We start from the raw sequence: 71,690 nt of genomic DNA, 5'->3' as shown, positions 1-71,690 counted from the left end.
AGGCCCCTCCCCGTCGATTGCTGGCTGCGGGAGTACTATGGGGGTGGCCTGGGGTTGCCTGAGTGCTCGGTTGAGCTCGGGGTCCCCTTATATAGGCGCTCGAGGTCGGTCCCGCGGCGGCCGAGGATAAGATCGCCGACGATCGCTGTACTGTGGTTGCAGGGCTACGTGGCGGCGACGAGCGCGTGCCGACGGCTTGCGGATAAGCTTGGGCTGTTCCCAGGGGGCAGCTGGCGCGCGCGGGTGGCTTGGGTGGCGCCGTCCACGGCAGAGCCCGCTGCCGACGCTGGCATGCCGCCAAGGGAGCCCTGACGGCGGCGCTGTAGGGCGCCAGGGAGGCTTGGAGGTTTCCGGTGAGTGGGCGAGTGCATGGCGCGGCTTTGCAGGCGAGCAAGGGCCAGGGGTGCGACGCGGCGACCCGTGCGCACGCACGTGCAAAACGCGCGCTCTGGCCGCGCCAGAGCACGCACACCAGGTGCTCGACGAAATGCCAGCGCGTGCTAGAGAGCTTGGGTGATGCTGGTAGTTAACAGGCCGGGGTTAGGGATAGCTAGGAGGTTAGTGGACATGCTGGATGGGTCAGGGGCTCAAGCTCACATTGCAAACTAGAAAACATGCCAAAACTGTCCCTGCACACAGGGTGTTCGACAGAATGCCGTGGGCATCTAGGCAACTCTTGGGGTGGCCAAACTCTCCAGATCCTAGTCTCTTTAGGAGCTAAAGAAGGTGGTAAGGTTAGTTTGGCAAAAACAAAAATTTGTTAGTGCAAGTTTTTGAGAAAAACCAGTTTTGGGCAGAAACTAAAGGCTATCATTGCATGCACCAAAAATACTCCAATGGGTCCAATCTCCTGGACTTAAGGGTTTGGTAGGGAGAACTATAAGTAGGAAAAAGCTCATGGGCGCTAGAGCAAAATAAAATAGGGTTGCAGTACAAATCACCAAACTAGACCAGAATGAAGATGAGGTTGATTCACTCGAATTTTTCAAAGAACAACACTGGGTTTTTGCATGAAGTTGAATTATGAGCATCCACTGACATCTCCAAACACTTGGAAGAATTTTTAGAGGAATATTCAAATAGGTTGTAGTGCAAAAATACCTACTGGACCAGATTTGAAAAATTGATGTAGAGCTCAAAATCTCCAATAACCAAAAGATGTTTTTGCATAAAAGTGATGTGGAAACCTCACATGTCATCCCCAAATTTTGGTGAAAATTTTAAATGCATTTATCAAAAGGTTGTAGTGCAAAAAGAGGCTCCAAATTTATGAAAGATCATTTTAAAAGAATAAAGCTCATGAAAATTAATTATGCAAATAAATCCACGGATATAGAATTGATTTTATAAAGAGAGAATATAAGTCCAATAATACTCTTGGAAAGTTTCCACTTGAGGTAAACCCACAATATTAAAGAGAAGAGGGGTTCTGAAATCAAAGGAGAAATCCAGGAAAATAAAAAAATTAATTTCTTGGCAAAATTTTAATTAATAAAACAGGGTCAAAATTTTGGGGTGTTACACCTACGCATCAAACCACAATGATATTTCGTCAAGTATGTGCTGTTTTAACCTTCACAAGGACCGGGCGTAGCCACACTCGATTCAACTAAAGTTGGAGAAACTGACACCCGCCAGCCACCTGTGTGCGAAGCACGTCGGTAGAACCAGTCTCGCGTAAGCGTACGCGTAATGTCGGTCTGGGCCACTTCATCCAACAATACCGCCGAATCAAAGTATGACATGCTGGTAAGCAGTATGACTAGTATCGCCCACAACTCATTTGTGTTCTACTCGTGCATATAACATCTACGCATAAACCTGACTCGGATGCCACTGTTGGGGAACGAGTAATTTCAAAATTTTACCTACGCACATGCAAGATCATGGTGATGCATAGAAACGAGAGGGGAGAGTGTTGTCCACGTACCCTCGTAGACCGAAAGCGGAAGCGTTATGACAACGCGGTTGATGTAGTCGTACGTCTTCACGATCTGACCGATCCAAGTACCGAACGCATGGGACCTCCGAGTTCAGCCCACGTTCAGCTCGGTGACATCCCACGAACTCACGATCCAGCAGAGCTTCGAGGGAGAGTTCCGTCAGCACGACGGCGTGATGACGGTGATGATGATGCTACCGAGGGCTTCGCCTAAGCACCGCTATGATATGACTGAGGTGGATTATGGTGGAGCGGGGCACCGCACACGGCTAAAAGATCAACTGATCAACTTGTATCTCTATGGGGTGCCCCCTCCCCCGTATATAAAGGAGTGGAGGAGGGGAGGGGCCGGCCCTCTCTATGGCACGCCCTAGGGGAGTCGTACTCCCACTGGGAGTAGGATTCCCCCCTTCCCTAGTTGGAGTAAGAGAGGAAAGGGAAGGAGGAGTAGGAGAGAAGGAAAGGTGGGCGCACCAGCCCCTTGTGGGCTGGTGTGCTTCCTTCTTATGGCCCATAACTTCTCCCAGGGGGTTCCGGTAACCTCCCGGTACTCCGAAAAAATGCCCGAACCACTCGGAACCTTTCCGATGTCCGAATATAGCCTTCCAATATATCAATCTTTACATCTCGACCATTTCGAGACTCCTCGTCATGTCCGTGATCTCATCCAGGACTCCGAACTACCTTTGGTACATCAAAACACATAAACTCATATTACCGATCGTCACCGAACGTTAAGCGTGCGGACCCTACGGGTTCGAGAACTATGTAGACATGACCGAGATACGTCTCCGGTCAATAACCAATAGCGGAACCTGGATGCTCATATTGGCTCCTACATATTCTACGAAGATCTTTATCGGTCAAACCGCATAACAACATACGTTGTTCCCTTTGTCATCGGTATGTTACTTGCCCGAGATTCGATCGTCGGTATCTCAATACCTAGTTCAATCTTGTTACTAGCAAGTCTCTTTACTCGTTCCATAATGCATCATCCCGCAACTAACTCATTAGTCACATTGCTTGCAAGGCTTATAGTGATGTGCATTACCGAGAGGGCCCAAAGATACCTCTCCGACAATCAGAGTGACAAATCCTAATCTTGATCTATGCCAACTCAACAAGTACCACCGGAGACACCTGTAGAGCACCTTTATAATCATCCAATTACGTTGTGACATTTGGTAGCACACAAAGTGTTCCTCCGGTATTCGGGAGTTGCATAATCTCATAGTCATAGGAACATGTATAAGTCATGAAGAAAGCAATAGCAATATACTAAACGGTCAAGTGCTAAGCTAACGGAATGGGTCAAGTCAATCACATCATTCTCTAATGCTGTGATCCCGCTAATCAAATGACAACTCATGTCTATGGCTAGGAAACTCAACCATCTTTGATTCAACGAGCTAGTCAAGTAGAGGCATACTAGTGACACTCTGTTTGTCTATGTATTCACACATGTACTAAGTTTCCGGTTAATACAATTCTAGCATGAATAATAAACATTATTCTTGATATAAGGAAATATAAATAACAACTTTATTATTGCCTCTAGGGCATATTTCCTTCACGAACATAGCATAAACAGTGGAGCTAGCTATCATGAATATTATTTGTACATGGTGCACGTGTGTTCTCTCTGGACTAGTGTTTTCCCCATTACTGCAGCTAGCACATGGCAATTTGACCAAATACAAACAAATTTCATTGTAAGAAAAAATAATCATGAGAGTGTTTTCCCCATTACTGCAGCTAGCACATGGCAATTTGAACAAAGACAAACAAATTTCATTGTAAGAAAAAATAATCATGAGAGTGGATAAACCTTAATGAAAACAACGCAAATTTAAAATAAAAAAAACATTACGCAAGTTTGTGTAACATAACCGCTGGCCTTCTCATTCCCCATAACTAGTATATAAAGTAAAAAAATAATGTTTCAAAAGGAAAATAATTAGTCGCCTTGGCGTTACCCAAAATTTGCACACAATTAGTAAAGAAGTTGCAGTATCTATAACATGCAAGTATAAGCGTATAGTAATGGATTTTTTGCAAAACATATTTTTTTCTAAGAAGGAATGAATTAATGGCTATTACCCCTAAAAAGAAAGTAAACAAAATAAAATTTAAAAAAAATCAAAATAATGAAGTTTCTAAAAATAACTAATTGATGGCATTGCTTTATCCTTTAAGAAGAAAGAAAATAAAAATATTATAAGGAATAGCGACCAAATTTGCACACAATTGACACTAAATTGTGTCTTCTAAGAATAACCATGTAATAGTAAAATTTTCACAAAAAAGAACTTTCCTAAGAATGAATGAATTAGTGGCATTAGAATTACCCTTAAAGAAGAAAGAAAATAAAATTAAAACTCAAAGAAAATAAAAATAATATAATTTTGTATGGAAGAATGAATTAGTGGCATTGGCATTACCCTTTTATAAGAAAGTGAATTAAAAAATAACAACAAAATTCGCACACAATTTGCAAAAAATTATGCTTTTTAATAAAATATGCAAGAATAAGTATATAATAGCGGATTTTTCATAAAACAAATGGAAGTTTCATAAGGAGGAGTAAATTGCATAAAAAATAAAGAAAATAAGAAACTAAAATATATCAAAGTAGTGTAATTTTCTAAGAAAGAATGAATTAGTGGCTTTGGTATTACCCTTTAAGAAGAAATAAAATGAATAAAAACTAAAACAAAATCAAAATATTGATGTTTTCTAAGAAAGAATGAATTAGTGGCATGAAGAAAGAAAAATGAAAAGCAAATCTAAGACAAACAATGATCAACTTTACACGCAATATGCAAAAAATATGTTTTTTTAAATACGCAAGAATAAGCATACAATAGTGATTTTTTTGCAAAAAAAAATTCTAAGAAGGAATGAATTAGCGTCATTGGTATTATCCATAAAGAATAATTAAAATGAAATAATAACAAAATCAAATCATAATCATAAAAATTTATAAGGAACAATGAATTAGTGGCATTGGTATTACTCTTTAAGAAGATAATGACAAAAATGTTAAAACGAACTTGCACACAGTTTTGCACTAAAATTGCACCTTTTGTAGTATGCAAACAACAACCATATAATGGTGTAATTTCGCACATATTGTGTAATATTTGCATCTGTGCATTACACTCACCCAACATCTAAAAAATAACCCGACAAAAAATTAACTAATAAAGTAAAACAAACAACAAAAGAAAAACACATAAAAATAAAAAAATGTTAAAAACACAAAACGGGAGAAGGGAGGGCTCGGTGGCACATGTAATGGGCTTCAACCCAGTAGAAAATTGACTGACCCAAATATGTGGTCAGTCAAAAAAGAAGTGCTCACATAATAGACCAGAAAAAAAACTCATATTTCAAAGCAGAATTCAACCATCAAAAAAATTGACTGGCCCAAAATCTACTTTCAAGCGATTTAGATATAGCTACAATGTTGATCTTAGAGGTGCAAGGATTAACAACAACATTCGCCGCAGCAACTAACTCATACTTTTCACAAGACAGAGCCTGGTTGAGACAAAGAATTGCCCCAAACAACAAGCTAGCGTTCAGATAACCGCGTGGAAGGAACAAATTGAAGATAAGCACATAATGATCTTTTGGTTTAGATGAGGAAGTAGCACTGCACCCATTGCAAAGAAGATCCCGACGTATTGGATGTTGTAAATGACTCATGTTTTGTGAACCAAAATTTTCTCAAACGCTATCAATCAAGCCCGTTGATGTATTATTAGACTCTTTGAAGTTGTATGATCTAGATTTCTCTTGTTCTAGACTTGTGTTACCCGTTGATGGTTGTGTGATTGCTTACTGAATCTAGATGTATTTTAATGTTGGTGAATCCATATATTTATAAAATTTCCATTTGATTTTCCATTTCTCTTGGTACTTACATTTATTCCATGTGAAGGAGGGCATGCTCTAGGGAAATTTCGAACTTGTTTTTTCTACCCCATTCCTTTAAAATTGAGAATGTTTACCATTTCAGATTCAAGATAGGCATTTGGTTATCTTAGCATATTTGATTCCAATGCATGTGTCAAGGAAAAAAGTCATGCAAGTTTTGTCTAGCATTGTGTGCATTGATTGCAATGCGAGACGTTACTCATTGTTCGTTATGGTGATTTTTTTTAGAATAAAAGAGAATAATTTATCCTCCTTATAATGCATGTATATATCTATCTGAATCACTCCCGCTCACATGCACACATCACAAGTATGCATGCCTAGTCGCCCGGATGATATATACGAATGACTAGGAAGATGCTAGCAATGAATTAAAGTAAGAAAGCCTGGCCACAGGCCCCAACACACTTTCTTCAAGGCTTCAATAACATGTTTAGTTTGAATTGGAAGTGGAGATGCAAGTGTCATGTGAAGAATGGGTACTTGATGAGGTTCCTAAATAAAGCTAAATTAGTTGATCTTTTCAAGTTTGATGATTTTAATTTGTTGGGAACTGGGGCTGTTATCAATGTGCAGAGCTGGTATTTTGATAGTCAAGCTATTCAAGGTTGCACACCGTGTGGGTGAAATTTGGCATTCCTGAATGTTTTGGACTTTTTTTTCCTAGCATACTTTTCTTTGAGTTTGCTTTGTATGATTGTTGGCTTGCTCAATAGATTGTAGGCTTGGCATATAGGTGTGCTCACCTATTTGCATATCTACAGAAGCTAATTTATTCGCAATTCACTAAAATTTGAAGTTACGCTTATTTTTTTAGTCTCCTACCCCCTCCCACCCCCACCTAGTCGACCGCATCGATCCTTTCACCAGCTTTCAGGAACATGTTATTCATTTATCTCAAAAAAGAATAGATTATCTACTAATGAGCGAATCTCAACATATATTGATCTAACGGTCGAGCACGTGACGCTTCACTAAATCTTAGTCGACTGAGATTTAGCAAACTCTGTGTTTGCATGCATCCGCCACGTCCTATGTATCCAAGTGTGCGCTCCATATGACGGATGGTGATCGCAGACGAATCTGTTAAAATTGCTCTTAGGGACTGAAGTATTGTGTTGTATCATCTTTCGGAGGATTTTCATCGTTTTTTTGTGTTTCTTCTTCCTCCCCTTATCTTTACAGGCGCAGAGCACTCCCCTGTAAGAAATGGCAATATGCCAGCATCCTGTTCGTTTGCAGAAATGCCCAATTCTCATGTCAATTAACACGAGAATGTAGCTGCAGGAAATGTAGGGTCGTCGTAGTTGAGCTATAATCATCTGATAATAATTCAGAACCCTGCAAGCAGAAACCGACTGCTCCTGTCATCATGGAGAGCACCTCTGCGGCCAAATTGCCACACCCATCACACCCTCTGCAGACAACCCAACCGTTGCACCAATCCGCGCCAGTACCGGCGAGCGAGTCCATCTGGTCGCCCGTCTCCGATCACCAGTAGTCGTCGCAGGAGCACTTGCCGTCGACGAAATGGTGGAACCGAGAAGCATCACGAAGAATGATCTGCCGCCCACACAGAGCCGAAACGTGCTTGATCACCTCATGGCAGTCCCTGCACATCCTGGTGTTCTTGACCACCCTAACGGGCGCCCGGCTCTTGTCCGACCGGATCAGCCCGTAGACGACGGCGAGCTTCTCGGTGTGGCAGAGCAGCAGCCGCTCCTTCTCCTCCTCGGGGACGTCGTAGGCGATGCAGCCGGTGTCCGGCACGTACCCCACCATCCTGATCTGGGACACCAGCCGGCTCATCTCGCCGTATATCTCCGGCGTCTCCGGGTGCGGCGGCGACCCGCCGTCGACCTCGAAGACGTGGACGCTCCGCCCGGCCTGCGTCCAGCTCCACCCCGGCCTCGCGTCCACGCCTCTCGCCTTCATGGCGTACTTGAGGCTCTCCGCCTCGTCGAACATCCGGTGCTGCTCGTACAGGCTCATCATCGCCAGGTAGTTGGCCGAGTTGTGCGGCTCCAGCCTGAAGAGGTGCCTCGCCGCGGACTCCGCGAGGTCCAGGTTGCCGTGGATGGCGCAGCCGGTGAGGAGCGCGCCCCACGAGCTCGCCCCGGGCTCGCCCGGCGACCGCTCGATGAAGGCCATCGCCTCGTCGAGGTACCCGCGGCGAGCCAGCAGGTCGACCATGCAGGCGTGGTGCTCGGCCGTCGGCGCCACGCCGTACTTGGCCTCCATGTTGTCGAAGTACTCCCAGGCTTCGGTGACCAGGCCCATGGATCGGCAGGCGGTGAGCAGCGCCGTGAAGGTGATGCCGTCCGGCTTCAGCCCCGACCGCCACATGTCGTGGAACAGCGCCGCCGCCTCGTGCGCCTGCCCGTGCACGGCCAGCCCGGTGAGCATCGCGTTGCAGCACACCAGGTTCTTGCCCTGGACCCGGCCGAACACCCGCTTGGCGCTCGTCAGGCTCCCGGCCTTCGCGTACATGTCGACGAGCGCTGTGGAGACGACGACCTCGCCGTCGTAGGCTCGCCGCAGCGCGAAGCAGTGCAGCTCCTTGCCCTTGTTCAGGAGGGCGAGGCCGGCGCAGGCCCGGAGCAGGACCAGCATGGTGACCAGGCTCGGCTGGACGCCGTCCTGCTGCATCTCGGAGAAGAAGGTGAATGAGCCCTGGTAGTCGCCGCTGTGGCAGCTCCCGGAGATCAGTGAGGTCCAGGAGACCACGTTGGGCGCCACGCCGGCGGCCTTGATCTGCCGGAGCAGCAGCATCGCTTGCGAGCTCAGCCCGTTCATGGCGTACCCGGTGATCAGCCCGTTCCAGGTGGTCACGTTCGGGTCGAGCCGGTGCCGCTTCATGGTCTCCACGAGCTCCAGCGCCCTGTCGAACTGCCCGGCGTTCGCGTGCCCCGCGACGAGCGAGTTCCAGGTGGCCAGGTTCCGGTGCTCCAATCCGTCGAACACCCTCTGCGCGAGGTCGAGGCGGCCGCACTTGGCGTACATGTCCACCAGCGCCGTCCCCGTGTACGCGTCCGGCGCGAGGCCGTGCCGGAGGAAGAAGCCGTGGACCTCCGTGCCGTGGCCGAGGAACCCCGAGTTGGCCACCGACTTGAGCAGGCTGGACACGGTGGCGGCGTCCGGCGACAGGCCCTGCTCCAGCATCCTCCCGACGACGGCGAGCGCCTCCCGGTCGCGGCCGTGGCGCGCGCAGCCGGAGAGCACGGTGTTCCAGGTGGCGAGCGTAGGCTCAGCCACCGCCGACGTCTCGGCGTCCCTCGCCATGCGCCCCGCGAGCTCCAAGGCGTCGTCCACCAGCCCGAGCCGGACGCAGCACGCGATCACCGCGTTCCACGCGACGACGCCAGCGCCGGTCGTCCGCAGCAGCACCGTGGTCGCCGCCGCCACGTCGGCGCCCTCGGCGTACATGCCGGCGAGGAACCCGGGCACGAGCGGGTGCGCGTCGACGAGGCCGGCCCGGAGCGCGTGCGCGTGCACGGCCCGCCCCTCCCGCCGTCTCCCGGCGCGGCCGCACGCGTGGAGCGCCCGCGCGCACGCGTACCCGTCGGCGGCCACCCCGCGCGCCCGCATCTCCCGGAACGCGCCGATCGCTCCGTCCCAGTCCCCCGCCTCCGCCAGCATCGCCACCTGCTTGTTCCACAGCACCGCGTCCTTCCAGTCCTCGCCGTCCCCCTCGGCCAGAAGCCTCCGGCCAGACGCCCCACGGCCCAGCCGCTCGAGCAGGTCCGCGAGCGCGCACGCCACGTGCGGCTCCCGCGTCGCGTGGCCCGCCCTCACGGCCAGTGAGTGCAGCTGCGGCGCGAGCCTCCGGGCCGCCGCGATATCGGTGCGCTCCGCTTCCGGAGACTTCTCGGCCTCGCCGTGGAGCAGGTCGCCGCATTGGCGCAGCAGGGAGAGCAGGAACCGGGCGTCGCGGAACGAGGAGTCGTCCCCGGCTCGTAGCGCGGCGGAGATGGGGGACTCGGCTCTGAGGAGTGACGGCGAGTAGGCTCCACGCGAGGGTCTCTGGCTGGGAGGCGCGGCGTAGTGGTGGTGGTGCTGGTGGGGAGTGGGGAGCGCCGGGAGGGAGATGGCCTGCGCCATTGGAGTCGGAGTCGGAGGGAGAAGAGCTCCGCGGGTAATGTTGCGGATAATGTAAAGGACAGTGACGGGGGTTCGAGTGAGGTAATTACATTATGGGCCGGGCTGGACAGTTCTGCCCTGGTTTTTTTTTCTTTCTTTCTTTCAAACAGACCTCTAAATAAATGCCCAAGTTTGCCTTAAAAATGCCCGAGTCAATGCCGGTTTCAAACGCGCAGGAAATGAACAGGCACTTTCAAATTTAAAAATAGAAAAAAATTGGGCAGAGGATCCACAATCCGACTTTAGCGGCACGAGGGTGCAGGAGGAGGAGGAGAAAGGAAGTGCAAAAGTTGGAGGCGACGAGGCGGTGATGAACGAGTTGAGCCAATCAGGTAGCCGAGGTGGTCGTATGTGAGCCGAGGGTTTGCGCGTTGTCGCCGGCCTTTATTCAAAGACTATCATGCCTCCAACCATAGAATCCAGACGAACAAATCTCCTCTTCGACTCAATGTGGTGGTCGTATGTGAGCTCTAGAGCAATAGTTCCCTTTTCAGCGCCTTGTCCATCATTTTATTTCCAATCAATGAGGTGGAGTCACGATACAAGCTTGCACGATGTCGCGGCACACCAAAAGCAGAACCATACATCCCTATATATATTTAGCCACATCTCAGGTATGTTAGCGACTACACAATTCCAGGTTATCACATCAACCAAACAAACACAACTGTCATCTTGACACAACCGTAACCTATCAAAATCAACAGAGTCGTCCGCCAAAATGGACGACGGCGAGGTGACGGCAAAATGGACGACGCCGTGGAGGCCGAGCGACGCTCAATCCTCCTCGCCGGAGCTGCACAGGTCGACGAACTTCGCCGCCAGATCCGCGCGGATGCGGCGCCACTCCTCGGCCTTCTCGTTGGCGGCGACGTTGGCGGCGACCGCCTGCCGCCACTCGAGGTCTTCGAGCTCCTCGGCGTGGCGCTGGCGCTGGCGCTCCGCCTCCTTGCGCACGCTCCGCTCGGCGATGGCGGCCGCAACGGCGTCGACGTCCGCGACGTAGTCCTCGGGCCCGACGACTCCGCGGCGGCCGAGCGGAACGAGCTTCTCGGGCTCCTCCTTCACGGGGATGAAGGCGAACGGCGCCGGCTCCTCCTCGTCCTCCGACCACTCCCTCTTCACGGGGAGAAAGCCCGCGCCGGAGCACGAGGAGGATCCGGCGTAGGAAGACCTCGCGGAGGAGAAGGACGCGCGCCGGCGGTCGTACTCCTCCGTCTCACGGCAGTTGAAGCTCGCCGGCGGCGGCATCCCGTGGTTGGTCCACTTCCGGGCGCCGCGCTTCCTCGCGCCGTCCGACCGGACGCACCGCTCGCGCTCCGGGTCCCTCTCGCCGCCGGATCTGCGGCCGGAGCCGCGTCCGGAGCTCCACATTCGGCCCCACATGGCGGCTGGAGGCGGGGCGGGTGGTCGCCGGCGGCGAGAAATGTAGAGAGGGGAAAGGGAAATCGGGTGGCTCGCGGCGGCGGGGGGATAGGGTTTGGACCCGCAAACGAGTCGCGGAACCGCAGTTACAGTGCTCGGGGCGTGCGGTTTGCGGGCTGCGGCAAAAAAAATTACGGGCCGGGCGAGTATGCGGGCTCTCTTCTGGCCGGAAAAATGGACCGAGCCCGCATACTCGCCGGAATTTTACGGGTTCGCGCATTTTGCGGGGTCTGCTAGAGTTGCTCTAACGCTGCACTGCAGCCACCACTGGACCGCCTCCAAGCATCAGCGAGCGGAACTTGCCTCTGTGAGAGAGGAGTGCCCTGCCAGGAAAGACACGCCGGAGTTGCTTCACACACTCCACTGCTAGAGCAACTAGATAGATGTGGAGTGGATCGAGGCTTGATGCCGCCGTCAGTCGCACAAGCTTTGGCCGGTGATGTCATCCGACCGCGGCGAGGGGAGATAGCGGAGAAAGCGAATCGAATGAGACTCCCGTCCGGACGATGCAGGGGGCATCATGTTAGTACGTTTCATGTAGCTGTATTCAACAATTTGCCGACCACCGCATACATATTTTGCATGTGATCTTGATATCACAATTTATGTCAACTCACTTTATATGCTTAAAAAAACTTCAAAATTTGCTCATCCATGGTGTATTAAGACATATCATATCCTTATAAGTTTACAGTAATTTCAAACAATCTCTCCACTAGATTGCACAATGAATCAGCTGTTACTAGGGACGACACTAGGTAGTCATTTTAAATTTGCGAAATGGCATCCTTTTTATCATTTTAAAATTGTGCAACTACACATTGCTTATGCAATTGCATGTTTTGGTCAATTAAAAATCGTGTAACTAATATAGTTGTATGCTACTTGTTTTTCAACAGACCAATTACGTCACGCATTTGGTCGTGTAAGACTTGTTTTAATGTCCCCCCTTTGTGTATTAGCGACGTTATATTGTATTGCGGCAGATTGCGGCCGTGAACTAAGGGATAAGAAGAAACATTTCTCAAAAAAAAGTTATTACTCCCTTCGATTCATATTAATTGAACTAAATCAGTATTGTCAAAAAAATTGTATTAAATCAGCGTCAATTAATATGAATCGGAGGTAGTAGTATTTTTTTTAATCTTTTCTTTTTGAAACATGCAGTTCCTTCTTAATTTTCCCATTGAGAAGGGGCTAAAAGTTCTTACACTTCACTAATACCAGACAAGAAGAGAAGAAACAACGGAGAAGTCTGCTAGACAGATACCAAACAGAGTATAGTTTCACCGGCGCCGGCCGCCCTGTCATACCTTGGTGCACCAGCCTCCTTAATTACCATCTTGAGCGTCCGAACAATGGTGGAACAAAGCAACGAGGCGGCCGGCTTGCGGCTTGGGCTTGGGCTCCATGACCGTCAGCGCAGCTGCGCCGCCGACCTCCAGACCAGCGGCACGCGGCCCTCACGGTCCCGGGCGAGCCGCTCCTGCGCGCCGCCGCGGAGCTTCTCGAGCCGCGGCGCGTCGCTCTGGTGCATCACGAACACCTTGAGCACGTTGAACAGTGCGCCCGCCACCCACAGCACGCTCCCGCACAGGCTAATCCACCTCTCGCTCTCGCTTTCCCTCTCGCCTGGCAGGGTGGGCTCACGCCGGCGGTGGAGGGCGGCGGCGACGAGGAAGAGCAGGCTGCCGAGGAGGACGGGGACCTGCACGCTGGACTGCAGCAGCTGCGCGCGGCCGTCGGCGCGCTCGTACACCTGGCACGAGCTGAGCACCGAGCCCAGCAGCCACAGTGCCGCGCCCGCCAGCAGCGCGTCGGCAGCGCGCCTCTCCAGCTTGTCGCCCTGTTCAGACCACCAGCAGAATACACAACGAGCAGTAGTTAGTCACCGGCGGCGATCAGCGGCCCATGCGTCCTTGCGTTTGCCGACGGTCGACACTCACTCACCTGGGAGAAGAGCTGCAGCGCGAGGCCGACGATGGCGAGGACGCAGCCTGCGGCATGGAGCGCGGGCGCGAGGAACTCGACGATGCCGAGCTGGGGGTCGAACCGGGCGAGCCCGACGCGGCAGTCCACGCCGGCGAGGTGCGCGCCCAGGTCGTGCGCGTTCACGGCCGCCACCACCGCCAGCGCCACGCCGGCCACGGCGAGCCCGGCGTCCGTGGCGCCGACGCCGCCCTCGGACGCGCACAGCGCCGCGAGCCCCGCGGCCAGGAGCAGGGTGCCGAACATGTACGCGCCGGCGTTGATGTACTCCCACCGCCGCACCGCCAGCGCCGGCCCGTACAGCCGCGCCTCCCTCGCCGTCGCCAGCTTCACCATGGCCCCGACCGACCCACCGACCGGATGCAAGCGGGGCAGACTCCCTCGGCGGCTCCGTCGACGCGTCACGGCGAGCGGTGCGAGTGGAAAGTAAAGTAGCGAGAAACCGCCGCGATCGAGAGTCAATGCGGTGGGTTGGGAACTTGGGATGCGTAGGCGGAGTTTGGAACGAGTGTGCGTGGCGCTTTGCATGGCGCGTCTGGCCCTACAGGTGGTCCGTGCTCCCCTCACAGGTGGACATTGACGAAGGGAAACGGGGACAGAGCACCTGGATGCCATGCGACATGTGGCAATGCCCTACTCTGTTTTTGTGTCACCTACTCACCTGCTCACGTTAGGTGAGATCAAAGATCAACCTCAAAATTTCATATTTAGACATTTTGAAAAAATCTGAAATTATTGACAACGTGGGGTATATCTACAACTCCGAAAAAATCAGCTCAAAACTCAATCTACATTTTCAAAAAAGACAAATTCGAATATGAATAGGGGCTGCTTTGGGTGAATAGTACTTTGACACTATTCACGTCTAATGTTGTCTTTTTTGTTTCTATTAATGTAGGTCGAATTAGGAGCTGAAACATTTTGAGGTTGTACATGAACTACTTATGTATGTCTACACTTTTTTTAAAATGTTTGAGCATATAGACTCATTGATCTTACCTAATGTGAGATCTCACACAAATCTCCCCCTATTTTTGCTCACCGGGGCAGAGGAGAACATGTGGCATGCCATGTTGAACAAACACAAATTTATGGTCTCCTGTGATTCATAGGGTAAAAAATTCATAGAAATAGAAAAGTCATAGAAAACAAAATGACATGTATCTCAAATCCTATAAATAAGAATTGAAAATGGAATGTCCCCTGGTACACATCATAGGATTTTTTCCCCATAGATTAGACTAAATATTTTTCTATGAAATGTGAAGGATAGGAAGAATTTCTTCATAAAAATATAAGTCTATTCCTACAAACCAAAATGGTCTAAAGGAAATGGAATTCCTATAAAATTCCTGCAAACCAAAGGAGGCCTAAACAAGTTATGTGTTTGTTCAATGTTAAATTTCTTTAAATTTGTTAAGTCTGCAGAATATGTTAACATCTAGAATATCAAAATAGTCTCATGAGATGTTTTCTGAAACATGTTTTCATAGTATGTGTATTTTTTGTTGTAGATCTTAACACTTTTTGTATAGAGTTGGTCGACCTTAAACAAGTTTGACATAGTACAACTCGATAACATTAATTATTATAAAACAGGGGGAGTACTGGTTTAGTCTATTTTCTTATACTACCGCTTACGGGTACCAAATGTTCGGAAAGATATCATGTGATAGCATGCCACAAAAAAAGAATCAACTTTTGCATGTTTCAACAAAATTAATTTTTTTGAACGTTCATAATACATGTATGTACTATCCATAAAAAATCAAATCCAAATTCAAAATACACTTGAAGAAACAAATAAAACAAATCCACTCCATTCATATTTCCAATTTAGAGTTGATTTTTTAGAGATTGTAGACAAGTGTCTTGGAAACATTTAGAATTTTTCTGAACTTTCTAAAACAATAAAATTTCATTTTTCAAACATGCATTGTATCATGTGATGGTTGGTATCATCTAAATGTAACACCTTCTCACCACATGTTTACCACCTATGGGGTTCACTTGCACCTATGCATAGTTTCATTTAGCTGGCAAAGTAGAATCCATATTGTTTTAGTTGCTTAATTATTCGAGATTGAGCGATAACTATTTATTACTTAATGATAAATAACTTATTGCCTCCTCGTTACAAACATAAGGGCCAATTTACATACACACATGACTAATATCGTATTTGAACTTATATATTCTGAAAAGATACATGAATGTACAAAATGATGAGAAGTGCCAGCTGACAAAGGCGGGAGCCAAATTCGAGGACAAACCACCTCATACAATCTAGAGTTCCCTATTGTTTGCCAAAAAGGAAAAACGGATTATGACCATGCTATCCTCTATTAGGATATTTGTTAGCCTCGTACATAGTAAATAATTCATTGAGTATTTAAAAAACACTGCATATAAACACATTATAGTACATCCAAGTGCTACAGATTGTTTCCAATAATGAATGTGGTTTTCTCAACAACAAATAATAGTTCTTTGATTCTATTTAGGTAATTTTGGGTCCATTGAAATATCTCAGACCAACTATAAAAATAAAGTAATTTCAGAATAAATTTAGGTTCTAATTTAGCAACATTGCATTTGTAATGATGCATGCCTGAATTGTATCACAATCCATTTTAGCTAAAATGCATGTCGTTATTGCGTTAGATTTAAAAAATTCTTAAAGTTGTATTTCTAAATGTTGTATCACTGAAAAACTGTGTAGACTTAGTGGAATATATATATATCTATATATATATATATATATATATATATATATAAGTGGAAATTTTTTATATAAAAACAAGGCCACCAATTCCATAGCGCGCAGTTATGAAATGTGAGTGTCATTGCACAGTCGCGCCTCCACCGCCGTCACCCATATTCACCATGGGCCCAGACAGATCAAAGGCGGCCAAGCAGAGTTCCGGGATCCTTCGTCGATGCATTACTATGAATGTGAAGTAACTAGCTGCAATCGGGAGTAAATGTGGTGGTGGGACTTGGGAGCGGATATTGATGCATCAGTGACGTTCGGAAGGAGTGCGCATGGCGCCGTGCATTGGGAGACGACCAAACATTTGGTCTCCGCTCCGCTCCCAGGTGGACGTCTTTTTGATCAAGGGAAATGGTTGCATGCAAACAAAATCGAAATAGAAAATCATGTATGTAGATATATCTAGAAAATCTAGCCACGCAAATGCGTGTGTCATTCTACTAGTTGTTGATGAAATAAACTATCATGTGTTTCAGCCAGTGCAAAAAAATTCATATCAGACAGTGGTGTTGATGAGTCTTTGCACCAAATGTGAATGAAATACAAAAGCAGTTTAGGGTCAAGTAGTAGAGACACTGCAGATTTCTTGGTAGCAACAACATGTTGAGCTATATCTCGAATGATTTCAACTAGCGTGTTAGAGTCTTTACAGGCTCCATTAGTTTCTTCAGTCTTTTTCTCCGGACTAGGACGAGGACCACTGACAGTAGGAGACTTGGTGTTTTGCCTCTGCGAAGATGTTGGCATGTTGGTGAACTCATTCCGACCACTTGCAAAAATGCCTATGTATTGCCAGAAGCAACTGAGATACCAATAGTGCACTGGAAGGTAGTAGGTGCAGGCACTAAATATTTTGGCATCAAAGATTAGTGTGCATCATTGTTTTCCTTGAAGAGCTTGCTTCAGTAGGCATAGGCTTCAAGGCCTTCTTCTTATGCTGTGACTTCTTTGGAGCTAGTGAGCTTGGCCCAGCTTCAGGACGCACTGGCAGCTTCGGCATCCTTTTGGGACTTTTTCCTCAACTTGGTCAGATGCTTCTTCCATTCAGTGGGAAATTCTTCACCACGGTGAATGCTTGTGGAGTTTGGTGTCACACCTTCTTCAGGCGGAGGATGTTTTTGAGGCCTGATTCGATCATAGGTGGCTTCATAACAAAGGCTACCATGCAGCACTTGGTAACATAGCGATAATTCAACCATTCTTTCGCCCAATACATCTTGATAATTTGCAGATGAGTATTTCGCCGAGTTTCTGTTTCAGGTTTTTTGGAAGTGCAATAACCACCATAAAGTTCATCTAGAATTTCAAATGTGCTTTGACTACTAAACAATGCGTGGATCGTCGGAGCGAATTAGATGATCGGGCCGAGGGTTTTCCCCTCTTCCCCTCGCTCTCTTTTCCTTAATATTCACCGTTGAGTCATCAAAGTCATCAACTAATTGAGAGGGGCTCGGCCGGCCCGGTAGCCCTACGCTACTGGTGCTTTCAAAGGCGAAGCTCTCGTCTTTGGCGACCAGCAAACGGAGGGCTAAAACATGTAGTTTTGAAGCAAGGGATGAGCGCGAAAGCCGTTGCGCTTTCGTACACACGCATACGTTTTCTTGCTGGGGCGAACACGGATTTCTCTCTAAAGGCGAAGAAAAAGAAGTGGGCGAACACTCGGCCCAGTGGGCGAACATGCCGGCTCTGGGGTGAAGAGCTCTTTCTTATTTCCTCGTTTCAAAATGTTCTTGTAATTATTTTGGTCGGCCATGTTCTTCAACTAAGGTCTTTGATAAATTTGAAGAGGTTTGAGGATTTTTCTCTAGTAATGCTGTAAATGAATTCAGACTATGAGAACCGTTTGATTCGGCTGTAGACATGTTGAAAGGACCTGGGTGTCCCCTAGGGGGGGGGTGAGTAGACGGTTTAAAAGCAATTACGGTTTTGGCTTGAATAGATGTGGAATAAAACTAGCATTTAATTTATCAAGCACAGAAACTAAATAAGGTAGGCTCAACTATGTTCCGTTCCATAAACCAAAAATACCAAAAATATTAATTTACCGTTTATGCATCTATATCAGATCTCACTTTGCAAATAACCGTGAAGGGATTGACAACCCCTTTATCGCGTAGGGTGCAAGTTGGTGTTTGTTTGTGCATGTATTCGGTGGCTTGTGCGTTGTCCCCTACTGGATTGATACCTTGGTTCTCAAAACTGAGGGAAATACTTACTCTACTTTGCTGCATCACCCTCTTCAAGGAAAAAACTAACGCAAGCTCAAGAGGTAGCAAGCCCAAATGTAGGACGGATCTGGCGCGGTTCGGACACACTCGAGCACGTCTGCCTGACAAGCCCGACCCTCCACCAACCCCATTCTATCCCCACAAAAACACCCCAATCAAAAAACCCTAGCTCATCTCACTGCTCTCCCGCTTTGTCTCTTCTTCTCCCCTACTCCAATTTCTCCGATTCCGATCCACTCCGACGACTCCGGCGACTATGTCAAGCTCTGGCAGCCACTTTGACTCGGACCTCAATGTCGACGAGGAGCTGGCCCTCCGCATTGCCCTCAAGAGCTACAAGGTGCACACAGGGTGCGGTTCCAGATCTGCCGCCTCGCTTTTCCCCCGCCGACGCAATGAGGACGCCGGAGCTGGTTCCTCCTGGCCCGCGTGCATCTCAGTGAGGGTTGCGCAATCTGCGCCACCCTACGTCGTCTCCTGCCCCGACCGGCCGCCGCTCCACGCGAGCAGCGGTTGCTACCTCTTGAGCACTGTGTTGGTTTTCCCTTGAAGAGGAAAGGGTGATGCAGTAAAGTAGCGTAAGTATTTCCCTCAGTTTTTGAGAACCAAGGTATCAATCCAATAGGAGACCACGCTCAAGTCCCTCGTACCTACACAAAAAAATAAGAACCTTGCAACCAACGCGATAAAGGGGTTGTTAATCCCTTCACGGCCACTTGCAAAAGTGAGATCTGATAGAGATGATAAGATAATATTTTTGGTATTTTTATAATAAAGACTAAAACTAAAGAAATCAAAATAAACGGTGCTAGAAATAACGGGAGATTAATATGATAGAGAATAGACCCGAGGGCCATAGGTTTCACTAGTGGCTTCTCTCAAGATAGCATAAGTATTACGGTGGGTGAACAAATTACTGTCGAGCAATTGATAGAATTGAGCATAGTTATGAGAATATCTAGCCATGATCATGTATATAGGCATCACGTCCGTGACAAGTAGACCGACTCCTGCCTGCATCTACAACTATTACTCCACACATCGACCGCTATCCAGCATGCATCTAGAGTATTAAGTTCATAAGAACAGAGTAACGCATTAGGCAAGATGACATGATGTAGAGGGATAAACTCAAGCAATATGATATAAACCCCATTTTTTTATCCTCGATGGCAACAATACAATACGTGTCGTTTCCCCTTCTGTCACTGGGATCGAGCACCGCATGATTGAACCCAAAGCTAAGCACTTCTCCCATTGCAAAAAGATCAATCTAGTAGGCCAAACCAAACTGATAATTCGAAGAGACTTGCAAAGATAACAAATCATACATAAAAGAATTCAGAGGAGATTCAAATATTGTTCATAGATAATCTTGATCATAAACCCACAATTCATCGGATCTCGACAAACACACCGCAAAAAAGAGTTACATCGAATAGATCTCCGAGAGAATCAATGAGAACTTTGTATTGAGATCCAAAGAGAGAGAAGAAGCCATCTAGCTAATAACTATGGACCCGAAGGTCTAAGGTAAACTACTCACACATCATCGGAGAGGCTATGGTGTTGATGTAGAAGCCCTCCGTGATCGATGCCCCCTCCGGCGGAGCGCTGGAAAAGGCCCCAAGATGGGATCTCACGGGTACAGAAGGTTGCGGCGGTGGAAACAGGGTTTCGTCATGCTCCTCGATGTTTTTGGGGTATAAGAGTATATATAGGCGATGGAAGTCGGTCAGGGGAGCCACGAGGGGCCCACGAGGGGGAGGGCGCGCCCAGGGGGGCAGGCGTGCCTCCCTGCCTTGTGGCTTCCTCGTGTGTTTCTTGACGTCCACTCCAAGTCCTCTGGATCACGTTTGTTCCAAAAATCACGCTCCCGAAGGTTTCATTCCATTTGGACTCCGTTTGATATTCCTTTTCTGCAAAACACTGAAATAGGCAAAAAAACAGCAATTTGCACTGGGCCTTGGGTTAGTAGGTTAGTCCCGAAAATAATATAAAAGTGTATAATAAATCCCATTAAACATCCAAAACAGAATATATAATAGCATGGAACAATCAAAAATTATAGATACGTTGGAGACGTATCAAGCATCCCCAAGCTTAATTCCTGCTCGTCCTCGAGTAGGTAAATGATAAAAACAGAATTTTTGATGTGGAATGCTTCCTAGCATATTCTTCAATGTAATTCTCTTTATTGTGGCATGAATATTCAGATCCGAAAGATTCAAGACAAAAGTTTAATATTGACATAAAAATAATAATACTTCAAGCATACTAACTAAGCAATTATGTCTTCTCAAAATAACATGGCCAAAGAAAGTTCATCCCTACAAAATCATATAGTTTGGTCATGCTCCATTTTCGTCACACAAGAATGCTCTCATCATGCACAACCCCGATGACAAGCCAAGCAATTGTTTCATACTTTAGTAATCTCAAACTTTTTCCAACTTTCACGCAATATATGAGCGTGAGCCATGGATATAGCACTATGGGTGGAATAAAATATGATGATGGGGGTTATGTGGAGAAGACAAAAAAGGAGAAAGTCTCACATTGACGCGGCTAATCAACGGGCTAGGGAGATGCCCATCAATTGATGTCAATGCAAGGAGTAGGTATTGCCATGCAACGGATGCACTAGAGCTATAAATGTATAAAATCTCAACAAAAGAAACTAAGTGGGTGTGCATCCAACTTGCTTGCTCACGAAGACCTAGGGCATTTGAGGAAGCCCATTGTTGGAATATACAAGCCAAGTTCTATAATGAAAAAAATCTCACTAGTATATGAAAGTAACAAAACAAGAGACTCTCTATCATAACATCAGGGTGCTACTTTGAAGCACAAGTGTGGAAAAAGGATAGTAGCATTGTCCCTTTATATATATATATATATATATATATATATATATATATATATATATATATTATATATATATATATGGGCCTTTCTTTTTTTATTTGGCCCCCTTTTTTTGGGACAATGCTCTATGAATAATGATCATCATACTTCTATTTATTTACAACTCGATGATTACAACTCGATACTAGAACAAAGTATGACTCTATATGAATGCTGCCGGCGGTGTACCGGGATGGGCAATGAATCAAGAGTGACATGTATGAAATAATATGCATGGTGGCTTTGCTACAAATACGATGTCAACTACATGATCATGCAAAGCAATATGACAATGATGAAGCGTGTCATAATAAATGGAACGGTGGAAAGTTGCATGGCAATATATCTCGGAATGGCTATGGAAATGCTAATAGGTAGGTATGGTGGCTGTTTTGAGGAAGATATAAGGAGGCTTATGTGTGATAGAGCGTATCGTATCACGGGGTTTGGATGCACCGGCGAAGTTTGCACCAACTCTCAAGGTGAGAAAGGGCAATGCACGGTACCGAAGAGGCTATCAATGATGGAAGGGTGAGAGTGCGTATAATCCATGGACTCAACATTAGTCATAAAGAACTCACATACTTATTGCAAAAATCTACAAGTCATCAAAAACCAAGCACTACGCGCATGCTCCTAGGGGGATAGATTGGTAGAAAAAGACCATCGCTCGTCCCCGACCGCCACTCATAAGGATGACAGTCAAAGAACACCTCATGTTTCAAATTTGTTACACAACGATTACCATACGTGCATGCTACGGGACTAGCAAACTTCAACACAAGTATTTCTCAAATTCACAATTACTCAACTAGCACAACTTTAATATCACTACCTCCATATCTCAAAACAATCATCAAGTATCGAACTTCTCTTAGTATTCAATGCACTTTATGTGAAAGTTTTTATTATACTAATCTTGGATGCATATCATATTAGGACCAATTTTATAACCAAAGAAAATTGCCATGCTGTTCTAAGAAACTCTCAAAATAATATAAGTGAAGCATGAGAGATCAATAATTTCTATAAAATAAATCCACCACCGTGCTCTAAAAAGATATAAGTGAAGCACTAGAGCAAAAACTATATAGCTCAAAAGATATAAGCGAAGCACATAGAGTATTCTAATAAATTGCGAATCATGTGTGTCTCTCTCAAAAGGTGTGTACAGCAAGGATAATTGTGGCAAAATAAAAAGGAAAGACTCAAATCATACAAGACGCTCCAAGCAAAACACATATCATGTGGTGAATAAAAATATAGCATCAAGTAAAGTTACCGATGGACGAAGACGAAAGAGGGGATGCCTTCCGGGGCATCCCCAAGCTTAGGATTTTGGTTGTCCTTGGATTTTAACTTGGGGTGCCTTGGGCATCCCCAAGCTTAGGCTCTTGCCACTCCTTGTTCCATAATCCATCAAATCTTTACCCAAAACTTGAAAACTTCACAACACAAAACTCAACAGAAAATCTCATGAGCTCCGTTAGCGAAATAAAACAAACCACCACCTTAAGGTACTATAATGAACTCATTATTTATTTATATTGGTGTTAAACCCACTGTATTCCAACTTCTCTATGGTTCATAAGCTCCGTTACTAGCCATAGATTCATCAAAATAAGCAAACAACACACGAAAAACAGAATCTGTCAAAAACAGAACAGTCTGTAGTAATCTGTATCTAACGCAAACTTCTGTAACTCAGAAAAATCTACCAAAATAGGAAGACCTAGATAATTTGATTATTGATCTACTGCAATTGTAATTAGTATTTTATCACGTTGTGGTGATTTTAAACAATTGTTTTCGTGAACATAAAGTTTCTGTTTTTTCAGCAAGATCAAATAACTATCACCCAAGAAGATCCTATAGGTTTTACTTATCGCAAACACTAATTAAAACATAAAAACAAATCTAACCAGAGTCTAGATCAAATATTTATTGCTAAACAGGAACAAAAAGCAAGGAACTAAAATAAATTTGGGTTGCCTCCCAACAAGCGCTATCGTTTAACGCCCCTAGCTAGGCATAAAAGCAAGGATAGATCTAGGTATTGTCATCTTTAGTATGCAATTCTTCAATAGAACACCTATAACCCTTAGGAGTTTCTTTCTTCTTATTGATTATCAAACTCTTAGGCAAGAAATCAAGAAATTCATTTGTATCAAACGGTTCCTTAATGATAGCAAAAAAATCGGGGTGAACACTTATTGATTTGAGATCTGAAGTTTCCTTATTGGAAGATTCACCTTTATTTTTAGGAACATACATAAGTTTGGCAATTTTGGTGGGAGGATTTGGAGTATTTCTTACTGAAGAAAAAGCGGACCCTAAGTTGGTGATAATACCCTCAAGCTTATCAATCCTAGTGGAATCTTGATCTATTTTTTCATTAACTATGGGTTCTTTTTCTTTAAAACTTTTCAGTGTAACTCCTACCTTAGATCCATATTTGGTGATTTGGTTGGGGATATTTTTATCCAAATTCTCAATCGACTCCACGGTAGCAACTTTGTTTTCAATAATTTCAAGCCTTTGCCACATGTTCCAAAGTTAACACAGTTCCATTAACCAAAAGAGGTGGTGAGCCAAACAAATCTATCATAGCATTATAAGAATCAAAAGTATGGCTACCCAAGAAATTCCCTCCGGTAATGGTATCAAGAATATATCTATTCCAAGGAGTGACGCCTACATAAAAATTGCGAAGAAGAACGGAAGTAGATTGCTTTCTAGCAGATTTATTTTGAGCATTGCAAATTCTATACCAAGCATCTTTTAGATTTTCTCCCTCCCTTTGTTTAAAATTAATAACTTCATTCTCGGGAGACAAAGGAGCAGATAAAGGACTAGCCATAACGATGAAGCAAGTGAAAAAGAGGCGAACGGAAAAAGAGGGCGAATAAAACGGCAAGGGTGAAGTGGGGGAGAGGAAAACAAGAGGAAAATTGCAAATAATGTAATGCGAGGGATAAGAGTTTGTGATGGGTACTTGGTATGTTTGGCTTGTGCATATAATCCCCGGCAACGGCGCCAGAAATCCTTCTAGCTACCTCTTGAGCACTGCGTTGGTTTTCCCTTGAAGAGGAAAGGGTGATGCAGTAAAGTAGCGTAATTATTTCCCTCAGTTTTTGAGAACCAAGGTATCAATCCAGTAGGAGACCACGCTCAAGTCCCTCGTACCTACACAAACAAATAAGAACCTTGCAACCAATGTGATAAAGGGGTTGTCAACCCCTTCACGGCCACTTGCACAAGTGAGATCTGATAGAGATGATAAGATAATATTTTTGGTATTTTTATGATAAAGACTAAAAGTAAAGAAAGCAAAATAAACGGTGATAGAAATAACAGGAGATTAATATGATAGAGAATAGACCCGGGGGCCATAGGTTTCACTAGTGGCTTCTCTCAAGATAGCATAAGTATTATGGTGGGTGAACAAATTACTGTTGAGCAATTGATAGAATTGAGCATAGTTATGAGACTATCTAGGCATGATCATGTATATAGGCATCACGTCCGTGACAAGTAGACCGACTCCTGCCTGCATCTACTACTATTACTCCACACATCGACCGCTATCCAGCATGCATCTAGAGTATTAAGTTCATAAGAACAGAGTAACGCATTAGGCAAGATGACATGATGTAGAGGGATAAATGATACGTCTCCAACGTATCTATAATTTTTTATTGTTCCATGCTATTATATTACCCGTTTTGGATGTTTATGGGCTTTATTATACACTTTTATATTATTTTTGGGACTAACCTATTAACCGGAGGCCCAGCCCAAAATGTTGTTTTCTTGCCTATTTCAGTGTTTCGAAGAAAAGGAATATCAAACGGAGTCCAAATAGAACGAAACCTTCGGGAGAGTTATTTTTGGAACGGAAGCAATCCAGGAGACTTGGAGTAGACGTCGGGGAAGCTTCCCCTGGGCGCGCCCCCACCCTCGTGGGCCCCTCGTGGCTCCCCTGACCGACTTCTTTCGCCTATATATGTCCATATACCCTAAAAACATCGGGGAACAGAATAGATCGGGAGTTCCGCCGCCGCAAGCCTCTGTAGCCACCAAAAACCAATCGGGACCCTGTTCCGGCACCCTGCCGGAGGGGGGATCCCTCACCTGTGGCCATCTTCATCATCCCGGCGCTCTCCATGATGAGGAGGGAGTAGTTCACCCTCGGGGCTGAGGGTATATACCAGTAGCTATGTGTTTGATCTCTCTCTCTCTCGTGTTCCTTATTTGGCACGATCTTGATGTATCGCGAGCTTTGCTATTATAGTTGGATCTTATGATGTTTCTCCCCCTCTACTCTCTTGTAATGGATTGAGTTTTCCCTTTGAAGTTATCTTATCGGATTGAGTCTTTAAGGATTTGAGAACACTTGATGTATGTCTTGCATGTGCTTATCTGTGGTGACAATGGGATATTCACGTGATCCACTTGATGTATGTTTTGGTGATCAACTTGCGGGTTCCGTTTGTGAACTTATGCATAGGGGTTGGCACACATTTTCGTCTTGACTCTTCGGTAGAAACTTTGGGGCACTCTTTGAAGTACTTTGTGTTGGTTGAATAGATGAATCTGAGATTGTGTGATGCATATCGTATAATCATACCCACGGATACTTGAGGTGACATTGGAGTATCTAGGTGACATTAGGGTTTTGGTTGATTTGTGTCTTAATGTGTTATTCTAGTACGAACTCTATGATAGATTGAACGGAAAGAATAGCTTCGTGTTATTTTACTACGGACTCTTGAATAGATCGATCCGAAAGAATAACTTTGAGGTGGTTTCGTACCCTACCATAATCTCTTCGCTTGTTCTCCGCTATTAGTGACTTTGGTGTGACTCTTTGTTGCATGTTGAGGGATAGTTGTATGATCCAATTATGTTATTATTGTTGAGAGAACTTGCACTAGTGAAAGTATGAACCTTAGGCCTTGTTTTCTAGCATTGCAATACCGTTTACGCTCACTTTTATCACTTGTTACCTTGCTGTTTTTATAAATTCAGATTACAAATACCTATATCTACCATCCATATTGCACTTGTATCACCATCCCTTCGCCGAACTAGTGCACCTAGACAATTTACCATTGTATTGGGTGTGTTGGGGACACAAGAGACTCTTTGTTATTTGGTTGCAGGGTTGCTTGAGAGAGACCATCTTCATCCTACGCCTCCCACGGATTGATAAACCTTAGGTCATCCACTTGAGGGAAATTTGCTACTGTCCTACAAACCTCTGCACTTGGAGGCCCAACAACGTCTACAAGAAGGTTGCGTAGTAGACATCAAGCAGTTTCTGGCGCCGTTGCCGGGGAGGTGAGTGCTTGAAGGTATATCTTTAGATCTTGCAATCAAATCTTTTTGTTTCTTGTTTTATCACTAGTTTAGTTTAAAAAAGAAAACTACAAAAAATGGAATTGAGGGTACCTCATATGCTTCATCTTTTTAATATCTTTCATGAGAATAAGGATTCCGATAATTGTGCTCAATTGCTAGAAGAAGAATGCACTAGAATGTTTGGCACTAAATATTTGAATGATGAGCATGATTGCAATGTTGTTAGTATGAATTCTTTGAATATCCATAGTACTAATGATGATTGCACTAGTCATGATGAAAATGTCTCTTATAAGCATGTCAACTTTTGTGGAGTGCATAGAGTTTGCAAGTACATACCAAATAGGGAAGATAGATTTTGCAAGAGGCATAAGTATTTAGAAACTAAATGGTTGCAAGAAAGGCTAGATGTTTGTGCTGAAAGATTCAATATTTATCGCCATCCTTGTGAACTTTGCAATGAACATGGTCATTTAAAGCTCCAATGTTATTTGTTTCATGATCAAATCGTGTCCAAAAATTATGATAACTTGATTACCCTTGAGCATCATAAAGAGCTTAGTCTTCTTTTGGGATATGAAGAAATGAAACGTATAACTGAGGGTATTCCAAAATTTAATCTTGATAAATTTCTTGATTTTGATCTAGAGGAAATTTATATGTATTGTGCGGTGAATTGCATTGAAAATCCTTATATTGCCAATTACATAAAGACAAGAAAACAAATGGAAGATGAAGAGAATACTAATGAAAGGGAAGAGACTTCCCAATATCCTCCTATTATTTCTTATGATGAATCAGGTAACGAGGAGGAGCCTTCTATTCAACCAATCGCATTAATAAGGAGCTCAAAAAAGAGGGTTAAACCCACACATGACGTGAAGAAAAAAAGAAAAGACGGAGAAGCAAAGGTAGAAAGATATCCCTCCCAAATAATGTTGCTCCTATTACTCATTGTGATGATGATAATTGCTATACTATTGGTGCTATTCATACTATTAATGATGAGAGTGATTATGCTTATGATATGAAAAGGCCCAAGCTTGGGGATGCTATGTTTGATGAGAATGACATGTTTGAGAATATATTTGCTGCAATTAATGTTTGTCCCAAGCTTGGGGATGCTATGTTTAACGAAGATGATATTTTTAGTCTCCCAAGTACGGATGAGCAAATTTATTATGATGATAGCATGCCTCCTACTTATGATGATTATTGTGATGATACTTATGCTATAAAAAGTAGTGATGACTATATTTATAAAACTTGTCATGATTATGATTACCCTTTTTCTGAACACTACTCTTTTAATGTGGAAACAATTTATAGTATTCGAGTCTCTTATGATACTCCCACTATTCCGGATGAGAAGAATTTTGCTTATGTGGAGAGCAATAAAATTTCTATGCAAGTAGATCATGAAAATAATGATTATGTGATGGTTATATTGTTTAATTCATTCATGATGCTACTGAAAATTATTATGAGGGAGGAATTTATGCTTGTAGGAATTGCAATAATATCAAGTTTCCTCTCTATGTGCTTAAAATTTCAAAGTTATGCTTGTTTTGCCTTCCTATGCTAGTTGATTATTGTTCCCATAAGTTGTTTTCTCAAAAAATCCCTATGCATAGGAAGTGGGTTAGACTTAAATGTGCTAGTCATATTCTTCATGATGCTCTCTTTATGATTCAAGTCTTATCTTTTATGTGAGCATCATTGAAATCATCATGCCTAGCTAGGGGCGTTAAACGTTAGCGCTTGTTGGGAGGCAACCCAATTTTATTTTTGTTCCTTGATTTTTGCTCCTGTTTAGAAATAAATAATATATCTAGCCTCTGGTTAGATGTGGTTTTATGTTTTAGTTAGTGTTTGTGCCAAGTCTTTATGATCATGCTGTAAAAAACAGAAACTTTAGCGCTCACGAGATTAGCTGCCATTTTTTACTGGAGAGTGCTCGTAGGTTGATTATTTTTGCAGATGATCAATAGACAAATTCCTCAGGTCCAACAATTTATTTTAGAACTTTTGGAGTTCCAGAAGTATACATTTGATACAGATTACTACAGACTGTTCTGTTTTTGACAGATTCTGTTTTCATTGTGTTGTTTGCTTATTTTGATGAATCTATGAGTAGTATCGGAGGGTATGAACCATAGAGAAGTTGGAATACAGTAGATATTACACCAATATGAATTTAAATGAGTTCATAACAGTACCTAAGTGGTGATTTATTTTCTTATACTAACGGAGCTTACGCGTTTTCTGTTAAGTTTTGTGTTGTGAAGTTTTCAAGTTTCGGGTAAAGATTCGATGGACTATGGAATAAGGAGTGGCAAGAGCCTAATCTTGGGGATGCCCAAGGCACCCCAAGGTAAAATTCAAGGACAACCAAAAGCCTAAGCTTGGGGATGCCCTGGAAGGCATCCCCTCTTTCGTCTTCGTTCATCGGTAACTTTACTTGGAGCTATATTTTTATTCACCACATGATATGTGTTTTGCTTGGAGCGTCATTTTATTTTATTTAGTTTTGCTTGAAGTTTGAATAATATACCAAGATATTAAATTCTTAAATGTTAGAGAGTCTTCACATAGTTGCATGATTATTCGACTACTCATTGATCTTCACTTATATCTTTCGGAGTAGTTTGTCGTTTGCTCTAGTGCTTCACTTATATCTTTTAGAGCACGACGGTGGTTTTATTTTGAAGAAATAGATGAGCTCTCATGCTTCACTTATATCATTTTGAGGGTCTTTAGAACAGCATGGTAATTTGCTTTGGTTATGAATTTAGTCCTAATATGATGGGCATCCAAGATGGATATAATAAAAACTTTCATATAAAGTGCATTGAATACTATGAGAAGTTTGATTCCTTATGATTGTTTTGAGATATGAAGATGGTGATATTAGAGTCATGCTAGTTGAGTAGTTGTGAATTTGAGAAATACTTGTGTTAAAGTTGGTGATTCCCGTAGCATGCACGTATGGTGAACCGTTATGTGATGAAGTCGGAGCATGATTTATTTATTGATTGTCTTCCTTATGAGTGGCGGTTGGGGATGAGCGATGGTCTTTTCCTACCAATCTATCCCCCTAGGAGCATGCGCATAGTACTTTGTTTCGATAACTAATAGATTTTTGCAATAAGTATATGAGTTCTTTATGACTAATGTTGAGTCCATGGATTATACGCACTCTCACCCTTCCACCATTGCTAGCCTCTCTAATACCGCGCACCTTTCGCCAGTGTCATACACCCACCATATACCTTCCTCAAAACAGCCACCATACCTACCTATTATGTCATTTCCATAGCCATTCCGAGATATATTGCCATGCAACTTTCCACCGTTCCGTTTATTATGACACGCTCCATCATTGTCATATTGCTTTGCATGATCATGTAGTTGACATCGTATTTGTGGCAAAGCCACCATTCATGATTTTCATACATGTCACTCTTGATTCATTGCATATCCCGGTACACCGCCGGAGGCATTCATATAGAGTCATATTTTGTTCTAAGTATTGAGTTGTAAGTAAATAAAAGTGTGATGATCATCATTATTAGAGCATTGTCCCAGTGAGGAAAGGATGATGGAGACTATGATTCCCCCACAAGTCGGGATGAGACTCCGGACGAAACAATAAATAAATAAAAGAGGCCAAAGAAGCCCAAATAAAAAAAAGAGGCCATGAAAAAAAAGGCCCAAAAAAATGAGAGAAAAAGAGAGAAGGGACAATGTTACTATCCTTTTACCACACTTGTGCTTCAAAAGTAGCACCATGATCTTCATGATAGAGAGTCTCCTATGTTGTCACTTTCATATACTAGTGGGAATTTTACATTATAGAACTTGGCTTGTATATTCCAATGATGGGCTTCCTCAAAATGCCCTAGGTCTTCGTGAGCAAGCGAGTTGGATGCACACCCACTTAGTTTCTTTTGTTGAGCTTTCATACACTTATAGCTCTAGTGCATCCGTTGCATGGCAATCCCTACTCACTCACATTGATATCTATTGATGGGCATCTCCATAGCCCGTTGATACGCCTAGTTGATGTGAGACTATCTTCTCCTTTTTTGTCTTCTCCACAACCACCATTCTATTCCACATATAGTGCTATGTCCATGGCTCACGCTCATGTATTGCGTGAAGATTGAAAAAGTTTGAGAACATCAAAAGTATGAAACAATTGCTTGGCTTGTCATCGGGGTTGTGCATGATTAAATACTTTGTGTGATGAAGATAGAGCATAGCCAGACTATATGATTTTGTAGGGATAACTTTCTTTGGCCATGTTATTTTGAGAAGACATGATTGCTTTATTAGTATGCTTGAAGTATTATTATTTTCATGTCAATATTAAACTTTTTATCTTGAATCTTATGGATCTGAATATTCTTGCCACAATAAAGAAAATTACATTGAAGATTATGTTAGGTAGCATTCCACATCAAAAATTCTATTTTTATCATTTACCTACTCGAGGATGAGCATGAATTAAGCTTGGGGATGCTTGATACGTCTCCAATGTATCTATAATTTTTGATTGTTCCATGCTATTATATTACCCGTTTTGGATGTTTATGGGCTTTATTATACACTTTTATATTATTTTTGGGACTAACCTATTAACCGGAGGCCCAACTCAAAATGTTGTTTTCTTGCCTATTTCAGTGTTTCGAAGAAAAGGAATATCAAACGGAGTCCAAACGGAATGAAACCTTCGAGAGAGTTATTTTTGGAACAGAAGCAATCCATGAGACTTGGAGTAGACGTCAGGGAAGCTTCGAGGTGGCCACGAGGCAGGGAGGCGCGCCTGTCCACTGGGCGCGCCCCCCACCCTCGTGGCTCCCCTAACCGACTTCTTTCGCCTATATATGTCCATATACCCTAAAAACATCGGGGAACAGAATAGATCGGGAGTTCCGCCGCCGCAAGCCTCTGTAGCCACCAAAAACCAATCGGGACCCTGTTCCGGCACCCTGCCGGAGGGGGGATCCCTCACCGGTGGCCATCTTCATCATCCCGGCACTCTCCATGACGAGGAGGGAGTAGTTCACCCTCGGGGCTGAGGGTATGTACCAGTAGCTATGTGTTTGATCTCTCTCTCTCTCGTGTTCTTGATTTGGCACGATCTTGATGTATCGCGAGCTTTGCTATTATAGTTGGATCTTATGATGTTTCTCCCCCTCTACTCTCTTGTAATGGATTGAGTTTTCCCTTTGAAGTTATCTTATCGGATTGAGTCTTTAAGGATTTGAGAACACTTGATGTATGTCTTGCATGTGCTTATCTGTGGTGACAATGGGGTATTCTCGTGATCCACTTGATGTATGTTTTGGTGATCAACTTGCGCGTTCCGTTTGTGAACTTATGCATAGGGGTTGGCACACGACTTCGTCTTGACTCTTCGGTAGAAACTTTGGGGCACTCTTTGAAGTACTTTGTGTTGGTTGAATAGATGAATCTGAGATTGTGTGATGCATATCGTATAATCATACCCACGGATACTTGAGGTGACATTGGAGTATCTAGGTGACATTAGGGTTTCGGTTGATTTGTGTCTTAAGGTGTTATTCTAGTACGAACTCTATGGTAGATTGAACGGAAAGAATAGCTTCGTGTTATTTTACTACGGACTCTTGAATAGATCGATCCGAAAGAATAACTTTGAGGTGGTTTCGTACCCTACCATAATCTCTTTGTTTGTTCTCCACTATTAGTGACTTTGGTGTGACTCTTTGTTGCATATTGAGGGATAGTTGTATGATCCAATTATGTTATTATTGTTGAGAGAACTTGCACTAGTGAAAGTATGAACCTTAGGCCTTGTTTCCTAGCATTGCAATACCGTTTACGCTCACTTTTATCACTTGTTACCTTGCTGTTTTTATAAATTCAGATTACAAATACCTATATCTACCATCCATATTGCACTTGTATCACCATCTCTTTGCCGAACTAGTGCACCAATACAATTTACCATTGTATTGGGTGTGTTGGGTGAGGGAGTCCTGGACTAAGGGGTCCTCGGGCGTCCGGTCTGTTATCCATGGGCCGGACTGATGGGCTGTGAAGACATGAAGGCCGAAGACTGTACCCGTGTCCGGATTGGACTCTACTTGGCGTGGAAGGCAAGCTTGGTGACCGATTATGAAGATTCCTTCTTATGTAACAGACTCTATGTAAACCCTAGATCCCCCCGGTGTCTATATAAACCGGAGGGGTTAGTCCGGAAAGGACACACACATTACCATAGTCATATAGGCTAGACTTCTAGGGTTTAGCCATTACGATCTCGTGGTATATCAACTCTTATAATACTCATATTCATCAAGATCAATCAAGCAGGAAGTAGGGTATTACCTCCATAGAGAGGGCCCGAACCTGGGTAAACATCGTGTCCCCCTGTCTCCTGTTACCATCGATCCTAGACGCATAGTTCGGGACCCCCTACCCGAGATCCGCCGGTTTTGACATCGACATTGGTGCTTTCATTGAGAGTTCCACTGTGCCGTCGACGAAAGGTTCGATGGCCCCTTCGATCATCTATAGTGACGCTGTCCAAGGAGAGACCTTCCTCCCCGGATAGATTTTCGTATTCGGCGGCTTCGTACTGCGGGTCAACTCGCTTGGCCATCTGGAGCAGGTCGATAGCTATGCCCCTGGCCATCAGGTCAGATTTGGAAGCTTGAACTACGTCGTGGATATCCGTGGAGACCTGATCTTCAATGGATTCAAGACCGCAGCGATCGCTCCCCCTCGCCCCGATGAACATGACTTAAATCTGTCAACGGATCACATCCAGGAGATGGTTCCTGTTGCTGCAACGACCTTAGAACCAGAGCAGATCGTGCCATCCGAGGCCACAGAGTCTGCGGCGTTGGAGCCGCACACGGACCCGACACCCCACAATATCTGTGTGAATGGAACTCCGGACTCGTCTCCGACTATAAGTTCCGGACCGGGTACGCCTGCGGACGCCGAGCTGGATCGGTTATCGATTTTCGAATTTAGCACCGCAGACATCTTCCAGCACTCACCTTTGGGTGATGTGCTAAACTCTTTAAAGAATTTGTCCTTGGAGAAGGACTCACAGCTGAACTATGTTCAGTTCGAGCTAGAGACTGATAACGGGGAATTTTGTTTCCCCGCCCGCCACCCACTTCATAGCCAGTGTCGACGACTTAACCGACATGCCTGCTTATGGCTCCGAAGACATTGACGATATAGACGATGATGCCGACAAGGAGCAAGGCCAAGACCCGCCAGTCACCAGGCGTGGGACGGCCACCACTTCATACGACGTATACACGGTCGATACACTTAAAAAAGCTCACGGCAATGACAAAGGAGATCCAGTTGAGAATAAACCTCCTGAGACACAGTCTAAGTACCGGCGCCCTGAACGCCGCTCCAAGTCACACCGCAAGGATGGCACCAGAGAAAATAGTACTCCGAACGGCGCCGAAAACAATGAAGACCCTGTTGGAGCAAGATCCGAACAGGAGGAACAGGAAAGAGGGCAAACCAGCCCCAATGAATAGGCCCTGCCCAGCGACAGTTCGGAGGACGACAACTACCTCCCGCTCTCCGAAGATGAGGTAAGCCTCGGCGACGAAGATTTCATCGTACCCGAAGAGCCCCTCGAGCAGGAGCGCTTCAAGCGCAGGCTAATAGCCACTGCAAGGAGCCTGAAAAAGAAGCAGCAGCAGCTTCAAGCTGACCAAGACCTACTCAACGACAGATGGACCGAAGTCCTGGTCGCCGAAGAATACGTCCTTAGTGGCCTAGCCAAAAGCTACCCAAAGCACAGATTGCTATACCAGTCCGATGAAGAGGCGTTGGAGCCCGTACCATCGTCACACAATGCGGCAGGTCGCCGACAACTCTGTACGAATAAAGAGGCAACTCAAGCCGAACACCAGACCGCCCCACCTCGCTGTAAAGGCAAGAACAACGCGGATCACGGTTGCCCAGACGACCTGCAGCGGGACTTGGACAATAGAGCAGGACACGCAAGACCAATCTACGGATCGCGCAAGCATGCCTCGACACGCGACGATGGCTACCTATTCAGACGTGACAAACCTAGCCACGCCCGAGCTGAAAACCGCAAAGGGACTCCTTCGGAGTTACGTCGCAGTGTGGCCCAACATAGAGGCGCCGCACACCCGCTTTGCTTCATTGATGAAGTAATGGATCATGAATTCCCCGAAGGATTCAAACCCGTCAATATTGAATCATATGACGAAACAACCGATCCCGCGGTATGGATAGAAGATTTTATCCTCCACATCCATATGGCCTGTGGGGACGACCTCCACGCCATTAACCTCCCACTAAGGCTAAAAGGGCCAGCTCGGCACTGGTTAAACAGCCTGCCTGAAAATTTCATAGGCAGCTGGGAGGACTTGGAAGATGCTTTCCTCGATAACTTCCGATGAACATATGTCCGGCCGTCGGATGCCGATAACCTAAGTCACATTGTCCAGCAGCCCGGAGAGTCAGCCAGGAAGTTCTGGACTCGGTTCTTAGTCAAAAAGAACCAAATTGTCGACTGTCCGGACGCGGAAGCCCTTGCGGCTTTCAGGCACAGTGTCCGGGACGAATGGCTTGCACGTCACCTCGGCCAAGAAGGACCTAAATCCATGACAGCCCTCACTGCTCTGATGACCCGCTTTTGCGCAGGAGAAGACAGCTTGCTCGCTCGTAGAAGCAACAGCACCAGCGACCCAGCCACTTCCGAAATCCGAGACGACAATGGCAAACCACGACGAAGCAAATACAACAGTCGCAATGATAATGAAAGATCACGCGACACAGCAGTCAACGCTAGATTCAGCAATCCCAAGCCCGGCCAAAGGAAGAAGCCATTCAAGGCGAAACAAGACGAACCATCCAACCTAGACAGGATATTGGACCGAGCCTGCCAGATTCACGACCACCCTAATAAACCAGCTAATCATACTAACAGAAACTGCTGGGTCATTAAACAAGCCGGCAAGCTCAACACCGAACACAAGGGGAGCAAGCCGCCAGGCGACAGGGATGATGGAGAGGTTCACCAACAAAGTACCGGGGTCAGAAGCAATTTCCGCTCGAGGATCAACCGCTCCCGGAGCGTAGCAGTCCGGCTTCCGCCGCCCACTCCGCACACCTGCAAAATATGTACCGCGCATACATCATTACGCACTTAAGATACCATGGGCATTGGCGGAAGCACAATACGGACAAGCCTGCAAGCATTCCAGTAACATTTTTTATTTATTTTCTTTTTATTTCTTCATTCACTATCCTTTAAAAACAGGTGACGAACAGGATAAACATCTGAAACTGGCTCTATCGGAGTCCGAATCCGTACACTCACCTAAAGGGACTATTTCCATCAAGGAATCTCCCCGCCGAGGACTGGCGGCGCACACGTGCGACAGGAGGTCCAAAATAACTTTTTGTAGACTGCACTCTCTATTTTTTGAGCCTGTACTATGCATGTTCCTCCGCTTCCGCCCCGAGCATGTCAAATAGCCGGGAGGATGGCTTTTATATATATCATAAGTAATCATTGGCATATCGCTCAGTTTCCAGTAAACAGTATCCAAACTAATCATCCGTGTTGTCTTGCCACTGAATACGGCTCCCATGGTTGTTTCACAGATATACCTTGGCATAACCTGCCAGGGGCTCGGTATGGGAACAAATGGGTTGCCAGCAAAAGCCCGAACAGCTCTACAGCGTACTTCGGCGTCGCAAGTTTGGCCTTATATGCATCAGCTCCGAATCATTGTCTTGGGTCAATAGTTGGGTTGCCCGGCTCCTGTGCTTGCTACCCTACGTTCCGCCCTATCGGCTAGGGTAGTAAAGGGAGAACTACTGCGATTGTGCTTCCAGTTCATCTGGTCAAGTACCTCAGTAGAGAAAGCCGAAAACTGACTGTCATGATGCGGCGAGAGCTGGTCAACCACTTGACGACTTACTGGAATCTTTAGCGATTCTCCGTATCACACGAGGAATCTTCTTCAGATCAAATATGTAAGGCACTTTACGCCGCATACATACCAGGGGCTATGTCGTAGCCCCACCATAAAACTCCTATGGCTAAGTGAAAGTGTTAACGCCTTATAGTCCGATTGCCTGGTTCGCCGCATTATCACCTCCTTCATGGACCAAGACGTTGGATAAAGAGTGATTAAATGCTTTCCCGAACACCCCCGTACTTCCTACGAGGGGGCTGAAGCCGACGACTGAAAAACTTTCAGATTGTATTAAAACGGCCGCACAGGAGGAATTCAAGCTTGCGGGCAAAACATAAAAATAGATTAACTATAAAATTGTCTTTTACAATTTCCATACACCTCACTCGAACATTATGTCTTTCGAGCACTGACCCGCTATCAAGCGGGCGGCCTCTAGGACGTCTTCAAAATAATGCTCCGGTTCCGGGCGGTCCTTGCCTTTGGGTGGACTCTTCGTCGCAACATCGATGGCCTTCATCTTCCCCCAGAATGTTTTGACTCGGGCAAAAGCCATCCGTGCACCCTCAATGCACGTTGACCGCTTCACATCATCGATACGCGGCACCGCATCAACAAGCCTCTGCACCAAACCGAAATAGCTATTCGGAACAGGCTCAGTTGGCCACAACCGGATTATGACATCCTTCATGGCAGCGCCGGATATCCTATAAAGTTCGGCCCATTGGGACATTTGTTCATTGAGCAACAGAGGGCGCTTTGATGCGCCAAACTGCGACCAAAAAAGCTTCTCCATTGCATATCCATCTCGCGCTTGGTAATACTGCGCCGCATCGGAAGAACTCCTCGGCAAGTCCAAGAACTCGTCCGGAGAACTCCACACTTGGTTAAGCTAAGCATAGTTCGGGTCACCGAACTTAGCCTGCAGCAGAAAGGGCTTTCCAGCCGCAATCTCCCTCGCATGCCGAACCTCCTCACGGGCTGCTCTGGATTCCGACCGCGCTTCTCTCACCTCTTGTAAGGCCTTGTCCAGATCAGCCGTTACGGCTTTACTCTCCTTCTCCAGAAATTCACAGCGGCCGGTAGCATTCTCCAGTTCGAGCATCATCGTGGATATCTTTTCCTCATCTGGCGCCGTGCAGCTTGTTCGGCTTTTAATTCAGCCGATGCCTTTTCGGCAGCAGCATTGCTACGCCGGGCCTGCTCCTTGGCCCGGGCCAGCTCCGCTCGAAGAACTTCAACGGCGGCAGCACCATCTGCAGCCATGCATATTCCCGCATCTAAATCTCAGCATCATGCTTATACCACAAAAATGTATGAGGATTGCTCCGAATACATACCTTGCGACTCGTCAAGACGCATATTGATTAAAGCAAGATCATCCCCTGCCACATCAAGCTTCCGCTGCACCTCGGCAATTTCCATGGTCCGGGATGTGGCCAAGGGGGAAGCAGCCTGTGTTCAAAGTTCATCAGGTTAGTCCTCAAACGATCCTTTTCGATCCTCCGTTTGCTTCCCATTGGAAGCCAACCCAAGTATCAGGGGCTACTACCTATACATAGGCGCATCTTTGCAAATGAAACATAGCTGAAAACATTATGTCACAAACCTCGAAGCCCTTCAGTAGGCTCATGAAGGCTTCATTTAATCCGCTCTTCGCGGACAAAATCTTCTCAATCACTGTACCCATTAAGGTACGCTGCTCCCTCGAGACAGATGCTTTCCGCAACATGTCCCGCAATATGTGCGGAGTCTCCGGGTCTCCGGAAGCCGCTCTAGGAGCGCGACCATCCTTTAAAGGAATCCGTTCACCCGTCTCCAGAATCGCTGTCGGCTGCGAGCTAGACAGTCCGGGGCCTTTGTTATCATCAGCCCCGGATTCCTGGAAGGTCGGAGATCCACCTTCGGGCACTGCCTCTTTTGTCCCCGGTGTAACTTGTTGATTAAGAGGGACCCTCCGCAACGACACTCCAGAGTTATCTGCCCTATCGGGCGAGGAGGTTCGAGGAGGCGTCTCACTCTCCATCATCTCTGGGAGGAGACTTCCCGAAGAAGAGGATTACCCAGAAAAACTCTGTGCCGACCTGTAAAAATGCATGAACGTGTTACGTATATCTTCGATTAACAGCAACGGAGCGAACGCTATCAAGGTACTCCGGATTCACTTACGGTTTGGCCGAGGGCTCGTCCCCTTGTTGGAGCTGTTCAACGGCATTGCCTTCCAAACCCAAGCCGCTCGACGGTGGCATCTTGCCCCTCTTGGAAGACCGCCCCTCCCAATATTCGGAGGCGGCCCTTTTCCTCCTGTTAGGAGAAGGGATACCGGATCCTTTTCCGCCTCTCTCTTCAGGCGAGGAAAGGTCGATTTCTCCGGACTCAGTGTCCGACCCACCTCCGGGACCAAGGTCCTCTTGGGCCTTCTCACTCTCCTCTTTACCCTCCCTTACCGGCGCCCGGCATGGTGCTGAGGCCAGCATCCTTATTAGCACAGGAGTAGCTGAGTCTTCGGGAAGGGGAGCCGGACACCTAATCCGTTCCACCTTCTTTATCCAGCCTTGCAAAAGGATGATACTGTCGGTATCTTGCCACTGGGTATCTAATTATAAGGTATTCGGCAAACGGGTACTTACCGGGGTATCCAGATGGTTACAATCTAGGCCAACATCTTCGGTGGTGTCCGGCCATTGCCTTCATTTCCCGAAGAATAATCTCCACATTCCTTCGTGCGTAGTGCCGAAGAAGTGCTGAAAAGTCCGTGGCCCTTCTGGATTGAACTCCCACATGCGGAGAGGCCGTCGCTAGCACGACAGGGTCCGACGAACTAGCATTACCTGAACGACGTTGGCTATATCGATGTCCTTCTCAATGAGGCTTCGGATGCGACTTTGTAGAGTTTGCACCTCGTTCGTTGATCCCCAGTCCAACCCCTTATTAATCCACGATGCAAGCTGAATTGGGGGGATGGATCGAAATGCAGGCGCAGCTGCCCACTTTGAGCCATGGGGCTCGGTGATATAAAACCACCCCTGTTGCCATAAATCGGAAGATTTGGCGAAGGATCCTTTCAGCCAAACAGCGCTAGCAAGCTTGCTCACTATGGCACCACCGCACTCTGCCTGCTCCCCCTCTAACACTTGCGGCTTCACATCGAAGGTCTTGAGCCACAAGCCAAAGTGCAGAGGAGTTCAGAGGAAGGCTTCGCACGTGACGATAAACGCCGAGATAAGAAGAATAGAGTCCGGGGCCAGATCATGGAAATCTAACCCATAATAGAACATGAGCCCTCGGACGAAGGGGTTGAGTGCAAACCCTAACCCGCGGAGGAAGTGGGACACGAACACGACCCTCTCGCCGGATCAGGGGGTGGGAATAACCTGCCCCTCGGCAGGAAGCCGATGAAGGATTTCTGCGGTCAGATACCTCGCCGCCCGAAGCTTGGCAATATCTCCCTCCGTGACAGAAGAAGCTACCCACCGGCCTTGACGGCTGGATCCGGACATGATTGGGGTTTGTGGCAACTGAAATCCGGGTGTTGGAACTCGGAGGAGCAAGGGTTGAGGGAGAAGCAAGCGTGAAAGAGAAAGACGGGCCTGCGCCCCTATATAAAGGCTGCGAATATCAAACGTCTCCTCCTGGGTCTCAAAGCTTGCCTATTCCTAAGGAGTTGTACCCAAGCGACGGTTGGTTTACCCACGTCCGGGTTGACAAGAATCCCCTAAAAACGGGGAGACACGATCTCCGCTTGGATAAGACATGCCCATAAAACCACGTCTCGAGACGTGGGGCGACGGGCCAGCTAACGGTTCGAATATAATGGCCGAGCAGGCACTATGTCGTATTACCAAAAGGTTGCCAGCGGATTGAACTCGTGAAATATTATATCCTCTGCAATTGTGTATACAGATCCGGATACAATCATTACATCTGAAGACTATCTTGGAGTTCGGGAAGGGGAACCCGCCTTGCAATGCCGGAGACAATCTGCGCGCCGGACTCCTTGTCATTGAAGCCAGGTTCAGGGGCTACTGAGGGAGTCCTGGACTAAGGGGTCCTCGGGCGTCCGACCTGTTATCCATGGGCCGGACTGATGGGCTGTGAAGACATGAAGGCCGAAGATTGTACCCGTGTCCGGATTGGACTCTACTTGGCGTGGAAGGCAAGCTTGGCGACCGATTATGAAGATTCCTTCTTATGTACTCCCTCCGTTCCGAATTACTTGTCTTAGATTTGTCTAGATACGGATGTATCTAGCACTAAAATGAGTCTAGATACATCCATATCTAGACAAATCCAAGACAAGTAATTTAGAACGGAGGGAGTAACCGACTGTATGTAAACCCTAGATCCCCCCGGTGTCTATATAAACCGGAGGGGTTAGTCCGGAAAGGACACACACATTACCATAGTCATATAGGCTAGACTTCTAGGGTTTAGCCATTACGATCTCATGGTAGATCAACTCTTGTAATACTCATATTCATCAAGATCAATCAAGCAGTAAGTAGGGTATTACCTCCATAGAGAGGGTCCGAACCTGGGTAAACATCGTGTCCCCCGTCTCCTGTTACCATCGATCCTAGACGCACAGTTCAGGACTCCCTACCCGAGATCCGCCGATTTTGACACCGACATTGGGGACACGAGAGACTCTTTGTTATTTGGTTGCAGGGTTGCTTGAGAGAGACCATCTTCATCCTACGCCTCCCACGGATTGATAAACCTTAGGTCATCCACTTGAGGGAAATTTGCTACTGTCCTACAAACCTCTGCACTTGGAAGCCCAACAACGTCTACAAGAAGATGGTTGCGTAGTAGACATCAATAAACTCAAGCAATATGATATAAACCCCATCTTTTTATCCTCGATGGCAACAATACAATAAGTGTCGTTTCCCCTTCTGTCACTGGGATCGAGCACCGCATGATTGAACCCAAAGCTAAGCACTTCTCCCATTGCAAGAAAGATCAATCTAGTAGGCCAAACCAAACTGATAATTCGAAGAGACTTGTAAAGATAAAAATTCATACATAAAAGAATTCAGAGGAGATTCAAATATTGTTCATAGATAATCTTGATCATAAACCCACAATTCATCGGATCTCGACAAACACACCGCAAAAAAGAGTTACATCGAATAGATCTCCGAGAGAATCAATGAGAACTTTGTATTGAGATCCAAAGAGAGAGAAGAAGCCATCTAGCTAATAACTATGGACCCGAAGGTCTAAGGTAAACTACTCACACATCATCGGAGAGGCTATGGTGTTGATGTAGAAGCCCTCCGTGATCGATGCCCCCTCCGGCGGAGTGCTGGAAAAGGCCCCAAGATGGGATCTCACGGGTATAGAAGGTTGCGGCGGTGAAAATAGGGTTTCGTCGTGCTCCTCGATGTTTTTGGGGTATAAGAGTATATATAGGCGAAGGAAGTCGGTCAGGGGAGCCACGAGGGGCCCACGAGGGGGGAGGGCGCGCCCAGGGGGCAGGCGCGCCTCCCTGCCTCGTGGCTTCCTCGTGTGTTTCTTGACGTCCACTCCAAGTCCTCTGGATCACGTTTGTTTCAAAAATCACGCTCCCAAAGATTTCATTCCGTTTGGACTCCGTTTGATATTTCTTTTCTATGAAACACTGAAATAGGCAAAAAACAGCAATTTGCACTGGGCCTTGGGTTAGTAGGTTAGTCCCAAAAATAATATAAAAGTGTATAATAAAGTCCATTAAACATCCAAAACAGAATATATAATAGCATGGAACAATCAAAAATTATAGATACGTTGGAGACGTATCAGCGGTGGGTGCTAGTGCCCGCACCGCCAGACCAGACGCGCACGCGGGAATCGGAGGTGCGTGCCGCCCTCCACGCGAGGCAGCGGGCAAGGGAGATAAACGCAACAGAGAAGTCTGTGCGCCGTCGCCGCAGGTTGCCGACAGAGCCCGGCGAGGACGAGGCGGCTCCTCGCTTGGGTCCACTGCCGGTCGCTTACGACGGCGGAGACAGACGCTCGACGGCTCCGTCAGAAGAACGCCAAGGCATTTTGGCTTGCCATTGAGTAGTCTGAGCGCGAGGCAGCGGCGGAGGCGGCCCGGCTGACGAAGCTCAAGCAGCAGCAGGATAGGGCCGTCTGGCGGCTCAAAGGGTTGATCGTCCTCTCCGACTCCGAATCCTCTGACGGCGATGGCCACGGCGCCTCATCCGACGACTCGAACGATCCTCCACAAGCGGCCGACGCCTACCGTAGCGTCGTCGGCCGGAAGGGGAAAGGATCGACGAGGAAGTGGTGAAGATCCGTTTTCTCCATCTTAATTTCAAGCTTTTAGATGTAGTTTGAACTTGTCCGTCGTATTATGTGTACTTTGGCTATCTTTTGAAGATCCGATTGTGATCCTTTGGTGAACGGATTGTGCATTTATATGCCTGCTCATGATCTACGTAGTTTTTATCAACGTTGCATGGATCTTCACCACTTCCTCGTCGATAGGATATAGGAGATCGGATACGAGATACGTGGATGTAGACAATGATATTTGAGGAATGATTAGCGAATGCCTGCAAATGCACCCAGGCACGCCAGCGGGCGTTTGAAAGGCCGGATTTGCCATGTCTGGCTGGTTGTAGATGCTCTCAAAGATGCATTTGGAGCATCTCCAAGGGCATACTGGCTGGTGTGTTCAGCTATTCATGTTGATGAGTATTTGAAATAAGAAGAGAAATAAGACGAGAAGGGCATACCCATGATCCCATCTTCGATCAGTCCGCGGGCATGCAGACTAGTGATAAGTATGGCAGAAGTTCATTACCCACTCTGTTTTCAAATATAAGTCTTTGTAAAGATTTTATTATAGACTACATACGAAGCAAAATAAGTAAATCTATACTCTAAAACATATCTATATACATCCGTATATGGTTAATAGTAAAATCTCCGCAAAGACTTATATTTAAGAACGGCAGGAGTATATTGCATTTGTAGGTTCTTTTTTAAGGTAAACTTGGGCAAGTTGAAGTCGAAGACCAGGATGCGGCAGTCAAGGACAGGCTTATGGCGCTCAGATTTCGACGTATTTTCTCGGCAGCACAAGAGATTTCCTGTGGCAAGCGAAAAGAGTTGCCAAAAATTTCGACGTAGCACCAGCAGACAGCAGTGCTCCAAGTCGCACTGCCATGCGGGGCCCATCCGTCCGGGTCCCCGGAGATATCGCGAGGCGTATGGCGACCGCGCACGTGGCGCGCGCCTCATCCACGCATCCCCTCCCGCGCGCGCCCGGCTCCACGCCGCCGCCCCGCGCGCCGTCCGATCTTTGCATCTCGCGACCTCCCGCCCGTCCGATCGCCCCGCGCCGGCTCGTGGCCGCCGTTGCTCGGCCAACCGCCGACGTACGTGTCCGGCCTCCGCATATATGGAAGGGGACGGCCGGCAGCAGAGCAGAGCACCGCATCGCATTGCTTCCACACGATCGGACCGAGCCGAGAGATTCTGGACTGTTCCACACGATCCATGACGTCCACGGTGACCACGCCCACGCCCAGCCGCCCGCTCCCGGCGGGGCCCCAGCGCCGCCGGTACCGGCCCACCGTGCTCGCCATCGCCGGCGGTAGCAAGCCGCCGCGGCGCCGTGCACCGGCCGCGGCCACCAGCTGCGCGGCGCTCGCGGCGCCCGAGAAGCAGAGCACGGCCACCGCCAAGCTGTCCACTTCGCCCGCGCCGGCTCAGGCGTCCGAGGGCACGGACTACGACGAGGTGGCCGCCACGCTGGAGACGCTGTACAAGCTGAGCCCCGTCATCGTGGAGGAGGACGAGAAGAGGAGCAAGAAGCAGGCGGCAACCAAGAAGAAGAGGAAGCAGGGGAGGACGAAATCGGCAGCGACGACGACGACGGCGACGCCGAGGAGGACAGTGGTGGTGAGGAGCCAGCGGCGCCGGCGGATGGACCTGGGGAAGAGGGTGGAGATGCGCGATCTGGCCGCCGGCAGGGAGGACGAACACCGGGATGGGGAGCGCGCGTTCGAGGAGGCGCTGCTGCGGGAGCACGCCGTGTCGACGGACATGGGCAGCCTCGACTGGAGGCGGATGAAGATCCCGCCGGTGCTCTCCGCCGCGCAGAGCGCCCGCCTCTTCAAGATCATGCAGCCCATGAAGGTAATCAACCACCGATCCATCTAACTCTCTTCTTGATTTGATTTGATCTAGGAAGAGAAATTGGTAGCTGATCCAAGAAGTCGCTAGCTGAATTTGGGTGCTAAACTGAATTACTGACACACATTTCAGGCCATTTTGGAGGTGCAAGAGAACCTGCGGAACGAGCTGCAGAGCGAGCCGACGGACGCAGAGGTCGCCGAGGCCATGAACATGCCGGTGCAGCGGCTACGGCGGCTCCGCGACGTCGGCCGGGCGGCGAGGAACAAGCTCATCAAGGTAAGCAACAACACTGCCATTGATCACTCTGTACTTACTGTTGTACCAATGCTCTGAAAAATAGATGGAATCCAACTGAAAATTTGGGGGTGATTGCAGCACAACCTACGGCTCGTCCTGTACGCGATCAACAAGTACTACCCGGACATGACCGGCGACGAGAGGTTCGCCGACCTGTGCCAGGCCGGCGCCAACGGGCTCATCACGGCCATCGACCGCTTCGAGCCCAAGCGCGGCTTCCGCATCTCCACCTACGCGCTCTTCTGGATCCGCCACTCCGTCGTCCGCGCCATGACGCTCTCCAGCTTCACCCGCTTCCCATTCGCCATGGAATCGGTAATGTCTTCAGTGTTTTACACATTCTGTTTGTGTTTGTCAGAGATAGAAATGCTGAACTGTTGTATTACTTTTATCGTCCAGGAGAGACAAGAGATCAACAGGGCTCGGGAGGAGCTGTCGTTCGAGCTCGGGAGGGCGCCGACGGACGAGGAGACGATGAAGAAAGTGGGGCTGTCGCCGGCGAGGTACCGCGACGTGGTGCGGATGACGAGGCCGACCTACTCGCTCCACTCGCGGAACCGTGTCACGCAGGAGGAGCTCATCAAAGAGGTCACCGACGTCGACGCCATCGGGGTCGACACCCACAAGCACAACCGCCTCCTCCGCCTCGCCATCGACGACCTCGTAAGCACAAACAACAACATCAACATATGCATGTCTTTGGTTTCTCGTTGTTGACTGATGATCATGTGATGGATGGTGCAGCTGGATTCGCTGAAGCCCAAGGAGAGCGTGGTGATCAGGCAGAGGTTCGGGCTGGACGGCAGGGGGAGGCGCACGCTGAGCGAGATCGCCGGCAACCTGAGGATCTCGAGGGAGATGGTGCGCAAGTACGAGCTCAAGGCGCTCATGAAGCTCAAGCACCCCACCCGGGTCGACTACCTACGAAGATATATGTGAAATTATCTTTATATATCTCGGTCGCGCACGTGCATATAGTACATTGCAAGATGGCATAGACTCATCATTGATTCCGTATTTCGGACATGTATATAAGTCTGTATATACGAGTGAGGTTGTATATATAATATTTGATTTAGACCTCGCGCTGATGTAATTCGTAGCACGCAGAAAAGAAAATGGTCTCTGGTATTATTTAAACTAATAAATCATTTTGCATTACCTATTTACAGTATGGGGTGGATTTAAAGTTTGTAATACCACTTGAATACACCTTCTCAACTTATAAAACCATTTTCAATTAACCTACGCAAATCGTTGCAAAAAACAAATTAACCTACGCAAAACCAGTTGATTCAGCCTGCTCTCAATATCACTTCATGCCTCGATTCCGTATCATCCACTATGCAGATGACACTGTCATGACCGTTCCTGCATGTGAAAGACAATGGCAGCACATAAAGAACCCACTCCTCCATTTTGCATCCTACACTGGTTTGAAAGTGAACTCTAAAGTCTATTATGGTGCCAATTAAATGACTTTAGTTCTTTTCGCAAAAAAAAATGTCTTTAATCTGCAAAAAAATTAATGTCCAAAAAAAATAATGTCTTTGATCACGTAATGCAAACCCTTGCTCAATCTTCTGGATGTATGTTGGGCTCCTTCCCTTTTACCTATCTTGGACTTCCCCACTCAACATTGTAAAGCTAAAGACATAAGAATTTGTCCATGTCCCGCTTGGCTAATTTCACCCCATAAAGACTTAACTGGATGATCGAACTTCTTATCATGTGGGGTGAAATTACAGCTTGTGAAATCAGTGCTATGCAGTTTACCCATTTACTACATGTGCACTCTGTCCCTACCACTTTTAGTTTCTTAGAAGATTAATAAATACTTAAGGCACTGCTTTTGAAGAAAATATGACATGGAGGATAGAGGGACTGCTCTCTTCTCTTGGGACAAAGTGTGCAACCCAAAAGGTCAAGGTGGTCTTGCAGTTCCTCACATTGCACTTCATAGCAAAACTCTTGTGATCAAGCACCTTTACAAATTCTTTAATAGATATATGAGCTGCCTTGGGTCAACCTCATTTGGGAATCATATTATAGTGATGCCCCCCCCCCCCCCCCCCCCGCGCGACAGACTTGTTGGATCATTCTAGTGAAAATCTTCGATTAAGGTTATTCCTAACTAGAAAGGTATGGCGCTTGCACTATTGGATAGGGTAACACGTTCGACCTCCGGGAAAATTAGGGATGGCAATGGGTAGGGTATGGGCGGGTACAACCTCCTTCTGCCCAAACCCATACCCATCAAAACTTTCTATACCCACCCACTTCAATACCCATGGGCATAAATTGATACCCATGCCCATACCCATCGGGTATCCTGTACCCAATGGGTACCCAGTGGGTACAATATGTAACATTTAAATTTTCTAAAGGTAGAGAAATGAGTTTAAAAATCATGTGATAATGGGCAAGCGGTATAGCACTGACACGGCCTCCTCGTGTGGGTGGCCACTCAGAGGCATCAAGGGAGTATGAGCAACGGTTGGTAGAAGCCGACACAGTGGGAGGCGGTGGTGGAGTTGGGGATCGCTTGATAGAGAGATGGACAACAATCCAATAGAGAAGAGTCGATATTTCATATTTTTGAGGAGTCACATAGGACGTACGAGGTGTGGCGATCAAGTGATTACGGGCCTAGCTATGAGCTATGGACGCTTTAAGTAATTTGAGATTTAGGGTTGGGTTATAGGAGTTGGATGTTGACCCACATACCATAGGAATTATTTTCATTTCTTGTTATCTTCTGGGTATCCATTGGGTTACCCATGGGCATAAGTTCATACCCATGCCCTACCCATCTATTTTGCGGGTATGGATACCCATTACCCGTGGGTATAAAATCTCTTCAAGTCTTGCACATGCCCATTGTTTTCGGGTAGGGTACCCGCGGGTACCCATACCCATGGGCAAAACTGCCATCCCTAGGGAAAATTCATGGCAAGATCACTCCTTCAAAGATAAATACATTAAAATTTACTCCTTCTCTGGCAGAAGCAACATAAACCTCTAGAATTCCATGTCAGCACCCAATCACAAAGATCACTTGATTTTTCAGTCCCATTTCATGTAGGAGATATGCCCTAGAGGCAATAATAAATGATATTATTTATCTCCGAGTTCATAATTATGTTTATGTTCCATGCTATAACTGCAATGATTCTCGAGTCTGCAATATCCACGAGGCTCGGAGGAAGACTCATATGCACGTGTGGAATAATAAACAGTAAGAAGTATTCCTAGTCTGGCCTCTAAGACTAGCTCAAGTGTTGCATGATGGTTCTGTTTTCCTGATCATGGGCATGTCTATGCCAGCAATTTTGAGGGCACGATGTTAAGATAACATTTGTGTTGAATCGACCCGGATTGATGTTATGCTAAGAGATTCATTTGTCACAAGTTAATGGTACATAACACATAGATGGTTAACGTTTGGATGATTCCTTAGACCATGAGAGTATCGAGTTTCTTCATGCTTGCTTCATGAACTTTGGGGTTTGTTAAATGTCATCCGTAAATGGGTGGCTATTACGGCGGCTTACGGGTTCATGGAAAAGTGTGTCAAGTAACTTGATAGCTCAAGATTGGGATTTGCTCCTCCGACGATGGAGAGATATCTCTGGGCCCTCTCGGTGTTACGGTATCCATCATCGTCTGGCCAGACACTTTGTGATTTGATCACGGGGATGCCGGAACACGATAACGAGAAAAGAGAACGATACCGGTAACGAGGTAACTTGCATGGTGGACAAATTGTTTGTCCACGAGGATGCAATAAATCTCACCTCGGGTGTTTGTGACATATCGCGAAGCAACAGGAATAGCTCACTGCAACTGGAGGTTCACTCGAATATTTATTCGTGTGGGTATAGGGGTCAATATGGGTGTACACGGCTCCGATGTTGATCATTGATCGGAAGGGGTTCCGGGTCATGTCTATACTTCACCGAACCTATAGGGTCACACGCTTAAGGGTCATCTATCTGTTGAATACTAGACAGGGAGTCTGAGAGAAAATCACCGAAAAAGTTTCGGACACCGAAAAGTTTCGGACAGCGGAAAAGTTCCGCAGAAAGAGGTCATCAGATGAGTTTCGATGAAACTGAAAAGTTGTTTCAGGGGATACCATAAAGTCAAATTGGTTTCGGCACATGCCTGATAATTCTTGGAGGGTGCCAGAATCATTCTGGAAGCTTTCTGGAATTTTCCGGGATAATAACCGGATATGCTCTGGAGCTGCCGGAACCACTTCAGATGCTTTTCGCAGATGAAAATCACTAAACCGGAATTGTTTCGGAATGCGTTGAAAATAATTTTGGTGGGTACTGGAAATGTTCTAAGCCCACATAAATATTTTCAGTTCGAACAGACGCTGAAAAATATCGTCGTGAATAGTGAAAGTGCTTTTTGGGATATTTTATGGTGAGTTATCTTTTGGGATATTTCCAAAAGGCTTCTAGAAGGGCTTGGGGGCCAAGCATGCTCCTCATGGGGGTCCCCCAAGGGGGTTGGCCGGCCACATGTGTGGGGCTCCATGGAGCTCCACTTCACTCCCCATTATGCCCTTCATGTGTGACATTTGCATGGGCATTTTGGGTTTTTGTGAGCCATCCCTACCCCTTGGCTTTCCTATAAATAGAGGAGGAGTGGGCAGCCCAAACCTCATCCCTTCTCACATACAAGTGCCATGCAATGATCTGGCTTCTCTCTCCCTCCCCGCGAAATAGTTTCGTAGAGCCGAAAGGTTGTCTGGGTTCCGGCAGGAACTAGTTCTGGACGGCGAAGCCCTGCCGGATAGATGACACCGTATGTGTGCAACTCTGTAGAGAGATCGTAGTTTAGGTCTTAGTTCGTGAGTGCCTCCCGAAGGGCTGTCCGTGTGACCATCCGAGTTTCGAAGGTCCTTCCGAAGGGCTGTCCGAGTGACTGTTCCAGTTTCGAAGGTCCTCCCGAAGGGCTGTCCGCGACACCATCCGGGTGGGGCTGTTCGACCGCCTCCCGGAGGGCTGTCTGAGTAGCAGATGAGGGTATACATCCTCGCGGTTGGGAGGTTGTAAATCCTAGCTGCGGGGATCTGCACCGCCGATCGTCATCGACTCTACTTCCCGCTGCGCTACGAGTCGGTAACGAAAAAGATCAAACCATGTATGCAGTCTCCATAGTGGTCCTGGGCTGGTGCGTAGGTTGGAAAAATTTTGTTTTCTACTGCGTTACCCTACAGTGGCATCATGAGCCGTGCTATGCGTAGATGCATGTTGCGATCTAGAATACATAGAGATGTATGGGTATTGCATAATATAATTAGGTAGTAGATGAGATCTATTGCTGAAAATTATTTATGTGGGTGACAGATGAAATCTGTTACCCGACGTTCTTGTTGCTTCCCTAGAATTTACGTTTGCTCAATCTCGAGACAGCATGGTGGAATTTGATAAAGTTCTGGCAATCCGTGATCCTGATTGATCATGGAAGTGCTATCAGTTCTTTGGGTTCTGCCGTAGTCAAAAGAAAGATGAAATTCGCAGATGAAAGGGCATTGCAGATATGATCTACACGGGGGTCATGCGTATGACGAAGTTTATTATGGGGCTCAAGATTTAATTATCTCGTGTTTCATACACCCCGAGATGTTAATCTAGCAACTTGAATAATCATACTTGATGATAAAACGTTGGTAGCTGCGGTTTAAGTCAAAACCTTAGAAGCCACGAAAAATAAAATTTTGCATAAACCGATTAGAGGCGTCTAACTTGGTTTTGCAGGATATGCATGTGATGTGGTATAGCAATGCTCATATTCAATTTGATTATGTATGAGATGACTATATGATGTAATTAACATGACCTGCGTGTCATGATTCGGCATGATGGCTGGAACCATATGATTGTCACTTTAATGACGTGCGTGTCAACCTTAAGTAATGCACTTATTTTATTAGCTATAGAGATAGCAATATTATCTGGTGCATCAATAGGGTGGTGGCAATCTTCGTGAAGGTGAACACCGACGCGAATGCCGAAGACGAAGAAATGAAATACTTCTCCGTCAGAAAGGGCTATACCATATCATGCTATTATGAATTGCCTGAGATGTTTATCCCTTATGATGCACCCTTCTTGATTGCGCGGTAGTCGCTTTTTATTAGGATGATCTCTCACTTAAAATATCAAAGTAGTTAGTGTTCACCCAAGTGTAGCACCGTCTGAAATTCGTATCTTTTCGGGGTGCGCCATGTACACATGAGCACGAACGAATCGAGAGGAATGAGGCGGGTGAGGTCAGACCTCACAGCAAGATCACTTGGTTGTCTTTGACGTTCAGGCAGGAGAGTCCTGAGCTCAGAACACGCCCATCGAAAGATGAACAAGAATCACATAGAGATGTGATCGGCAAGTTGGCCTACCGATTGAAATTCTTGTCATCAGTGATGAACCCGTCAATGGCATCGAATAGAAATATGGATCTTGAATCACTCTAAATCAATTGTGAGAGATATTGATTTGAGTGGGAGCGCACTGTTGAATTAACATGTTTAATTGTCAGTGCAATTAATTATGAACACTGTCTAAGTGTTTCTTGCAAAATAGTTGTTGAATAATGGCTCGCGATTCCACTTTCCTTGTTAAAATTGAATAGCTGTTAAATATCTGGTTAAAACTTTACGACTGGCAACGTAATGTGAGGATTGTCCTCAAAAGTGCCGAGAAGGACTTTGTCCTATCACATGCTTTCCGTATCCTCCCGCTAATGCTATGGATCATGTGACTCTCGTCCTTCGATCCAAAAGCTAGAATTCTTTTATGGTCAAGTGGAATATGTTTGCTTCCATGAAACCCAAACTTCGAAAGTTGGGATAGTTATATGATATTCATGGAACTGAAAATTGTTTTCAGATACAAACAAAGCAATGTTTGTTTGCAAGTATTAGTAAAAGTGTTTACTATGCATTTGACTATTGGGAAAGGGATCCAGAAGAACGCCTGTCTTATAATGAAAGGTGAATAAAACAACAACTTAAAGAGAAAGGAAGTGCCCAAAGGGTGTTAGTATGACTTACACACCTAGGAAGTCCGGGGCTAACGCCACTCTTAAGTTGGGTGCTTCTTTTGCGAGTAGAAGAAATACTAAAAGTTAAACTATTAGAAGTATAAAGGCGGAAAGAAAGATGACTGGAATATCCAGCTCATGTATGAATGTCATACAAGTTTTTGATGTATAGTAGGCTGGTCAAAGATATAGTTCTTGGGAATTATGGTTAAACATGTTAATCACTAATTCTTGGGTATTGTGAGTTAATCACAAAGATACCCGCTCGATTGCATTCTGTTGCGAATCAATGTAAGAGCTACTATGGCCTAAAAAGACTAGCCAGAAATGAGGTTAAGGTATACACAGGAACATAGTAAATGTTAATATACCTTCCATCGGTGTATTGCCGTCTGTATTTATTTTCATAATTCATTTAGAGTTTTACAAACTCTAGCCCATTGCATAAGGTATCTTGCAAGAAGGTTGTTCATAAGAGAACTTTTTATGTTCGATGTTATGAATAACACAAGGGCCATACTTTCATTATGAATGAGATGTATGTTATGAATATTGATAATAATACAATACCTCTGGGTTTACTTTCATAATTCATTTTAGAGTTTCATACACTCTAGCCCATTGCACAATGTTTGTTGCAAAAGAGTTGTTCAAATAAACAACAATTGTTGTTAAGTATTATGAATAACATGAAGGGCCATGCTTCCATCCAAGATGGGATGTATGTTATGAATATTAATGGTAAAATGATACATCCATAACACTGACGCTAAATGTCGCAAGACTATGAGAATACCACACATGTGTGGCACTGCATTTGGTCACATTGGAGAAACCCGCATGGAAAAATTCCATTATGATGGATTTTGAAGTGGATTGATTTTGAATCATCTAACACATGCAACTTTCCTCCGAAAAGTGAAGTGACTGAAATACCGTTCACAGGCCATAAGGAACGAGCAACAAACTTATTGGTGATCATACATTTTGATGTGTGTAGTTCAATAAATGTTGTTGCAAGTAGTGGATTTATATATCTTCAGAAATGACTCAAGTAGATATATGTATATTTGCTTGATGAGACGTAAGTCTGGATCTTTTGAAATCATTCAAAAGGTTTTCAAAAATGAAGTAGAAGTTATTGTAACAAGGAAATTATGTTTCTACAATTTGATTGCAGAAAGGAATATTTGAGTTACAAGTTTAGCGAATGTCTGATGAGTTGTGAAAAGAGTTTCATAACTTACAACTCCCGGAACACCACTATGAGTGGATTGTCTATGAACATGTAATCAAACCATTTATGACATGGTAAGATCAAAGATGACATAAATAAATTTGCCATTATCACTTTTAAAGAGTAATGCTTTAGAGACTGCGGCTTTTACACTGAAAAGAGCTCCATCAGGTCTGTTGAAATGACAGCATGGTATGGTACGCCCAACCATGTTATATCTTTTCTTAACATTTGGAATATGGGGCTTGTGTAAAAGGTTACAAACCTATTCCAAATCAGACAAGTGCTACTTTGTAGGTTATACCAAAATGTTGGGTATTCCTCCCTCACTATACCGAGGCAAATAGTTTTGCCGCGAAACGGTGTGCTTTTAAAGAGAATGGTTCTTTCAAAAAGGTGAGTGGGAGAATAGTGCAACTCGACGAGATAAATAGTATCTTCGTCATCAGATGAAAGGAAAGAGACCTTGGAAGTAATTCCAGAGTTCCCTACTGCGACTGATACGGAAGTCTCTACAATAAAATGTATGAACTTCAGTCGAACTTGCAGCTGAACCACGTAGGCAAGGCTCGTGCAAACCTCTCAGGTGCGCAAACGAGATATTGTTGTTAGACAACATTATACCTACGATACACAAGGAAGCGTTGATGGGCCCTGACTCCGGAATTGGCTAAATGCCAATACAACCCGAGTTAGTTTCCATATAAATGATTCAAGATTAAAACCTTGATACACCTTTCGGAAGACTTAGAGTCTAACGAATATTTATGGAACTTAAAACTGATACGGATAAAAATGTTTTATCCATAAAGCTCGACTTGTTGAAATAACAAGTTCAAAAGTTGACTACGATGAGGTTGTTTTCATCGTAGCGATGCTTAAAGTCGGTTCAGGTTGAGCTAGCAATTAATACATATTTCAATCATGAGATATGAAACATGGATGACAATAGGATTTCCATCTGATGGAAATGAAACCAAGGACTTGCATGTGTTACATTCCAAGGCATTTTGTCTATCCAGAGGATGCTAGTAAGGGTGCAAACTTCAGAGTTCCAGCGATGGACAGAAGAGAGCAAAATGGAGTTTGAATCTTCGTGCTGTGATGAAATGGTCAAAGGGTTCTGACTTCATCAATGAGTAACGAAGATGCTTGTAATTCAATAAAGTAAGTGGGAGCATAATAATATTTCTGAAAACCTTGTGTGCTTGACACATTGTTAATTGGAAATAAATTTCTTGACACGAATTAGGACTTCATTTGAAAATAGTTTTTTGATGAAGTGCATAGGATAAATAGCCTCAATATTAGGCATAATGATCTATGGAGATAGATTTACCTAATAGGGCTAAGCAATGAATACATATTGACAAGGTGCTAAAACCTTTTAGCATTTAAAACCGCCAAGGAGTGATTCTTGCCAGAGTCACATGGAAGAGTTTTTTGGAAGACTCGGTGTCGCAAAACACTGATGAGCAAACTACATGATGCAGATTCCACACACTTTTGTGTTTGGATTAATCATGTATTCCATGGTATGTAAAACAACCAGATATGTTCGATACTCCCAAGGTGTTGCGAGTATGGATACTAAAGTGATCAAAGTACTGATCGTGGGACAACAGTGAAAGATGTCATTGAGTACTAGAGTAAGTACTGATGATATGTTTTCTTGCAAGCGGAGATCATGAAGAGTTCGTTGTAAAATGTTACATCGATATAGTCTTCATCTTTTCTCCGTGCGATTTTCGATTTAAGTTAAGGGTTTTGTGTAATACACAATATGGTGGCACGGTAGTTGGAAATTGTTCCCAACAGGATACTGTGGCGAATTCTATAACAAATGACTAAGTATGTTGACGCTTTAGAAGCGACAAAAGAAGATGTTGAATCATATAGTTCATTCATGAACTTAGTATGGTTCCAAGATGGCTTTTGTCAATGGGACACTACTGCAGGTAGTTGCTCCATAACTTAGTCTGAGGAATCCAGGTTCGACCTATGATTCAAATACATACAACGCCAAGTCCACACAAAATATGAATTTTGTGAAAGCATGAAAATGCGAGGATATGCAGAGATACACAAGGAGCTGAAATTGTCAGATCCGATGGACATCAGGTTATACCACATGTGAAGCATTTTTTACACCAGTATGCCATAGGTGTAAAGTGCATTAGCATTAACTAGATTATTGACTCTAGTGCAAGTGGGAGTCTGTAGGAGATATGCCCTAGAGGCAATAATAAATGATATTATTGATCTCCGAGTTCATAATTATGTTTATGTTCCATGCTATAACTGCAATGATTCTCGAGTCTGCAATATCCACGAGGCTCGGAGGAAGACTCATATGCACGTGTGGAATAATAAACAGTAAGAAGTATTCCTAGTCTGGCCTCTAAGACTAGCTCAAGTGTTGCATGATGGTTCTGTTTTCCTGATCATGGGCATGTCTATGCCAGCAATTTTGAGGGCACGATGTTAAGATAACATTTGTGTTGAATCGACCCGGATTGATGTTATGCTAAGAGATTCATTTGTCACAAGTTAATGGTACATAACACATAGATGGTTAACGTTTGGATGATTCCTTAGACCATGAGAGTATCGAGTTTCTTCATGCTTGCTTCATGAACTTTGGGGTTTGTTAAATGTCATCCGTAAATGGGTGGCTATTACGGCGGCTTACGGGTTCATGGAAAAGTGTGTCAAGTAACTTGATAGCTCAAGATTGGGATTTGCTCCTCCGACGATGGAGAGATATCTCTGGGCCCTCTCGGTGTTACGGTATCCATCATCGTCTGGCCAGACACTTTGTGATTTGATCACGGGGATGCCGGAACACGATAACGAGAAAAGAGAACAATACCGGTAACGAGGTAACTTGCATGGTGGACAAATTGTTTGTCCACGAGGATGCAATAAATCTCACCTCGGGTGTTTGTGACATATCGCGAAGCAACAGGAATAGCTCACTGCAACTGGAGGTTCACTCGAATATTTATTCGTGTGGGTATAGGGGTCAATATGGGTGTACACGGCTCCGATGTTGATCATTGATCGGAAGGGGTTCCGGGTCATGTCTATACTTCACCGAACCTATAGGGTCACACGCTTAAGGGTCATCTATCTGTGGAATACTAGACAGGGAGTCTGAGAGAAAATCACCGAAAAAGTTTCGGACACCGAAAAGTTTCGGACAGCGGAAAAGTTCCGCAGAAAGAGGTCATCAGATGAGTTTCGATGAAACTGAAAAGTTGTTTCAGGGGATACCATAAAGTCAAATTGGTTTCGGCACATGCCTGATAATTCTTGGAGGGTGCCAGAAGCTTTCTGGAATTTTCCGGGATAATAACCGGATATGCTCTGGAGCTGCCGGAACCACTTCAGATGCTTTTCGCAGATGAAAAATCACTAAACCGGAATTGTTTCGGAACGCGTTGAAAATAATTTTGGTGGGTACTGGAAATGTTCTAAGCCCACATAAATATTTTCAGTTCGAACAGACGCTGAAAAATGTCGTCGTGAATAGTGAAAGTGCTTTTTGGGATATTTTATGGTGAGTCACCTTTTGGGATATTTCCAAAAGGCTTCTAGAAGGGCTTGAGGGCCAAGCATGCTCCTCATGGGGGTCCCCCAAGGGGGTTGGCCGGCCACATGTGTGGGGCTCCATGGAGCTCCACTTCACTCCCCATTATGCCCTTCATGTGTGACATTTGCATGGGCATTTTGGGTTTTTGTGAGCCATCCCTACCCCTTGGCTTTCCTATAAATAGAGGAGGAGTGGGCAGCCCAAACCTCATCCCTTCTCACATACAAGTGCCATGCAATGATCTGGCTTCTCTCTCCCTCCCCGCGAAATAGTTTCGCAGAGCCGAAAGGCTGTCTGGGTTCCGGCAGGAACTAGTTCTGGACGGCGAAGCCCTGCCGGATAGATGACACCGTATGTGTGCAACTGTGTAGAGAGATCGTAGTTTCGGTCTTAGTTCGTGAGTGCCTCCCGAAGGGCTATCCGTGTGACCGTCCGAGTTTCGAAGGTCCTCCCGAAGGGCTGTCCGAGTGACTGTTCGAGTTTCGAAGGTCCTCCCGAAGGGCTGTCCGCGACACCGTCCGGGTGGGGCTGTTCGACCGCCTCCCGGAGGGCTGTCTGAGTAGCAGATGAGGGTATACATCCTCGCGGTTGGGAGGTTGTAAATCCTAGCTGCGGGGATCTGCACCGCCGATCGTCATCGACTCTACTTCCCGCTGCGCTACGAGTCGGTAACGAAAAAGATCAAACCATGTATGCAGTCTCCATAGTGGTCCTGGGCTGGTGCGTAGGTTGGAAAAGTTTTGTTTTCTGCTGCGTTACCCTACATTTCAAGCTTTTTAGTAGCCGCAGATGCTTCAAAATGACATAAATCAATCTGACTAATTAAAAACATAAATGGGTTTGCCCTTAGAAATATGTTGATTGCTCTACTATTCAAAAGTACAAAGTTTTAAGGGGGCCTGATTCTGCTCATATCATTTTTAAATTGCTCTAGATCTCTCTAATGAAACAAGATAAATGGGTTTTCCCTTAGGAATATGTTGATTGCTCTGCTATTCAGATGTACGAAGTAATAAGGGGGTCTGATTCTACTCATATAATTTCTAAATTGCTCTGGAAAACTTCATCTGTGCTCCAACACAAGATTTTCTTTTGGCTCATCCTACATAGTAGGCTCAACACAAGGAACCTACTTCACATGAAGACACACTCAAATGAGCTCTTACAAATATTCTATCTGTTCTGACCAAATTGAAGAAACTCTGCTTCACGTCTTTTGGGAATGCCCTTTTGCTACGCAATGCTAGCATTCTTTGGTTCCTCACAAAATAAGAGGATCTCCTTTTTTATGAGGTGCTTCTTACAATTGGTTTGATCTCCAAGGATATTGACATGGGTAAATGCAAAAAATTGACAAAATCCTTATAAACTTCCCTATTCATTTGCATAGATGGAAGCAAACCTCTTGGGCCCCCTCAAGATTGTAACATATAGATCAAAGCAAAGTAAAGCAGACTTCCTCGCCTCTTGGATTAACAACAATCTTTCATGGATTTTCTTTGAAATGCATTCTTATTTTGATCCAGAATAGTTGGACCTTGAAGTTAGAAGCCATACTTTCAAATCCACTTTAATTCTCTCATGTTAGCAAAAACTGGAATTGGATAGCCTGTCTATTTATTTTTGTAATTGTAATATTATATAGATATTTTTTAAATATAATTGAAAATATCGTAGATTTTTTTGTATGATCACATCTTTAAATAAACTTACATAACTATTTTCCTTTGATTCTATCCAAACCACACTTGTCTTGCATGACATGAAACTTATTTTATCATAATGCCCACACAAAAAGTGTCCACTATGCCTTGTCTAAATCGGATCGGTCGGACAAGCATGAGCGGGCTGTTAAGGCATTGAGAGGAACACCAAAAATGAGACAAAGTAATAATGGGTAGGAAAAAAGAAAAAAGGTGAAAATTACATTTTGAAAATTACCAAAAAAGAGAAACCTAAAAAAAAGGTTAAGCAATTAGTTTTACCTCTTGATTTATCTTTTCTGGACAATTAGTTCTCTTTTATTTTACAAGCTCGGTTGAGTAATAATTTCATTAGCAAGGGTCACAACATGGAGTAAAATTGAAGGACTCCTGTGGAGGAGTCTTTGGCATGGACCATCACATACATCAGCGTCGCGCTGCCAAAAGAACCCCCTTGTGTGAATAACATTATCTCCATGGTTTTGCATCAATTATGCTATAATGTAATGACAATAATTAATTATATGGTATTTGATCCATTTCTGCAACAAACTGATACTTTATTTGATGGGTTACCTGATATGTTTAGCAATACTTTGGAATCAACAACAAATAGTCCATTTATGACCATAACATGTATTTAACCACAAAAATATAGGATGATATGATCCTCTAAAAACATTGAATTCGACATAATTTTAATCATTTTGCGGCACATTGCAAACAACATAGGTAATAACCTCCTCCCACTTTATTAGGAAAATAGCTTATGTAATAACATTTCTTGAAACTAGCTAGCAACACAAAATATATATGTGGAACAACAAACCACATGCGAGAGCCTATTTTATATTTCCTAGCTTATTTATCGAAGGAGAAAAAAACCACATATCAAGGCTTCATGGAGGATGCGGTTCCATTGGCCATCACGCCACCGAGCCCACAACAATAGATGTCCCTAGGGCAGCAAACTGGGTTGTATCCCATAAGCCTGCCAGCTGCCTGTGCTATCGGTGCTGCAATCATCATGAGCAAGAAGACTTGCGCAATGAGAAAAACAACAAAGACTTGGAGAATGCTATTATTTGCCATCGCCTAAATTCACAAAGAGCGGTAGAATGCACTATGCAATACTGCGTTCAGTTGTATGTTTGTGTTTGGTCCAAGCAAATACTCCCTTTATATAGATACCATGACATGAAGCTTGTGCTTATCCTAATAAATTATATTAAAACAGACTATACGAATATTGAGGATTTAATTGGTAGTAAAGAGAATAGGAAAGTTAATATATTTAGCAAATAGTAAATGCCTCCTAAAAATATATGAAAGTTAATGGGACAATGAACCTAGACATGTTGACTGCATTTTTGGACCACTAAATATGCTATAAAAATGATTCTACAAGATATGATAATAATGGGCTGAATTAACCAAGCAAAATCTCTTATTTTAGGGATTATTTTAGGAGAGAAAATAATAAATGTATAAAAATGAAATTAAGACCAGATAAAGCTACATACTAGTAATACATGCCTCCTGGATATACATACTATATACATGATAAATTCACAAATAGTCAACATATCTTGTGGATATACGTTTCGTAATAGATATATAGCACGATATAACTTTTGGATCTTGGCAGGCCATGGAGATATGCATTGAGATCTACAGTTAATACATAAATATATGGTAAAGATATGTATATCGTATTCAGATTTAGTACACAATACGTGGGGAGGGGGTAACTCTACGCTCAAGGTTGATCCTCTAATTACTTTCTCTTATCAATCACTAGACAATTCCTCACATGATTGTCTGGTTCAAAGTACATCACTGCATATTATGCTTTATGTACTCTTTAAAAATTAGCCAAGTAGGTGCTATCTTGTAACTTTGGAATTTGATCCTAGCATCAAATTTCTGATACGTCTCAAATGTATCTATAATTTGTTATTGTTTCATGCTATATTTATAGAGCCTTTCTTCGGTACACCTCCCTCACAAACCGTATAAGAGAACTATTATCATTTGACCATAAGGTATACCCACCTCCATATGTGGCATGTACAAGCTAAACGTAGACATGCACAGCCGATCCGCCAGCCCGTCACACCCCTCCATCCCGGGCCTGGACCTTTTTCTTCATTTTAACCATAAAAAATAGGTGCTAAAAACACTTCTCGCTACTTCCACCTTAGAGCTACTACGAGGAGAAGGAAAACCCCATAAAATCCATGCAGAATGCCAAACGTGACATGATCAGTAATAGAATTGAGCTTGAGGACATGGCAATAATGTTCTACAAAAGTCTCTACACTTTGGAAGGTGTGACCAACATGCATGACGTGTTGGATGCAGTGCCACCTAAGGTGACAACATCTATGAACACATCTCTAAATGTCGCATACACCACTGGTGAGGTAAAAGCAGCCCTATTTCAAATGTTTCCTATGAAAGCTCAGGTGTCGGACGGCTACCCGCTGCATGATACATCTCTGTCGTATCTATAATTTTTGATTGTTCCATGCCAATATTCTACAACTTTTACATACTTTTGGCAACTTTTTATACTATTTTTGGGACTAACATATTGATCCAGTGCCCAGTGCAAGTTCCTGTTTGTTGCATGTTTTTTGTTTCGCAGAAAATCCATATCAAACGGAGTCCAAACGGGATAAAAACTTACGGAGATTTTTTTTGGAATATATGTGAATTTCGGGAAGTGGAATCAACGCGAGACGATGCCCGAGGGGCCCACGAGGGTGAGGGGCGCGCCCTGGGCCCTCATGGCCACTCCGTAAGGCGGTTTGTGCCCTTCTTTCGCCGCAAGAAAGCCAATATCCGGATAAAAATCGCGTCCTAATTTCAACCCAATCGGAGTTACGGATCTTCAGAAATATAAGAAACGGTGAAAGGCCAGAATCTGGGAGCGCAGAAACAGAGAGAGACAGAGAGACAGATCCAATCTCGGAGGGGCTCTCGCCCCTCCCATGCCATGGAGGCCATGGACCAGAGGGGAAACCCTTCTCCCATCTAGGGGGAAGGTCAAGGAAGAAGAAGAAGGAGGGGGGCTCCCTCCCCCTCTCTCCCGGTGGCGCCGGAGCGCCGCCGGGGCCATCAACGTCACCGCAATCTACACCAACACCTCCGTCATCTTCACCAACATCTTCATCACCTTCCCCCATCTATCTACAGCGGTCCACTCTCCCGCAACCCGCTGTACCATCTACTTGAACATGGTTCTTTATGCTTCATCTTATTATCCAATGATGTGTTGCCATCCTATGATGTCTGAGTAGATTTTTGTTGTCCTATCGGTAATTGGTGAATTGCTATGATTGGTTTAATTTGCTTGCGGTTATGTTGCTGTCCTTTGGTGCCCATCATATGAGCGCGCGCGTGGATCACACCATAGGGTTAGTTGTATGTTGATAGGACTATGTATTGGAGGGCAAGAGTGACAGAAGCTTCAACCTAGCATAGAAATTGATGCATACGGGATTGAAGGGGGCCAATATATCTTAATGCTATGGTTGGGTTATATCTTAATGAACGTTAGTAGTTGCAGATGCTTGCTAATAGTTCCAATCATAAGTGCATAGAATTCCAAGTCAGGGATGACATGCCAGCAGTGGCCTCTCCCACATAAAACTTGCTATCGGTCTAGTAAAGTAGTCAATTGCTTAGGGACAATTTCGCAACTCCTACCACCACTTTTCCACACTCGCTATACTAACTTTATTGCTTTTTTACCTAAACAATCCCTAGTTTTATTTACGTGCTCTTTATTATCTTGCAAACCTATCCAACAACACCTACGCGCTCTTCTGGATCTGACACTCCGTCATCCGCGCCATGACGCTCTCCAGCTTCACCCGCTTCCCGTTTGCCATGGAATTGGTAATGCCGAGCTTGCCCAGTCGGTTCAGCCTTCAGTGTTTGCACATTCTACTTGTGTTTGTCAGAGGTAGAAATGCTGAAATGCTATATTGATTTTATCGTGGAGAGGCAGGAGATCAACAGGGCTCGGGAGGAGCTGTCGTTCGAGCTCGGGAGGGCGCCGACAGACGAGGAGACGATGAAGAAAGTGGGTCTGTTGCCCGCGAGGTACCGCGATGTGGTGCGGATGACGAGGCCGACCTACTCGCTCCACTCGTGGAACCGTGTCACGCAGGAGGAGCTCATCAAAGAGGTCACCGACGTCGACGCCATCGGGGTCGACACCCACAAGCACAACCGCCTCCTCCGCCTCGCCATTGATGACCTCGTAAGCACAAACAACAACATCAAAATATTCATGTGTTCGGTTTCTTCCAGATACAGAGGCCGGGGGTACATCCTCCTTTTCTAAAAAAATGTGTTTGGTTTCTTGATCGATGTGCTCGAGCTCGCATGGTTGACAATGTTGATCATGTGATGGGTGATGCAACTGGATTCTCTGAAGCCCAAGGAGAGCGTGGTGATCAGGCAGAGGTTCGGGCTGGACGGCAGGGGGAGGCGCACACTGAGCAAGATCGCCGACAACCTAAGGATCTCGAGAGAGATGGTGCGCAAGTACGAGCTCAAGGCGCTCATGAAGCTCAAGCACCCCACCCGGGTCGACTACCTACGAAGATACATGTGAAATCATCCGTATCTCGGTCACGCACATACATACCAGTTCTCTAATTTGATTATGCTGCATATACATTGCAAGATGGCATATACTCATCATTGATTCCGTATTTCGGTCATGTATATAAGTCTGTATATACGAGTGAAGTTGTATATATAATATTGATTTAGCCCTCGGGCTGATGTAATTCATAGCACGCAGAAAATAAAATGGTCTCTGGTTTATTAGAAGAATATATAATGCATTAGCTATTTGAAGGATGTGCTGAGTTTAAAGTTTAGAATACGACTTGAATACACCTCCTCAGCTTATAAAACCATTTTCAATGAATCTATGCAAAACCAGTTGATGCAGCCTCCTCTCAATATCACTTCATGCCTTGATTTCCCTGTCGTCCACTATGCATACAACACTGTCATGATCCTTCATGCATGGGAAAGACAATGGCAGCACATAAAGAACCCACTCCTAAATTTTGCATCCTACACTGGTTTGAAAGTGAACTCTAAAGTCTATTATGGTGCTAATTAAATGACTTTAGTCCTTTTCGCAAAAAAGAGTCTTTAATCCGCAAAAAACTTGATGCCGTTGATCACGGAATGCAAACCCTTGCTCAATCTTTTGGAGGTATGTTGGGCACCTTCCCTTTTACCTGTCTAGGACTTCCCCACTCAACATTGTAAAGCCAAAGACTTAAGAATTTGTCCCTGTCCCGCTTGCCTAATTTCACCACATAAAGACTTACTGGATGATCAACCTTCTTATCATCTGGGGTGAAATTACAGCTTGTGAAATCAATGTTATGCAGTTTACCTTTTTTCTACATGTGCACTCTGTCGCTACCACTTTTAGTTTCTTAGAAGATTAATAAATACTTAAGGCACTGCTTTTGAAGGTCAAGGTGGTCTTGCAATTCCTGACATTGCACTTCATAGCAAAACTCTTGTGATCAAGCACCTTTACACATTCTTTAATAGATATGTGAGCTGCCTTGGGTCAACCACATTTGGGAATCATATTACGTTGATGCCCCCCTGAGATCATTCTAGTGAAAATCTCCGATTAACCCTATTCATATATGGCCACTTGCACAATTGGACAGGGTAACACATTCTACCTCTAGGAATATTCATGGAAAAATCACTCCTTCAAAGATAAACACCCTAGACTTTACCCCTTATCCGGCAGAAGCAACATTACTCTCTAGAATTCATGTCATCACCCAATCACGAAGATCACTTAATTTGCCACTCCCAGTTCAAGATTTTATCAGTTGTAGATGCTTCAAAATGACAGAGACCAGTCTCATCAATTGAAGACATAAATGGGCTTACCCTTAGAAATATATTGGTTGCTCTGCTATTCAAATGTTCAAGGTTTTAAGGGAGCCTGGTTCTGCTCATATGATTTTTAAATTGCTCTGGATATCTCTAGTGAACAAGGTAAATGGGTTTGCCCTTAGGAATATGTTGCTTGCTCTACTATTCATATGTACAAAGTTATAAGGGGGCCTAATTCTGCTCATATAATTTTAAATTGCTCTGGAAATCTTCATCTCTGCTGGGACACAAGATTTTCTTTTGGCTCATGCTGCATAGTACGCTCAACACAAGGAACCTATTTCACATGAAGAACATTCAAATGAGCTCTTACAACCATTCTATGTGTTCTGGTAGAAAGCTATCGCTATGTTTTCCCCTCTCCTACTACTATAGAGGCGAAACTGGAGGTGAACCGTCTGCCACCATCCTCCGCCAATGATATATTAGTGGTTTCACCATTGCCAATATGCTTGATCACTCCTTGCTTCAACGTGTCATGTCCTTCGACTTCGATTATTGCTTTCCATATTTGTGATGGATGGTTGCCAAGTGCGACCACTAGGAAATCAGCCTCTGGGAAATAAACCAACTTCAGAATTCTGGCGCTCAAAAAATTCGAGTTCTCCGTGCATGCCTTGCCAATAAAGCTAGATAAAAAATCTTGAAATCTCAAATCCTCAACCTCGCATGTATTCTGGCATGAGTAGTGTCCCATGTTACCCAATATGGTTTACGTTGGCCTCTTTTGCTTCCCCGCTAGAATGTGTTTATATCATGAAAGGTAAATGCTGACATAGACCCCTTGGGAGCTTAAAACATGACAAAGAATAAACTTGCACTATGAATTTTAATAAGACCTCCTTACCAACTGTTGATAATAACTTCTCCATTGACCCTTGAATCTTGCTCCATTGCCTGTCTTTCAAACATTTGAAGGCCCCATTCTTTGAGATCCAAACATCCGACGGCATCCCAGATATTTCTCATTCAATTATTCATATGGGACACTCAATATTTGTTTAACTCCGTACTTACCACTTTAGGGCAACCTTTACTAAATAAGATTGAGGATTTGTCCTTATTTATTCTCTGTAGCGATGCTCTTGCATAGGTTTCCAAAAGAAGAGAAACCTCTTTCACCCCCTCTGTAGATGCTTTAAAAAAATAGGTTATCATCTACAAATAACAAATGGTCCACAGACGGAGCCGATGTGGCAGTGGCGATGCCAGGAATCCAATCGTGTGTAATCAATTGAATGTTGTGTGGTCAGATGTATGTATTTATAAGATTTTTTTGGCATGAATTCTACTTGATGTATGTAGTTTCTGAAAAAAGTCGTGTAGTCAATTGACTACCCAGCTCAAGTGTGGCTTCGCCACTGCGATGTGGCCACTTGGATACCACCAAGACTAGATGACTGAACTCTGGATTTTAAAAGGCACGAAAGGCCCTCTGTTGCCAGCAAAAACATGTAGGATGAAATAGGATCTCTGTGACGGATGTCTCGTGAGGGTTTAAATTCATCAAGCTTATAACCAATAAAAAGAACCGAGAAAGATATTGAAGTTACCATCTTCATAACTATGTTGACCCACCATTCTGTGAATTCCAGCTTTAATATGATGGCTCGCAGATAATTCATTCAACCCTGTCATATATCTTCATCGTGTCCAGCTTCAAAGCACAGTGCCTATTTTTTAACCTTTGTTCCTCTTCATAAAATGTAAACATTCGTATGCAACAATAATATTATCGTGATCAAGCGGTCGGCAACAAAGGCTGGCTGCTCGTCAAAAATAATCTCAAGCAATACCCTCTTGAGAAGATTAGCACATACATTCGATGCCAACTTATATAACACATTAGAGAGGTTTATTTGGCCGGAACTGTGACAGGACCATGTTTTTTTTTTTACCTTTGGATGAGGACAAATGCACACAGCCGAGTGTGGTGCGTGATGGGTTTTTTTTCTGAGACAATTGTTTTTAGTAATACTCCGTACGTGATTGGTGTGCCGCATGGTGAAACAGAGAAATGGGCCCTTCTTCGGCGGACAGATATGGGCCGGGCTTAAGCAGAGGTGAAACCCGGCTTGCGGAGGAACATAGAAACCGAAACGCCCTCCCGGCCTTCCCCCCAACCCCAGCCATTTGTCCCCTTCCCCCGATCCACTTCCGCAGCGGCGAAACCCTCGAGCCGTCGGAGCCGTCGGAGTCGGCGATCGGCGGCGGAGGAGCTCTTCGGCGGCGGCGGCGGCGGCGGGGACGCGGGCCAGCGGCGCGGGGGGCGGGCGTCGTCGACAGGATGGGGTCGGGGGTCGGCGACAGGATGGCCACGCGATGCCGTACGTTTGCTCGGGAGGCCGTTCGCCGCTTGGGAGCCTGGGCGAAGCCCGATCCGTCCAAGCCTCGGGTCCCCTTCAGCACGAGGATGGAGTGGTTCAACAAGGTTAGATCCCGCGACGCCCCCTGTTCTTCACTAGGGCGCTGCATTGCTTCGAGATGGAAATCGTACGTCTCTTGTGCGTGAATTCGAGAAGGAATACCCTAGGTGCAGGTCGCCTAGTTTTCACCAGTAGGATAGGGTTGTGGATTCGAGAAGGAGGTGCAGGTCGCGTAGTTTGTTTTCATGAGCGGCTCGCAGTGAACGCACTAGTCATTTCGCCCCCAACTAGTTCCCCGTGATGAGGCTGTTGGTTCTGGACTTCTGGTCCATGTTAATTTGGTTGATTTCAATCTATTTTGTCACGTAATATGTGCATTTGATCTGTTAATGCGTAGTTTTCATCAGTAGGGTAGGGTCGTAAATTCCAGAATACCATGGGGCAGAATTTTAACAGCAACTAGTCATTTCGCCCAAAGGAATTCTCGAGGTCAAACCCTAGATGGAGGAAATGCCCTGGTGGCAAGGCCATTGGTTCTTATCCACGTTAATTTGGTCGATTCCTGTATATTTTCTCACTTGATCCTGCATGATTTATGATCTGTTGATGCAGATAAATGAGTGTGTTCAATGAATGCACTGTTTTTGTTTGTGTTGATGTAAAATAATCTGCATGTTTGCGTGATATGAATGTTCTCTTTTTTTTCTTGTGGGAATTGTTTGCAGATCTTGGGATCTGATACTGCACCAAATGAAATTTTCTTTCTAATGCATATGCAGATGCCGTGCATGCACAGATGACAGATGTTTGGTTGTTAAATAAGACTACCCTGTTAAACCAATGTAAAGATCTGCATATTTACTCTTATCTCAATGCCATTCATGTATTATATATAATGTTGAACATGCTAGCTTGCCGGTAAATTGTTAACATGTTGACTCTGGCAAACGATTTGCTAAACCCGCAAAGTTTTTTTTACCTTCGATGTCAGTTAACAGTTTGTTATCTGTGTGTCTTTATCCATGTTAAATTGGTTGATTCCAACATATGTTGTCACATAATCTAGGCATTTGTGATCTGTTAATGCAGAGATATCAGTATGCTGAACTAATGCCATGTATATGTCTGTTAACGGGTAGCTATCTATCCCTACGCGTCAGGTAGAGATTGACGACAGACAAAATACGTTTGCGGTAACAGACGCGACGCCCCCTGTTCTTCAGTAGGGTAGGGGCGCTGCATTGCTTCGAGATGGAAATAGTACGTCTTGTCTGCGTGAATTCTAGAAGGAGGTGTAGGTCGCGTTGTTTTCATCAGTAGGGTAGGGTCCTGAATTCGAGAATACCATGGGGCAGAATTTTAACAGCAACTAGTCATTTCGCCCAAAGTAATTATCGAGGTCAAACCCTAGACGGAGGAAATGCCCTGGTGGCAAGGCCGTTGGTTCTTATCCACGTTAATTTGGTCCATTCCAGTATATTTTCTCACTTGATCCTGCATGATTTATGATCTGTTGATGCAGATAATATGAGTATGTTCAATGAATGCATTGTTTTTGTTTGTGTTGATGTAATATTGCAATGGATTGGTTATTAAATATGACTATCCTGTTAAAATAATGTAACTACCTGCAGTACTTCATCCCCATCGCATGCATGTAAATTTATTGGTTGTTAAATGTGACTGCCCTGTCAAACTAAAGTACTAACTGTAGTACTCCATCTCCATGTCATGCGTGTGTATGTAACTATATATTGGTTGTCATGTCATGTCATACACTGTTAAACTGAAGTAATTAACTACTCCCTCAGTTCCATATTCTCATTGTGGTTTTAGTTCAAATTTGAACTAAAACCACAACAAGAATTATGGAACGGAGGGAGTATCTGCAGATTTACTCTATCTCCATGACACGCATGTATATGTATACTGTTGAATAGGCTAGCTTGCTGGTAAAGTGTTTACAGAAATGCCGGATGTGATTTTGTCCTTGGTTAGGCATTTGTGAAGTGTTAATGCAGAGAAAAGTATGGTGAATGAATGAATGAATGAAGTGGACTGAACCCGCTAAAAAACTGGCATTATACTATGCTAGTAGAAGATCACTAGATTATCTGTTCTTGTTCATTTCAAAATTTTCATTTTTGCTTGCTTGTTAGGAAGTCGAGCGGCAAATACTTTTTTTCCTTTTCCTTTTGGGAAATTGAAGTGATTAACCTCTCATTTTTTATGTCGAGTTATTATTGTTCAGCTGTTCATAGTTAGTTCTCTTTGGTACTGGAATGAAGGGATTAGAAGCTCTTCATTTTGTGTGCTAGCCCAAGCTGTGACGTTCACTTTTACAAACTACCAGTCGTCTATCATGTCACTTTTACAAATTATCTTGAATCCACCTTCCTGCAGCAGAGATAGTTAGTTAACAGATCACAAATGCCTTGGCTAATCAACAAGAAAACAACAATTGCTTGTGTTGCATATTGTAATCACATGTTGTAGTCTAGCATCAATCTGGTTCTTTCCCAGCAACAATGAAATTAACAAATGTTTACTTGGCAGCGGTCACATGCAGTGCAGCCTAAGCCCCTTAAGCTTTTTCCCCTTTGATGACCGAAGCTAGAAGTTTTGTTATACTGCTATACTCTACTAAGTAATATACGAAGCATGCATCATGACTCTACTAATTTTGCACGATCTTAGTTTTCTAGGAGTTGATGTTTTATGTTTACATGTCTCTGACTCCCTATGTATTCCAACTTGTGAACAAAGAAAAGTGTGTGTTGATATTTTTGCTGTGTAACTTTCAGGAATGGGATAGGCACCTTACTGAGGGGGAAAAGTCAGTCCACAATTTCAAGCGGACCATGAAGATTGCGGGGCCTACTTTCACTGCAGCAGCAGCACTTCACATCTTTTACAAAGAGATGATGAGAGTTCAAGGACCTGATGGTGCTCCCGCAGATCCCGACACAAGCTACGAGCGTGCCAGGCGTGCCGTATTCCTCTTTCTGCACAAGGTTGACCCGGGGAGTTTCCCTTCACCTGGGGACCCCGCATTGAGGCTGGCGCAACTCTGGAGAACTTACTACGAGGAGCTCTTCGGAAAGCCAGCAGAAGATGAAGCCGAGAACAAGGAGGAGTCTTTGGAGACTGCGAGGATTACAGCAGAAGCTCAGGCTTTGATCTCCCAGACGCTTGGCAAGCTACAGGCAGAGGAAGCATGCAAGACTGAAGCCGATGCTGTCCTGTTTCTGGTTACAAAGCACAGAGAGGCATGGATCCGAGAAGGGGCCCTAGAATCACTGCTTGATCACCAGATGCACAGGGTCGCTGCTGCACTGCCCGGAGCTTCTTGCGATCTTTCCTTGCTGACAGAGCAGCGCGCCTCACGTGTTCGAGCGGCAGCCTTGTCATCATTGAGGAGGCAGTTGCAGCAGAGGATGACTGCCAGGGCTACTGAAGGACCACCAGACCACTCGTCCGACATACTTACCTTGATCACTGCTCGCAAAATGGTTGGCGAGGCACAGAGCATGGTTGATGCAGTCCGTGCCAGGTGGGCATCTGAAGCAACAAGGGAATCCAAGCCTGGGGATGGTATCGAAGGGATCCAAGCCCGGTCCACGGAAGTACCACAGCATGTGGCTGATATACTCCAGGGTGCTGCTGAAGCCCATGCCAAGAGGGCATCTGAAGCAGCAAGGAGATCCAAGCATGGGGATGGTACCGCAGGGAGTGCTTAGTTTTTCACTGTGGCTGGAGATAGATAGGAATTTTGACTGGGAGGGCTCTTGTCGATATGGTGGGCCTTGGTGGATACATAGAGTTTTGAGAGTTCTTGTATCTTCTTGTTCCTTGGGCTGAGGGTGGCTACAGGTTCCGATAAGAGGTGTGTGTATACCTAGAATGTGGGTAGTGGTCGTAACTGGTTGTTTTGAGAGTGTAGGAGGCTCACCTGATTTGCTTTCGGATGTTTTTGATTGGAAGCCATGACTGGTGGGATGTTCTGTTGCAAAGTAACATCAAAACGATACACGGCAATACTGCATTTTGTTGAGGCAGTGGCACATTTGGAATGGATACGTGGTACTGGTTTATTTGTTGGTATACGCATGAGAAAGTACCTTTTTATGTGCACCTGTGCTTGATATTTGTCCCTTGCCTTGCATCTTTTTTATGTTCATCATATTGCTTGTTACATGGAAACTTGTAACGTCGTTTATGTTTGGAACTGGCAAGTTTGTTGCCAGCCAATATCTCAAAGTGCTCAGGCATCCTCATTGCCTGCTTGCTTTCAATTGCATTTGATTGTCGGTGCGTCTGAGAACAAGTGTAAGATTGTTCTGCTATTGCTATTTGGCATGTGAGGCTACAATAATGCCGTAATCGTGCGGTGAACATAGGCCTTCAGGTTTCGTTTGTTGGAAATGGAACTATGAATTTTCCCCCCTGCATGCATTCTTTGTTACTCACCATTCAAGTAAGATTTATACTAGCTAGGACTCTCTCTGTCCCGAAAATTGTCTTACATTTTGGAACGGAGCAAGCATAATTTAGCTAATTTAATGATAAGTTATCTTTATTGTAAACTCTCCATTTAGTTTCCTGGCCACATATACATATTATATAGTGAGCCTTCA

The 71,690-nt window shown here is 45.1% G+C and overlaps 5 protein-coding genes across 5 annotated transcripts; 3 read left to right on the top strand and 2 right to left on the bottom strand.

Moving 5' to 3' along the window:
* Positions 1-7,166: 7,166 nt before the first annotated feature.
* On the bottom strand, positions 7,167-10,107 carry LOC109762104 (pentatricopeptide repeat-containing protein At4g01030, mitochondrial). The gene has a single exon (XM_020320923.4). The coding sequence runs from the start codon at positions 9,986-9,988 to the stop codon at positions 7,379-7,381; it is 2,610 nt and encodes an 869-aa protein (XP_020176512.1). The 5' UTR covers positions 9,989-10,107; the 3' UTR covers positions 7,167-7,378.
* Positions 10,108-12,472: 2,365 nt separating this feature from the next.
* On the bottom strand, positions 12,473-13,952 carry LOC109762113 (uncharacterized). The gene is made up of 2 exons (XM_020320933.4): positions 13,403-13,952; positions 12,473-13,298 (listed from the first exon to the last, which is right to left on the bottom strand). The coding sequence occupies exons 1-2, from the start codon at positions 13,775-13,777 to the stop codon at positions 12,870-12,872; spliced, it is 804 nt and encodes a 267-aa protein (XP_020176522.1). The 5' UTR covers positions 13,778-13,952; the 3' UTR covers positions 12,473-12,869.
* A 30,085-nt stretch (positions 13,953-44,037) lies between these two features.
* On the top strand, positions 44,038-46,280 carry LOC109762111 (RNA polymerase sigma factor sigE, chloroplastic/mitochondrial). Its single transcript, XM_020320931.4, has 5 exons — positions 44,038-44,835; positions 44,965-45,111; positions 45,211-45,447; positions 45,532-45,795; positions 45,877-46,280. Exons 1-5 carry the CDS (start codon positions 44,194-44,196, stop codon positions 46,069-46,071), a joined length of 1,485 nt encoding a protein of 494 aa, XP_020176520.1. The 5' UTR covers positions 44,038-44,193; the 3' UTR covers positions 46,072-46,280.
* Positions 46,281-62,587: 16,307 nt separating this feature from the next.
* LOC109762122 (RNA polymerase sigma factor sigE, chloroplastic/mitochondrial-like) lies at positions 62,588-63,356 on the top strand. The gene is made up of 3 exons (XM_020320944.1): positions 62,588-62,632; positions 62,700-62,999; positions 63,177-63,356. Exons 1-3 carry the CDS (start codon positions 62,588-62,590, stop codon positions 63,354-63,356), a joined length of 525 nt encoding a protein of 174 aa, XP_020176533.1.
* A 3,580-nt stretch (positions 63,357-66,936) lies between these two features.
* Positions 66,937-71,202, top strand: LOC120966398 (uncharacterized). Its single transcript, XM_040392400.2, has 2 exons — positions 66,937-67,118; positions 69,858-71,202. Exons 1-2 carry the CDS (start codon positions 66,975-66,977, stop codon positions 70,791-70,793), a joined length of 1,080 nt encoding a protein of 359 aa, XP_040248334.2. The 5' UTR covers positions 66,937-66,974; the 3' UTR covers positions 70,794-71,202.
* Positions 71,203-71,690: the final 488 nt, after the last annotated feature.

Source organism: Aegilops tauschii, chromosome 1 (assembly GCF_002575655.3).
Source record: "Aegilops tauschii subsp. strangulata cultivar AL8/78 chromosome 1, Aet v6.0, whole genome shotgun sequence".
Taxonomy (NCBI): domain Eukaryota; kingdom Viridiplantae; phylum Streptophyta; class Magnoliopsida; order Poales; family Poaceae; genus Aegilops; species Aegilops tauschii.
This window is presented reverse-complemented; position numbering and strand designations above follow the sequence as displayed.

Bases quoted from the DNA above. Each gene is read 5' to 3' on its own strand.
- LOC109762113 (XM_020320933.4), bottom strand. From the start codon at position 13,777: ATGGTGAAGCTGGCGACGGCGAGGGAGGCGCGGCTGTACGGGCCGGCG. The intron at 13,299-13,402 runs GTGAGTGAGTGT...TGGTCTGAACAG, and splicing joins CGCTGCAGCTCTTCTCCCAG to GGCGACAAGCTGGAGAGGCG.
- LOC109762122 (XM_020320944.1), top strand. From the start codon at position 62,588: ATGACGCTCTCCAGCTTCACCCGCTTCCCGTTTGCCATGGAATTG. The intron at 62,633-62,699 runs GTAATGCCGAGC...TGTTTGTCAGAG, and splicing joins TCCCGTTTGCCATGGAATTG to GTAGAAATGCTGAAATGCTA. The intron at 63,000-63,176 runs GTAAGCACAAAC...GATTCTCTGAAG, and splicing joins GCCTCGCCATTGATGACCTC to CCCAAGGAGAGCGTGGTGAT.
- LOC109762111 (XM_020320931.4), top strand. From the start codon at position 44,194: ATGACGTCCACGGTGACCACGCCCACGCCCAGCCGCCCGCTCCCGGCG. The intron at 44,836-44,964 runs GTAATCAACCAC...CACACATTTCAG, and splicing joins AGATCATGCAGCCCATGAAG to GCCATTTTGGAGGTGCAAGA. The intron at 45,112-45,210 runs GTAAGCAACAAC...GGGTGATTGCAG, and splicing joins CGAGGAACAAGCTCATCAAG to CACAACCTACGGCTCGTCCT.
- LOC109762104 (XM_020320923.4), bottom strand. From the start codon at position 9,988: ATGGCGCAGGCCATCTCCCTCCCGGCGCTCCCCACTCCCCACCAGCAC.
- LOC120966398 (XM_040392400.2), top strand. From the start codon at position 66,975: ATGGGGTCGGGGGTCGGCGACAGGATGGCCACGCGATGCCGTACGTTT. The intron at 67,119-69,857 runs GTTAGATCCCGC...TGTAACTTTCAG, and splicing joins GGATGGAGTGGTTCAACAAG to GAATGGGATAGGCACCTTAC.